At 34.8% G+C, this 72,089-nt stretch overlaps 2 protein-coding genes across 2 annotated transcripts; both read left to right on the top strand.

Annotated features, from left to right (window-relative positions):
• Positions 1-26,300: 26,300 nt before the first annotated feature.
• On the top strand, positions 26,301-61,767 carry ARA6 (Ras-related small GTP-binding family protein). Its single transcript, XM_089801128.1, has 8 exons — positions 26,301-26,362; positions 38,460-38,536; positions 45,683-45,766; positions 46,085-46,179; positions 46,484-46,589; positions 59,178-59,267; positions 59,529-59,615; positions 61,458-61,767. The coding sequence occupies exons 1-8, from the start codon at positions 26,338-26,340 to the stop codon at positions 61,500-61,502; spliced, it is 609 nt and encodes a 202-aa protein (XP_089657254.1). The 5' UTR covers positions 26,301-26,337; the 3' UTR covers positions 61,503-61,767.
• Positions 26,408-27,119, top strand: LOC149539911 (uncharacterized). The gene is made up of 3 exons (XM_089800276.1): positions 26,408-26,414; positions 26,654-26,890; positions 27,022-27,119. The coding sequence occupies exons 1-3, from the start codon at positions 26,408-26,410 to the stop codon at positions 27,090-27,092; spliced, it is 315 nt and encodes a 104-aa protein (XP_089656402.1). The 3' UTR covers positions 27,093-27,119.
• Positions 61,768-72,089: the final 10,322 nt, after the last annotated feature.

Here is a 72,089-nt window from a genome sequence, read left to right as displayed (position 1 = left end):
TGTCATAGCATCTTTCCAAGCTGTATGTTTAATAGCAATTGAAACATTGGATGGTTCTAATTTAGACAAATCATTCATGTATGTTGTATAACTAGAAAATCTTTTGGGTCTTTTGCTTTCTCTGATTGTTCCAGATGGTGCAGTGAAGTCTTGTGCTTCCTTTATTGTCTTAATGGCCCAAAGTGGTATTTTCTTAGAATTTTGATTTTCTTCAAGATTAATATTTTGAATTTCATCTTCAATTTCTTCAATGTTCTCCCTCTAAGACTCAGTTTCAGTATCTCTTTTAGAACTAGGTAAAGGAGAGGGTTCTTAAGAACTTATGGCTCTTTTGAATGCTAAATTTTCTTCAAAAATTACATCCCTACTAAATTCAATATTTTTCTGACCAGGTATGAAAATCCTATATGCTCTAGATGTTTCAGTATACCCTACAAAAATACCTTTCCTCCCAGAGGGTTCTAGCTTAGTTCACTTTTCTTTTTGAACACGGATATATATAGGGGACCCAAAAATCCTAAGATAACTTATACTGGGTTTAACCTTAGTAAAGACTTCTTCAAGAATTTTATCTCTAAGGTAGGAGTGAGGACTTCTATTTTGAATATAGACAACAGTACAAGTGGCTTTTACCCAAAGATAATATTCTAGATTTTGATCAAATATCATAGCTCTTGGAGCTTCTATAATTGTTCTATTCTTCCCTTCTGCTACCTCATTTTGTTGTGGGTTATAAGGAATGTATACTCCCTCTTAATTCATGTTTCTTTACAAAACTTTAAAAAAAAATCTAAGCTATATTCCCCTCCATTATCAATTCTAAGAGTTTTAATTTTATGTCCTGATAAGTTTTTAGTTAAGGTTTTAAATTCTTTAAATCTCTTTAGGATTTCTTCTGATTCTTTGCATTTTAAGAAGTATATCCAAGTTTTCCTAGATAAGTCATCTATAAAAAGTATATAGTACTAGAATCCTCCAAGAGAAGGAACAAACATAGGTACACATAAATCTGAGTGAATTAATTCTAAAACATTGTTAGTTTTTCTAGTGCTATCATGAAATGGACTTTTGGTGTTCTTACCTAAAGCGCATCCTTTGCATATGATTGAGTGATCTTTATTTAGTTTAAGTAAACCAGTAACCATCTTCTCCATAGTTGATAAAGTTTTGAAATTTAGATGTGCTAATGTTTTGTGCCATATTTTGTTTATATCCATAGCTTCATGAATTAAGGCTTGAACAGGTTGACTAGGTTTTGAATTTAATTCATGCAAATACCCTTTTCTTTGACCAATCAATTTTTCTTTCTTAATTGAGGAGTTCTTAGCCTAGGTTATTACTTTACCATCCATGAATGCAGCATTATGTCCATCATCTTCAAGTGTTGTAGTTGAGAGTAGATTTCTTTTTATTCTTGGTACATACAGTACTCCTCCAAGAAGAAGAGAATTTCCTAATTTTAGTTTCAAGGTGCAATTTCCAATTTCTTTGACAAAATGTGCTAAATTATCACCTATGGTGACTTCGCCATTAACCTTTTCTGAGATAGAGTCTAGTGCTTCTTTGTATCTTGTAATATGTCTTAATGATCCACTATCAATCACCCATGCTTTATTTGAGACTTCATTTTCTAGTGGCAAATACAATACACTATTCTTAGGATCATGGTTATCTTCTTCCCTAGTAAAATTTGTACAGTTCACTTGTTGTTTAGAATTCTCAGGGCAATTAGATCTTAGTGTCCAAACTTTTCACATCTAAAGCATTTTATTTTGGATAGATCTTTCTTAGGTTTTTCATTCTTTTGATTACCCCTTTTCTTCTTGAAATGTATCTTCTTGCCTTTATAGGAGTTTGTATTAAGAACATGAAGTTCTTCATCTTTCATTTTCAATTTCCCTCCTTTCCTTAGTTTTCTAGATTCTTCTTAAAGACAATCTCCCTTAAGTCTATGGCACTTACTCCTTATGCAAAAGTTTCCCATGAATCTGGTAATCCATCTATAGCCATCAGCATTAGTTTTGTGTCATTAATGATGGTTCCTATACTTGGAAGTTCATCTCTTACATTGGCAACCCTTAGGAAGTAAGAATTCATCGATTATCCCTTCTTTATTTGTATGTGATTTTGTTGCCTTTTTAGTGCGAGAATTCTAGTTGCATTGTTAACCTCAGATGCATTTAGTAGTGCATTCATGATAGAAAATGTTGTTTGATATTTTGTTAGCATAGGTACGATATCATTTTTCACTCCATCTAATATTATCTGAATGGCTTTCCTATTTTGTTAACTCTAGATAGATTTATGAGGTTCAATTGTAGGTTGTTTGGATGTTGATTCAATAAATTGTTTAACATCATTTTCTTCAAGAATCATCATGATTCTGAATTTCCAGGCATCAAAGTGTTCTTCCACATCAAACCTATCCTTAGGTTTGATTGTGTATGCTATTGAAGATAGGAGAATAATGCTAGATATATATAAGGTCTGATTACTTAATTTGCAGAGCCTAGCTTTGACTAGCAGAGCTTTGATACCATGTAAAATTTCTACAAATTTTGTTATGAAATTAGACTTTTATAATACCCTTAACTTGTTGTAGATGATCTTTTTATTATTCTGCCTGTAGGATGAGTTATCAGAATTTAAATGTTAGTCTGAAAACTTGTTTATCTTTGTAGTACTTCATATAGGGTAGTATGTTCTAAGGAGAAAACTTCAATGTTTTTGTGTGTCCTTAGACTAAAATAATACCTACCTCTCATACCAAGACCAAAGGGCATGTCCCTTAAAGGGACATGACTCTCTCTAGGTCGGCCCATAGAATACTTCTATAAATAAGCACCTATGAAGGAGATAACAAGAAGTTTAACTAACATAACAATTAGTTATGGTTAGTACATAACATGTTTACTCCAAGGATCATTATCCTATTTATTTGTCAAGTATAGTATAGATAAAATGCCTTTGTATGGTAAAAGGGGAGAATATTAAGGTGTGGTCTGCACTTCTCTGACCACTATGAATATCATTGTTAATATTTAACATTAAAAATGAAAACTTTCCCAAACCCTATCACGAAAACATAGATTTTTATTAATTGATTCAAACTATGAATTATCCAAATAATCAAATGAGGATTTCAAACATTAAATTCATTCACAAATGCTTTTGAAAATGAAGAACAATCAAATTCATACACAAAGGTTTCAACCCGAGTATAATATGAAATAATTTCGATCAAACATGGAGAAGACGGATATATTTACGAATGAGTCTACTACATAAAACCCACAAGATCCTACTTGGATCTTATGCTAAAAAATAAGTGCATAGAACCTGCAAACAACTCCCTTTTTTTTTTTTTTTCTTTTTTCCTTCGAAACCCTTTTCTCAAAAAATGGCTCCTCCAAACCTGTGAAATTGCAAAATGAGCTCTAGATCTCTGATAAAGAGTTCTCCCCTAAATTGGGGCTCTGATTGTGCAATCGTGTGAGGGAACTCGTTGATCAATTTCTTTTATTATATTTTAATTTCATGCATAAGCTTTATGCAATTTAATTAAAATAAACTTTATTAAATTTATCTTTACTCTCTCTTATTAATTTGTGAGACATTTTTAATATAATATTTATTAATTCAACTAATAATGTTATTTAGAGTTTATTATTAAAATAAAACTCCCAAATAAATTATTATTAAATTAAATAAATATAAAATACCAAAATTATAACTTTAATAAAAAATTTAAATTTAATTATTTGATTTTATTAATTTCTCCATTAATTAAATATTAATTTTTCCTTATTAAATTTTCATTAAATTAAATAATTAATTATCTTTTAATTTGATTTAATTATAACATAAAATCATCACAGACCCACAAGACCAAATATGAAAGCCCAACTAAAGACAAAGAACAGAATCAAACTCTAGGGTCAAAATCACAAATTCACATCACTTGACGAATTCGGATGGCTAAACAACTTAGATACTTGTCCTACTTTCTAGGATAATTAGCTTAGGTTAGGATTTGGACTCAAGAGTTATCTCCCCACTTATACCATTGAGATGCTACGATAGGGTAAGCTCATCTTGACAATTCAGGGAAGTCAATACCCAGTACTTGCAATTTGCATAAAATCCACACATGTACATACACGTATATTCTAAACTAAACAGACAATGGTGGGGAGTGGTACATCATGTAGATCTCGACTAGAAGGTGACTACGACTTCCTCCCTTAGCCACACCAAGAATGTCAATCATAAAGTAAAACATACATGTGCACCATACACATGCAAGTATGGGGTAAGTAACCATAGAAACTACACATTAACCATTCCCCTAACTAACATCATGAAATAATTGAAAGTCACTAAATGAACATACATATCACCATTGAAGTAATCCTGAAGTAACTAAAATAACCAAGTAACTCAATCCATATATCAATTGAATATGAAATACAATTAATTTAATCTGGTAACCAAATATCGATAATCATAAACATAAACATAAAATAGGCCTAAAAGAATCCGAAAATACAACATAAAATTCAAGTAGGGGTAGACATTACATCCACTCCCCCTAGACTTAGGCTTACTCTAGGAAGCCTACAAGAAAGATAAAACTAAACTAAGGGTAGGCATTACATCCACTCCCCCTAAACTTAGGCTTAGTACTGGAAGCCTACTACAATGAGTAGGGTAAATAAAATTCAAAGAGTAGTATTTACAATGTCAAACAAAAAGCTCATTTAAGAAACTAATACAAATAAGTTAACTATGTATACACTTTCAATCACTTAGAGCAATATGATTCTAGTTTAATAATAAACCAAAAACCATATTGAACCAACATTCATCTTTTTACAAATACTAAAATAGATCCCCTAAAACACTCCAAAAAAAAGATCAACATCTCTATATCCATCAGAAAACATAAAAGTTATAATGTATAGACATAAATCAAAAGTCAAGAACATAAATGTTATGAGTCTCCAAGTTTTGTATTCAAATGTTCCACCGCTTCTAATTTTTTTGTTCAAACTGTTAAGTTCAAGTTTGTAATAGATACATAACACTATTTAAGTTTCATTTTAGTTCAACTAGTTCAAGTGTTCAAGTCTATAATAGATACATAACACTATTTAAGTTTCATTTTAGTTCAACTAGTTCAAGTGTTCAAGTCTGTAATAGATACATATAATAGTTCAAGTTTTGTTTTAGTTCAACTAGTTAAGAACTATTGGCATTCCAATATACCCAGAGCTCCCAATGTAGAAACTAGGGCTCTGATACCATATATAATGCCCCACCATGGAAGCCAAAATAAATTAACCTAAAGTTTCACTAAATTTTTCAAATTTTTTTTTTGAAATATAATAAACAACAACAGATAATACAACGGAAGCAATAACATCAAGAGATAAAATAATAGCGAAAGCATTAACTCAAATACGTAACAACCATCATAAGCAGATTACATCTCTTAGGGTTCCATGATGTTGAATCACATTTAAGTTTAATTAATATTAAATCTAACACATAACCAAAATCCACATTAAGGAATAATAACAAGTACAAATCCAATTCAATAATATACAATTATAGGATGGCACTTGGCAATAAATAAAATACACAATCATCCACTGTATAGGTCACAAGGTATGAAAGGCTGAAATAATATACATCATAAAATAGATTGCATCATCTCATAAGATCCATGAAATCAAATACAATAAACTTAGTGTATAACCATCCATCATAAAAATACAAGACTAGATAAAAAGAAACATCTGCACAAACACATCCAACAATGACATGTGACAGTTGGATCTCAATGGTATAAGAAAAAGAACTACCACCCAACCTCATGGAACCCAAAAAGGCCCACTCTCACCGTGTTGAGGAGATAAACTCAAATCCCAAACAGGATAAAAAACTCAAAATTCAAAACCAACATCTAGGTTTAGGAAATCCCCTGAAAGAAAACTATCTCAAAGGGTACCAAGACACGAGTATCAACTAAACCTAGAGGCAACATAGACACGTAAACATAGACACATATGAAATCTACTATGTAAGTGGACAAGTATCATCACATGAGCCAACTCTAAGGTTACCCTAGCAGCCTCTCTGGACTCCAACACCCCAATGTCTTTATGCAACGTTAGTATCCTTTCGTATAGACAAGGCATACTAATGAGTCAACTCTAGGGTTACCCTAGTAGTCTCTTAGGACCCTAGCCCCATAGTGACTTTATGTGGTACCATATCTTATTAATTCATTTTAAACCCATTTAATGAAATGTTATTACTTATTAAAATAACCTACAATGGGTTACCCAGGTAGCCTCTTTAGGGCTTCGACCTCCATTGCAAGCCACTTCCCAACATGACATACAAATAACCTACTCTGAGCTCAGTAAAAGCAAAAGATCTCAAATGACTATAAACTACACATCAATTCATAAATGAGTAACTGGAAAGAACTGAAATATTACTAATCATAATCACAAATTTCACCAATATGATCATCCTATTAAGACTGCTCCAAAATCCAATACACATAAATCAAATCCATGTCATTACATGACATCACCAAAAAAAAAATTCATATAATCGCATTAGTCCTATACAAGCAACTGGGAAGCAATCCAAGGATAACTAATCGAAGACTCAAGGGTTATATTAGGAAAGTAACACTATTCACTTTAGTTCTACATAAGAGATACTAGAAAGCAATAACAATCATCTGAACAAATTCTTCATAGAATACACATGACACATTACCATCGTCAAGTATAAAAGATCATAATCAAAACATCATCATGACATCACAAGACAAAATCCCTAAGCCTCTGGTAAACATCCTGATTGGTCAAGGTACTAAGTCAACCCAAACCCAACATTAATAAATCACACATCGCATACATTACAAATAATGTAACTTTTCATAATTCATTAGGTTTTAGAAAACACATAAGTTTAATTTTCACTATAGGTTTCCAAGTTCTCATTTTTCATTTTTCAGATATTACAACTTCACTAAAGTTTTCGAGTTCACTAGAATCCCAAACAATTCAACAATTCATATAAAGTTGTTTAAACATTGTTTCATAGTTCAATTCATTTTCAAAACACAAGATTTAATAACAACCAAGGTTTTAGTTTTCTTTTTCAAGTATTACTATTTATAGAGTTTTCAATCTCAATTAGGGTTCATGTTTTTATTTTCTCAAAGTATTATAATTACAAAGGTTTTCAAATAATAAAATTTCCCTAGCATTACAAATCATTTTTATATATTTGAACCATATAAACACATCCAAGTTTGTAAAAGAAAACATTAATTCTCCTAATTAATTTCTTTGATTTTCAATTTATTTTAGAATTATATATAAATAATAAAGTAATAAATCAAACTGAGATCTTTAAATTGAATTCTTTAATTTAAGTAATTTCACAGACATTTTATAGTAATGAGATTATTTAATTTTAGAAAAATGGCGAACTTTAGCGAACTAGCGAAAAGCGCAGAGCAAAATACTATTCACCAATTCAAGGATTCCAACTCTTGGTTGAAAATCGGCAAAAATACTAAGAATGCATCAAAAAAGAGATGCATATCATCTTCGAAGAGAACACATAATAACTCTAAATCTAACTTCGAGATCAAAACTTCCAACAAATTATCCATTATGGGGAATATGGAAGATAGAGATAAACACAAGCACCATAATGCAAATCAACAGAACGATCCAAAATAAAGATCGTGGTCCTTTAAAACGGTGTAGGGGGATTCTTCACATTATGCCTTAGATCTGTCAAACCACTCTCGCTCATTGTCATTCTTCACCTTAGATAGCCTAGAGGAGCAATTTAGGGTTTGTTTACCTTACGAAATACGCCCAACCTAACTTTGGTAAGCCAACTCTTCATCTTGCTAAGCATGTTGGAGTAGAATCTTCTTCATTTTCAACCCCCAGATCCAGCAATGTATCCCCAGATGGCTCCAAAAGGTCTTGTTCGTATATAGCTCCACACTGCCATTCTGAGATTTTAGCTTCGAGGGCTCCCACAAACCTCAAGGACATTCTTAAACCTCAAGATTCTTCCATAGATGTGGCTCCTTCCATCTCCCTTCTTGGTGAAGAAATCGAAGATGCATGGAACGTTTGTAGTAAATTTGGAATCTTCGCAATTTGGTGTGGATCTAAGGATGATTTTTTATTTCTCTCTAATTGGTTAGGAGAAAATTTTGGATCACAAGTAAGGATATCTTACTATTCAAATACTGTTCTTTATTTACAATGTAGAGATGAAGGTGTTAAAAATCAATTTATTAATGTATCTGAGTGTTTTTTTAATGGCCATATTGTTAAATTCATTGAATGACATCCTAATTTTAACTTAGAGAGTTTAGATTTCATGTGCCCTATTTGGTTCGATATTTAGTCTCTTTCATTGGAGCTGAATCACGTAGAGATTCTTAAATCTCTAGGGTTTGGTTTGGGAGAGCTCCTAGGCATAGATTCATCGTATCAGTATTATAATAATGTTAAATTACTCATAAAGACAAGATATAATCAATTTATTCAAGGGATAAGGAAAGTTGTAACAAAAAGAGCTACATATGATTGTTATCTACATCAATTCAATGGGGAGATTTCAAAAATCATAAAGATTGAGAAGGGCAAGGAAACAAACTTTGAAATTGTACTACGCACCTCAAACTTTCAAAGCATATTTCCAAAGTTTAGAGAATAGAGAAAGAAATCAAGGGTTCAATTGTGTATTATGGAACCTTCTAATTTGAATTCTAAACATTGCAAGCTTCAAACAAATCCTCGAAGTGGAAGTAAGACTATCTTTGAAGGCAACTCAGAATCTAGGGGAAAACTTAAATCTGCTATTGTGGTTAAACATAGTAAGAAGCTAAATTCCTCAACTAAAAAGGTTGGAGCAGCTAAAAGGAATAAGAAACATAGACAAGAATCTATCAGGAATATCTCAAAGCAGGGATCACTACTAGAAGATAACAAAGAAATTATGACAAATGGAAAGATGTCCATGCAGGATCAAGAACAATCAAGCAGGATAGCAAGGGATCAATGTTCTACAGAATCCAATAGAAGTAAACAACAAGTATTGAATGAGGCTGCTGACAAAGTCTCAAAAGATATGCAAACTATTTCCATAGACATTGCAGATACAGATAGCCTGCTGAATATCCGTTAGCAAAACAAGAATTTAGGGGTTTCCAAAGAAGATAATATAGTGGACATAGAAAATTCTATGTTATTTGAGGCAAAATCAGATTTAAATGGGTCCCATATACCTTCAAAGGAAATATCTAAAGTGAAACAATGTCAGATGTAGGAACCTTCAGAGAGCACACCTAGCAAAGAAGGCTTCACCAAATCTTCCAAGTTTTGGTAGACTCCATCAAATACCAGAAGTTCCCTGTTTACTCTACTAGAGAATATTAATAAAGGGGATCATTTTGAGGCTAAGAGCTCCTTGTCAAAAGAGTTGCAAGAATTCCTAAACAAAGAAGGTAATATAGAGGAAGAATTAAATGATTTGAATGCAAGAGATGAGGATCTTGAACAACTAGCAAATGAATTAGTTTAGGTATTTTGTTTTGAGTACATTGATAATAGTACAGAGGCTCAAAAGGCAGCATTGATATAGAGAATCATTAAATTAGGCGGTAACAATTATTCATACAAAGATCTAAGAAGAGATATGATGTGTATAGAGGTAGAGGATAATGCTAAGAGACAGATCAGACCAATGGCTTGTGCACTAAGGTTACAAATAATGGGATCAACTTAGATAATATGACAGGTAATGATACTGAAGTGGATTCTTAGCCTTGCATAATTAATCGAATTATTAGAGAACTAGAACATGAAGACATAGAGGGGATAGACGATAAGAAGAAGTTCAGTAATCAAAATTTAGGGAAAGCTTTAGAGAATCTTGGGATCCAAATGAACCAAGTAGGTCTGAGTTCTTCTAAATATGGCAGAACAAAGGGCAAAAGAGGTAGAAGATCACTGAAGGATCTTAGGGAAGCAGAAGGACTCAACAGAGAACAATAGAAGATTGATTAGTTACTTAACATTGGGAAGGGGAAGTACCTTCCCAAAGAGGTATGAAGATTACTACGTGGAATGCTAGGGGATTAAACACCCCTAGCAAGAAAAGGTTAGTAAAGCAATACCTTAAATCTTTTGATTCAGAAATTATAATAGTTCAAGAAACTAAATTAAGTAAAGATGAAGGAATGAAATTAGATAAAATGTTAGGTATTTGGTGTTCTTTTTTTCAAGAATCTATAGGTGCATCAAGGGGTTTAGGAAGGTTTTGCTAAGCTGTCTTAACTGTAGTTCCAATTGGATTAGTACTAGTGTCAAGAGTCTCAAGTCAAATCTGTAGTTTATTTTTATTAATGTATATGGTCCTATTAGCTACATCAATAAAAAAGATGTTTGGGATGAAATTAGCAGCTTTATTTCCAACTTTAAGGATAACTCCTTTCTGTTAGGAGGAGATTTCAACTCTATTTTAGATCTTTTTGAAAAAACAGGTGGTATTCATCATCTTTCACAATCATCTCTAGTTTTTAAAGCTTGGATAGAAAAACATGATATGATCGATGTTCCCATCAACAATGGGAATTTTAATTGGAACAATAGGAGGAAAGATTCCACATATATCACGAAGGAATTGGATAGGTTTTTTATCATAGGTGATTTAGACGAAAACAACATGAATTTTCAATCTTCTATTCTGCCTACCATTGGGTCCAACCACTATCCGGTTCGTTTAGAACTTTCAAAGCATTCAAAACCCATTAGGAATCCATTTAAACATGAAAAAATGTGGTTCTTAGACCCTAATTTTATTAGAAATATTAAAGATTGGTGGGTGCAAGACTATGTTGAAGGTTCAAAGATGTTTGTTTTTGTTTCCAAACTAAAAATGTTAAAAGAGCATATTTTAAGATGGAATAAAGAACATTTTAATAATATTTTCAAAGAAAAATTAGATATAGAAAACCAATTAAGAAATTTAAATCTAGAAATTATTAAGAATGGAATGAATAAAGAAAGTTATTTGCTAGAAAAAGACTTACTAGCTAAGCAAAAGACAATTTTATCTAAAGAAGAAATTTTTTAGCGTTAGAAATCTAGGGGAAAATGGTTGGATGAAGGGGATTGAAACACAATTTTTTTTCATAATACTACTTTATTTAACATATCTAAAAATAAGATAATCAGTATTAAAAATCATCTAGGTACTCGAGTTGAGAATCCAAGTGAAATTGTTGAAACCTTCATAACTCACTTTAAAGAAATCCTATACAACTACAAAGGGTCAAATATAGAAGCACAAGATAAGTTGCTTAAATTTATACCTAAATTAATCTTTGTTGAGGATAATAAGTTTTTAAATAAACCTATTACCTTAGAAGAGGTAAAATCAGTTGTTTTCAATATGAACCCTGATAAATCTCCTAGACCAGACAGTTTTCAGGCTTTCTTCTTTCAGAAATGTTGGGATATAATTGGGATTGACTTATGGAAGGCCATTGAAGCTTCAACAAATGGAGGAGCTCTATTATCCGAAATTAATTTTACCTTTCTTACATTGATCCCCAAAAAAAAGATCCTAAATTTGTCTGGGATTTCAAACCTATCGCCTTATGCAATACGATTTATAAGATATTTTCCAAGATCATAACTAATAGGCTTAAGGGTTTTCTACCAAAGTTGATCTCTGAGGAACAAACTAGATTTGTTCTTGGTAGATCTATTCTAGACAACATTATTACTATTCAAGAAACAATTCATTCGGCTAGCAAAAGTAAAGATATGTGCATGTTTATGAAATTATATATCCAAAAAGTGTATGATATGGTTGAATGGAGATTTTTATGTAAGGTTCTCGAAGCATTTGGATTCTCTCATCAATGGATTAATCTTATTTTTAAATTTATCTATACGCCCAAAGTATCTATTCTGATCAATGGTATGCCCAAAGGCTTCTTTGAAATCTCAAGGGATATTCGGCAAGGTGATCCCTTATCACTCTCTCTCTTCATCATTATGGCCGAAGCCTTTGGGAGAACTTTAACAAATTCCTATCATAAACAAACAATTTCAGGTATTATTGTTGCTAGAAATATGCCTAATATCAAGCATCAACAATATGTTGATGACACTATTCTTCCTGGCAGAAGTACTATTTTTGAAGCATCGGGCTTCAAATCTATCATAAAATCGTATAGGATGGCCTCTGGACAGAAAGTAAATGAGGCCAAATTTGAGATTTTCTTTATGAACACGAAAAAAGAAATAAAAGACAAGATTTGAGAGTTTATGGGTTATAAAAAAGGACAATTCCCATGTAAATATCTGGGAATCACGCTAGAGAAGGGCTCTAAATCTTGCAAGGTGTGGCACAAAACTTTGGAAAAATTAGATACCAGGATTGGGGGATGGAAAGATAAATGGCTCTCTAAAGTAGGAAAGGTAACTAAAATTAGTTCTATTTTGTCGGTCATTCCCATATACCCCCTTTTATGCCTTCCTCTATCAAAGAGTCATCATCTTAAATTCAAAGCTAAACTTAGGAAATTTCTCTGGAAGGACTATGAAGAAGACAAAAAACTAGCACTTATCAAATGGGAAAACATCTGCAAACCTAAGGAAATGGGAGGCCTAGGTATCAAGAATCTTGAATGGCAAAACAAAGCCTTGGGAGCAAGACTGATTTGGTGTCTGTATAATGAAAGAGATAAAAAATTGGGCTAAGATTCTATATAACAAATATCTCAATATAGAGGATCCTATTTCGATTTTTAGAATGATCAATCCTCCCAAGGGATCTGAGAGCTGGAACTTTATGCTAAAATGTTGTGATCTTATAGGCAAGTTTCTTACATGGGACGTTGGCATAGGAGATGAGGTCTTATTCTGGAAAGATTCTTGGGATGGCCATCCTCTTTTAATTTCCAAAAAATTCCCAAAGAATGTAAAGGATATGTTAATCTCTCTATGGGGGAACAAAGTTAGTAACTATAAAACTAAAATCTTGTTGAATGGTGTTGATAAATGGATGTAGAAATCAGTGGAAGGTTTGGGTGCAGATCTGATAGAAGTATAAGCTTTTACCAAGATATTGTTTGATAGGTCGGTCAAGCAATCAGAGAAGAAAGATGCACTTATATGGGCTATAGCTAATGATGGCAATTACAGAGTGAAAGATGGTTACAAAGCTTTACTACATTCTCAAAGATGGAACAGGGTTGATATCCCACTTAAGCTCTGCTGGAACATGACTTGCCTTCCTAAGGCTAGTTTCTTCCTATGGTTAGCCTTCCAAAACAAGATTCTGATGGTTGATAGGCTTGGAAAATTTGGGGTTCAAGGTTTGTTCAGATGCATGTTATGCAAACAAAACTCTAAAGGCATGAACCACTTACTATATAATTGTCTATTCTCACAAAAATGTTGGGAGTGGCTCAGATTTAGGTTAGATTTAGATTTAGGTTGTCATTTCCCCAATCTTTTTGGGACCTCCTTATAGGTTGGCCTTCTAATTTGGTTAAGGGCATTTATAGTAAAATTTGGAATATTTTCCCATCAATCATGTCTTGGGAGATCTTGAAGGAGAGGAATAGGTACATTTTCTATGACTCTAAATTAAAGCTCGAGGAGTTGATCCTTAAAATTGAGGCTAATATCGTAGAGGTCACTGATTCCCATCTCAGAAAATGCATGAAAGAAGAAGGATCCTTCTCTAACTGGGATGGTATCATGAAAAAGAATTGGGCCAATCTAATTAACCCCCCTCTTGTATATTTTTAAAAGAGTAAAGTAGATAGAGCCAATTGTATTTGGTCCCCACCTCTGAAGGGTTGGCTCAAACTCAAATTTGATGGAGCCACCCGAGGCAATCCTGGCATAGCAGGAATAGGTTGCATTATTAACAATGATTCAAGTCAATAGATAGCAAAAAAGGCTATGGCCATCAAGCCTACCTCTAATGACATGGCTGAATTAGAAGCGCTGAAAATGAGATTGCTTTTATGCATTGAGTTTGGGATGACAAAAGTAGTTATTGAAGGTGGTTCTCAGATTATTTTGAATGCAATTAGGAAATGCTCCACTCCCAACTAGATCCTCAATTCCAAACTTGGTGAAGTACTAGATCTTTTAGATAGTTTTGAGGATAGTCAAATTTGACATATTTATCATGAAGGTAACTATAAAGCGGATCATCTTGCAAATAAACGTGTGAATGGTGTTAATAAACACCTAGTGAATGATTTGATTTTGTCCAAAGATATACTACATTAGGGGTTGTTTTTTCCTCTCCTGAGTATTATGTTCCTTTTTCTATAGTATTGATTATAGAGTGTCATGTTTTCACACAATCCTCTATTAGAGTTTGAAGTTTACAATGTAGGTGTATGATTGGTTTCTTTCTAGGCATGATTTTGTTCCCCTTTAAGTTTCTTAGAGTTGGAGCCCTATATTTTATGATGGATTCTCAACTCAACTGTATCATGATGGAATTCCAAGCTTTACTTTTATCGTTCTTTTGTGTTCCTTGTGTTTTGGTTGGATGACATCATCATCATTAAGTGGCACGTCAGTCTCCATCTAGATCATTCTAGAGTTCTATTTTTTGTGAAGGTGTCTTGTTCTGAAGATTTGTTCTTCATAATCTACGACAATGGATACCAACATTTTGGTGTTTCATTCCAAAGAAGCTCGCATGATGGCCTTTCGGGGCACTAGTACTCCAGAACATTGGAACATAATCTTGAATCCTCTGAATGACATGTAGAGAATTGCAGTGCACAGGGTGATTGGAGAAGGCATTTTTGGTTATAAGTATACTTGGTGGACTAATAGCAGCATCATAGGGTCCTTCATTGGCTGTCTAGCGAGAGCAAAGGTGGACCATGATAAAATTATTCAGCTCTGCTACGATTTATTCTAGTCAACATGGAGAAAGGGTTTGGAGCATGCAGTTAGGAGCATTGATAGTAAGTTTTGTATCCCACTTCTTGAAAAATATACGGTGTATCCTCCAGGTTCCCCTGAGCTAGATATGACCTATCGTCGACCTTCCTTGATTATTCATGAAAGCCTCGCATTCTATACATAGTGGCAAAAAATGGAGGCAAGTATCCAGTTTCTCTTGTACTAGAGGGGCATAGTGGTAGAAGCGAATAGGTATTGGTTCACAGAATATCTTAATGTCTTCCATGCATATATCCATTCGAGAGTATCTTTTGAAAATCTGGATGCCCTGATCTTCTACACTTCCAATGTGGACAAGACTAGTAGATTCAATGTTAATTTTGAACTTCCCCCCAACTTTCAAGTTGAAAAACCTAATGACATCTCTGAGGTTGTCATGGTTTACCCGAAGTAGGTTTTCATGGAAGTTGTTTTAGCCCTTTATCTTCCTCTTTTGGTTCTTGGGCAAGTACTCTATTTTTTGGGTTTTGTATATATCATCTTTGGGTTAATTTTGGTTCTCTCAGTGTTTAGTACTCTGTTTTAAGTCCAAGATTACATAAGATTCTAGCAGTTTACAGATCTTATATGTATTGGACATATATTATTAATAGACATAATGGATTGTATATCATTGAGGTGTTGGTTTGGATTTTGTTGTCATATCTAGTATGTTAATAGCTTTTATGTTCCTTTGTCTAGTTCCAGCCATTGATTCATTACGTAGAAGCCTGTTCATTGATTATTCATCATGGCTGGGATGGCTCAATTATTGTTTTAGAATCCCTTCCATTTTAGATATGTCTTATTAGAGTATAATTTCTTAGTTAGATTATGGGTTTACGCAGATTCTGGAATAATTTTCTCCATAATCTCTCAGATTAATTAAGTATGTTGTATGATCTCAATTCAAATGTTTACAATGGACATATAGCTATTTGGTATTTGGTCTTCAAGATGGTTGACATGCTTCTTTACTTCATTGTGACTAGGTTGCTTCTTTGCTACACTTTTCTATTAGATTAGATGCTATTTCAGCTAGTTAGATACTATTTGATGTTATTCCTTTCATTGATTCAGTGGTACTATTATGTTCAATTGCTTGGAAGTATGCCCATATTCAGATTTCCCTTAGTTTATTGTAGGATTCCTATATTTAGCTCTTTAAGGTTGAGATATTTTCTATTCTACTTAGATTAGTAGCTTATGACCTTATGCTAACATCTCAGTAGCTGTTGTTTATATTGGATTAAAGAGATTCCAGTTTCTAGGGTGGTGTTTCATATTTCATTTGGTTTTGATCCAACAAATGGAGGTTGGAAATTATGATTATGGTTGAAAGTCAGATTCATCTTCTTAGACAGTTATGGATGATAGTCTGTTAAGAATTTAGCTTAGACAAAGTTTAAATCCTGTTCCATTCAAGACTCTTTATCTAATGCTTTTTGCTCATTTGCTCCTTGACTATGGGTATATATCTTTATGGTCTTTTTGTTAATTAGTTATGTATTCTTAGTTCCATTCTTAATGTTTTTTTATTTACTTAGGTGTTTTTGCTATTTATGCTTGTAGGAGATAGTTCTATGGTCTTCAAATTAAGTTTATTAGATATAGTATAGTTAGGCATTTTATTATTGGTTAAGTGAGATTTCCAAGGTCTAGAAATCATTATCTCATGGAAAACCAATATGGCAGATATAATATAATTTGGTTTACTTTGATGGCTAACATGTTAATGAGAAGCTCTATTAGAGGAAGGTTTGTTCATTGCAGAAGATTATCTGCGTAAGGGAAATGCTTGTTCCTAAAACAGACAAAGCTCAACTTATTTTATACTATGCAGATTTCATATAAATGTCCATTAGGGTCTCATTCCCTCGTATTTTGTAAATATTTGATACATTCACTGGGGTATGCCCCTTTCAAAATGTAATAATATAGGACATATGTCCCAAGCTAGACTGGAGGTTTTCTTCTACGTTCTTTCCTACTAGTGCCCATTTGAATGGGGTAAAGCTATTGTATTCCTTTTTTAAGTTTAATAAATTTGGTCGTTCACTGATTAAAAATAAATAAATAATAAATCAAATTTTCAAATAATTAAATTTAAAATTTTAACAATACTTATTAAAATTAATAATAATAATATTTATCAATTATTACCATAATAATTTTAAATTTATTAAACTTTGGAAATTTTTTCTGAAAAGGAAACTTGTTAAAAATGGAAACTTTCTTGAAATGGAAACATGCTAAAAAAGAAACTTTCTCGAAATAGCTAAAAGAACTTTCCCCAAATGGAAACTTGTTAAAAATAGAATCTTTCCCAAAATGGAAACTTGCTAAAAATGAAAACTTTCTCGAAATGAAAACCTGTTACAAACATGAACTTTCCCAAAATGGAAACATGCTAAAATGGAAACTTTTTCGAAATGGAAACTTTCCCAAACCCTATCCCAAAAACACAAATTTCTTAATTGATTCAAACTATGAGTTATCCAATTAATCAAATGAGGGTTTCATATATTAAATTTGTTCACAGATGCTTTTGAAAACGAAGAACAATCAAATTCATACACAAGGGTTTCAACCCAAATATAATCTGAAACAATTTCGATCAAACATAGAGAAGACAGATATATTTAAGAATGAATCTATTGCGTAAAACCCACAAGATCCTACCTAGATTTGATGCTAAAACAATGAGTGCATAGAACCCGCAAACAATTCCTTATTCTTTTTTTTTCCTTCAAAACCCTCTTCTCAAAAATTAGCTCCTCCCAACTTGTGTAATTGCAAAATGAGCTCTAGATCTTTGATAAAGAGTTCTCCCCTAAATTGGGGCTCTGATTGTGCAATCACATGAGGGAACTTGTTGATCAATTTCTTTTATTATATTTTAATTTCATGCATAAGCTTTATGTAATTTAATTAAAATAAACTTTATTAAATTTATGTTTACTCTATCTTATTAATTTGCGAGATGTTTTTAATATAATATTTATTAATTTAACTAATAATGTTATTTAGAGTTTATTATTAAAATAAAACCCTCAAATAAATTATTATTAAATTAAATAAATATAAAATGCCAAAATTAGAATTTTAATAAAATCTTTAAATCTAATTTTTTAATTTAATTAATTTCTCAATTAATTAAATATTGATTTTTCCTTATTAAATTTCCATTAAATTAAATCATTAATTATCTTTTAATTTGATCTAATTACAACATAAAATCATCATAGACCCACAAGCCCAAATACAAAAGCTCAACTAAAGACAAAGAACATAATCAAACTCTAGGTCAAAATCATGAATTCACGTCACTTGACAAATTTAGATGGGTAAAAAACTCAGATACTTGTCCTACTTTCTAGAACAATTGGTTTAGATTAGGATTTGGACTCTAGAGTTATCTCCCTATTCATACCATTGAGATATTGTGATAGGGTATGCTCATCCTAACAATTTAGGGATGTCGATACCCGGTGCTTGCAATTTGCATAAAATCCACGCATGTACATACACATATATTCTAAACTAAACAGGCAATGGCGTGGAGTGGTACATCGTGTAGATCCCAACTAGAAGGTGACTACGACTCCCTCCCTCAACCACATCAAGAACATCAATCATAAAGTAAAACATACACATGCACCATACACATGCAAGTATGGGGTAAGTAACCATAGAAACTGCATATTAATCATTCCCCTAACTAACATCATGAAATAATTGAAAGTCACTAAATGAACATATATATCATCATCGAAGTAATCCTGAAATAACTGAAATAACCAAGTAACTCAACACATATATCAACTGAATATGAAATATAGTTAATCTAATATGGTAACCAAATACTGATAATCATAAACATAAACATAAAATAGGCCTAAAAGAATTCGACAATACAACAGAAAAGTCAAGTAGGGTTAGGCATTACATCATTTTCTAAATTTTGTGTCTTTTAGTATACCAAATTTATAGTGAAGTAATTTGTCTCCAAAATTGTATAAATGAGTATCATTTGATCGATAAAATGAATGTATGATTTATCTCTTCCATCTTCTTCAATTATGTTTCTTAGAATTTCTATTTTGGTATCAGATCTAGGAGGATGTCAATCATAGTTGAAGAACCATCAGATGATAGTGATGATGACTCCAAAGATTTTGCAAATTCTATATCCTTTGAATCAAACTTTAATTTCAGTCCTTGGTTGCTGAGAATGGTCTTAATAATTTGAATATTGAAGAAGTTGTCAATTATATTTCTGATCTGAATGTTATATATTTATGTAATAGAGTGGTAGGATGATATTGCTTGAAGAAACAAACTTAATTGTGTAATGTTTTTTCTTCAAACTGCAATACTAACCTTCCTATATACTCGACTAAAGGACATGATACTTGAATGGGCATGTCTCTTGCCTAAGTTGACCCATATGCCTCTTCCATAAATTAGCGATTTACATGGTTGGTTATCATTAATTACTAACCAACACATAGTGTTTTAAATTAGTTTCAATAACATATAACCTTCTAGGAAGTCATCGTCTCATGAGAGAAAGGATACATATAAATTCATATGTAGTATATAGGATGAGAAGGTCAAGTGCAGTTTGTACTTTCAAACCTGTATGTTATCTTGGTTATAAGTTGTTATATACTTAACACTCCCTCTTAACCTGATAATCATATAGAGAGATATCATATCTAGCAACATCGGTATAGATGAATAAGCAAGATTTAATACTCTATACCTGTCTGAATCTTCTTAGTATGTGGTATCATAGAACACATGATATAGCGTCATATTACTAAACCTGTGATATAAAAAATCATTGCTACTAGCGATAACTTATAGGATAAATCTAAAGAGCAATTCAATTTCTTCATTTATCCAAGTTGTGATTCATAGAAGCTGGTATTTCTATATCACAACACGATCTTGAGTTTAAGATCTACCAGAATATAGAATAAACTTGAAGAATAATAAAATTCTTCCTTTGTCTAAATTCTGACTCATAAACATAGCAATGTCTACATCACAATATGATATTAAACTCATCTAGATCTTATAGTAGAACTCTACTGTTTAGCACATTATCTAAGAGATCGTCACCTCTTATAATGTCTTTTATACAAGTGTTCATTATCTCAGAGATAATCACCTCTTAAATAATGAATACAAATGGTGGAGCCTATAATAGTCAATAGAGTAACAAAACAAAACAAAATTATTTTATTAATAATTAAAAGAGTACAAATGGATTACAACTTAACCATACCAAGTCTCCTCCTGAAGTGTTCTATCTTCACTCTAGATAGAGGTTTGGCGAGTATGTTTGTTTTTTGGTCTGTAGTGCAAATGTATTCTAATTTTACAGAATTCCTGTCTATCATATCTCCTACATAATGGTAAGGAATTTCAATATGTTTGGACATGTCATGAAAAACTAGATTCACTGAAAGCTTGAAAGAACTTTGATTATCACAATGAATAATTGTAGGATTCATGGCTTGCCCAAATAATCCCACAAGTAACTTCCTTAGCCAGACTGCTTCTTGAGAGGCCATCGTTGCTGTAATGTATTCGACTTATGTGGAGCTTTGAGCTACTGAAGACTGCTTTCTACATATCCAAGATATCATAACTAATCCTAAACTGAAACAACATCCTGAAGTACTTTTTTTGTCTTTAACACTTCCACCCCAATCTGAGTCAGTGAATCCATGCAAATCTAAAGCAACCTTCTCATATTTGAGTCCAAAATTTAGAGTGCCTTGTAAGTATCTTATAATGTCCTTAATTGCAACTAGGTGAATCTCCTATGGCTCACACATAAACTGACTTAAGGCATTAACTGCATAACAAATATACGGTCTTGTATTTACTAAGTATGTAAGGGACCCAATCATCTGTATGTAAAGAGTAGAACCTATGGAAGGTGATTTTGCTACTACTTTCTTAAGTTTATGTAGATTAGTCTTCATTGGAGAAGACATAGGTTTGTAATTTCACATTCCAAATCTCTTCAAAATGCCTGATGTATACTTCCCTTGATTAAGTATGATACTGTCAGAATTTTGTCGTACTTCCAGTCCTACGAAGTAATGAAGGAGTCCCAAATCTTTCATCTCGAATTCTCCAGTTAGATCTTTCTTGCATTGATCTATGAGATGATCATTACCTGTTATTAGTAAATCATCAACATATAGTATCTGAATTACCATATCATCTTTATCTCTTTTATAATATAGATTTGGATCGGCTTCATTCTTGGAGAATCCTAAGCTAGTGAGATACTTATCAATTTTTTCATACCAGGCCCTGGGAGCCTGGTTAAGCCCATAGAGAGCTTTCTTGAACCTGCAAAGAAAAGTATTAGGATCATGAGTTTCTAATCCTTCAAGTTGCTCTAGATATACTTCTTCTATAATCTTTCCATTTAGGAATGATGTTTTTACATCCATCTGATGTACTTTCCATCCCTTTAATGCTGCAATTGCTAAGACTGCTCTTACAGAGGTATATCTGGCAACAGGAGCAAAGGTTTCTTCATAATCAATCCCTTCCTTCTAAGAAAATCCTCTGGCTTAAAATCTAGCTTTATACTTTTCAATGCTACTGTCAGCAGCATGCTTTATTTTAAATATCCACTCGGAATAAACAACAAATTTCCCCTTAGGTCTTGGAACAATTTTTCAAACATCATTTTTCATAATAGATTGGTATTCTTCTGTCATAGCTTCTTTCCAAGTTGTATGTTTAATAGCATCATAAGGATTGGTTGGTTCTGTTTTGGATAAATCACTCATGTTTGTTGTATAACTAGAGAACCTTTTAGGTCTTTTTCTCTCTCTAACTGTTCCGGAAGGTGTAGCAAAGTCTTGAGCCACCTCAACTGTTTTAATGGCCCAAAGTGGTCTTTTCTTTGAATTTTGAGTTTCTTCAAGGTTCAGATTGTGAATTTCATTTTCAATTTCTTCTAAGTTCTCCCTCTAGGACCTAGATTCACTATTTCTTTTAGAACTAGATAAAGGAGAAGGTTCTGCAGAACTTATGGTTCTTTTCAATGCAAGATCTTTTTCAAAAATTACATCTCTACTAAGTTCAATACTTTTTTGTCTAGGTATGAATCCTATATGCCTTAGATGTTTCGTTATACCCTACAAAAATACCTTTCCTCCCCGAGGGTTCCAACTTGGTTCTCTTTTCTTTTGGAACATGGATATATGCAGGGCAACCAAAAATTCTAAGATGAATTATATTGGGTTTTACCTTAGTAAATACTTCTTCAGGAGTTTTATCTTTAAGATAGGAGTGAGGGCTTCTATTTTGAATATATATAGCAATACAAGAGGCTTCTGCCCAAAGATAATATTCTAGATTTTGATAAAAAATCATAGCTCTAACAACTTCTATAATTGTCCTATTCTTTCTTTCTGCTATCCCATTTTGTTCTGGATTATAAGTAACATTGTACTCACTCTTAATCCTTGATTCTTTACAAAACCTTTTAAACAAGTTTGAGGTATATTCTCCTCTGTTATCAGTTCTAAAAATTTTAATTTTATGCCCTGAAAAGTTTTCAGTTAATGTTTTGAATTCCTTAAATCTCTTTAGGATTTCTTCTGATTCTCTGAATTTTAAGAAGTAAATCCATGTTTTCCTAGAGAAGTCATCTATGAACAAAATATAATACTAAAATCCTCCATGAGAAGGAATAAACATAGGTCCACATAAATATGAATGAATCAATTCCAAAACATTATTTGTTTTCCTAGTACTATCATGAAATGGAATTTTGGTGTTCTTACCTAGAGTGCACGCTTTGCATGTGCTTGAGTGGTATTTATTTAGTGTAGGTAATCCAATAACCATCTTCTCCATAGTTGATAAGGTTTTGAAATTTAGATGCCCTAATCTTCTGTGCCATATTTCATTTACGTCTGCAGCTTCATGAACTAAAGCTTGAATAGGTTGACTAGATTCTATATTCAATTCATACAAGTATCCTTTTCTCTGACCAATCAACTTCGCTTTCTTGATTAAGGAGTTCTTTGCTAAAGTTAATACTTTTTCATCCACGAATGCAACATTATGCCCATCATCTTCAAGCACTATAATTGAGATTAGATTTCTTTTAATCCCTAGTACATAGAGTACACCTTTGAGAAGAAGAGTATTTCCTATTTTTAGTTTCAAGGTGCAATTTCCAATTCCTTCAACAGAGTGTGTTGAATTATCACCAATGGTAACTTCACCATTCACCTTCTCTGATAAAGATTATAGTGTTTCTTTGTATCCCGTTATATGTCTAGAAGACCCACTATCAATTACCCATGCTTTATTTGAAATTTCATTTGATAGTGAGGAGTACAAAACACAGTTCTTGGGATCATAGGTATCTTCTTCCTTACTGGCATTTGTACAATTTTCTTGTTGTTTAGAAATTTTAGGACAATTTGGTTTGTAGTGTCCAAATTTTTCACATTTTAAACACTTTATTTTAGATAGATATTTTTTGGGTTTCCCATTCTTTTGATTTCCCTTTTTCTTCTTGAAATGCTTCTTTTTACCTTTATAGGAGTTTGTATTAAGGACATGAAGTTCTTCGTCTTCTGTTTTCAGTTTCCCTCCTTTCTTTAACTTTCTGGATTCTTCTTGAAGACAATCGTTCTTAAGTCTGTTGAAGTCGAGAAGATTATCTCTAGCACTTATTCCTTGTGCAAATGTCTCCCATGAATTTGGTAATCCATATATAGCCATTAGTGTTAATTTTGTATCACCAAAGATGGTTCCTATACTTGATAGTTCATCTCTAATGTTGATAACCCTTAGGAAGTAAGAATTTATCAATTCTCCTTTCTTTACCTGAATGTGATTTAGTTTTCTTTTCAGTGTGAGAACCCTAGTTGCACTGTTTACCTCATATGCATTTTGTAATGTATTCGTCATGTCAAATGCAGTTTAATATTTTGTAAGCATGGGTACGATATCATTTTTTACTCCATCTAAAATGATTTGAATGGCTTTTCTATTTCCTCTGCTCTAGATAGATTTGTGAGGTTCAACTCGAGGTTGTTTGGATGCTGCATCAACAAATTGTTTTATATCATTCTCTTCAAGAATCATCATGATTATGAATTTCCAGGCATCAAAGTGTTCTTTCCCATGAAACTTGTCCTCGGGTCTGATTGTGTATGCCATTGAGATAGAAGATAGTTGCTAGATATATATGAAGTCTGATAACTGAATTTTGCAGAGCCTAGGTTCAACTACCAGAGCTCTAATACCATGTAAATATTTTGCAAATTATGTATCCTTTGAATCAGACTTTAATTTCAGTCCTTGGTTGCTAAGAATGGTCTTCTTAATAATCTAAATATTGAAGAAGTTGTCAATTATATTTCTGATTAGAATGTTATATATTTATGCAATAGATTGATAGGATGATATTGCTTGAAGAAACAAACTTAATTGTGTAATGTTTTTTCTTTAAACAACAATACTAACCTTCCTATATACCCAACTAAAGGACATGATACTTGAATGGGCACGTCTCTTGCCTAAGTCAACCTATATGCCTCTTCCATAAATTGGTAATTTACATGGTTGGTTATCATTAATTATTAACTAACACATAGTGTTTTAAATTAGTTTCAATAGCATATAACCTTCTCGGAAGTCAACGTCTCATGAGAGGAAGGATATATATAAAGTCATATGTAGTATATAGTATGAGAAGGTCAAGTGTGGTCTGCACTTTCAGACCTGTATGTTATCTTGGTTATATACTTAACAATGACTTAATTGAAGATAAAAGACATGACATATTTTGAAGAATTTAATATTTGAAGATAGGAAAGGGAGCAATAGATGCTAGATGGATGCTCAATAGTCTGAGTTGCTAACAGATTGGATAAACTATTCTTCATTGGAGTTATAAGACACACATGTGTGAATTGGTGTCCAATAGCTTAGGGAGATATACAAATTTGGAAGTTTGGCATCATAGCTTTACGAGGGTTATGAGGCATTTCATGTGCAAATAGTGTCCAATTGTATTTTGAAGCATGAATGATAGTTGTATGACTATACTAGTAGTTGGGAGCAACTTGAAGAAGCCTTAATAATCTATGGACTATTTTCAAATAATAACTTTTATATAAATGTACTATTTTATTTTATGTTTCTGGTGAGTTTAATTCCTAGTTTGTAGAACGTAGATATGGTAGGGGAGAGGACCCACTACTTGAGCACCCTAACTTAATGATTATCAAAATCCTATGTGGAAATTTAAAAAAAATCCCAAATTTTTACAGTAGCTTACTTGGCAAGTCGTTTGCTTATACCTAAGGTTTCAAGTCAGAGCAATGGTCGTGCAAAAAGGGTTCTCATACTTGCACAATTGATGTGGCATCACAACATTGGTTTCTTTTATAAATAAGGGTACATTTCATTCAATTAAGGGTATTTATTATTGTACTAAAAACTTTAAAGCCACTTTAATTGGTGCAATATTGTCAAACAGGTTGGGCATTAAGATAATAAATATTTAAATCTATATGTGTGAGTATCAAATGAGCAACTCTTATGACAACCATTGGAACACATTCAAGTACTGGGTCCTTTCCTCTAGTAGTCCATCTGAATTTAGTTATTGCTACACAAAGAGTGTTGGAATAAGTCAAAACTAAATCACCAAGTATGTGGCAATGGGTTTGAGTTGTAAACAATGACTAAAGTCTCTTAGTTGTTATTCCTCTATAGTTTATTGTTAGTTAATTTACCATATTTATAGTAAATCATTTTGTCTCAAAAATTATATAAATGAAGATCATTTGATCAATATAATGAATATATGGTTTCTATCCTCCATCTTTTTTATTTCTATTTCTTCAAATTTCTAATTCACCTTCCATACTTATTCGAGGTACCTATTGCATACTAAGGTGCGACTGCTAGTAGTTAAGAAGATTTTATGGTCATAACTCCATAGCTTAAGGGGAGACGACTTGGTAGTTGGAGTAGAGTTTCCCAATTTAAAAATAAGAAAATAATTAAAACCAAGAAATTTTCAACGCTTACTCCAAAGCTAATAACTGGAGTAGATTTCTCATGTACGTCAAATTCGCTTCCAATTGTCGTATCGGTGGGGGAAACATTTTTATCAACACTCGTGTAGTGCGTGCAGTTTTTCATTACAAATACCGATCCATCGAATTGCATCTTATAACCTAAAGAGTAGGATACATTTTGTTATTAAGAAATGGGATGCTCGACTTCCACTCCAGGTACCCTATTTCTCCGCTTCTGAATTGATTGAACGATTTGTCTCCATGAATTGTTTCATTTTATGTCGAAAACATCGATCTTAGTTTAAATTCAAAATTCACTATTGACCATCAATTTAATCCGTGAAACGACTCTGATATCTAATCTGTTAGAAGGGTATTATTTTTGCTCTTCTAGCAAGCACTTCGAATTTATTATTTAGGTTTGGATAGTCTTATTAAACCTTGCAAGCTCTTTCCTTTGATATCGGATCTTTTGGCTTGTTTGATTTTGACCATTACAATAAACAGCTGGAGTCTTGTATCCCCGTCGTACTTGTTTTAAAACATCGAATTGCAGGGCTAGTTTTGAAGCACAATTAAATATTCGGAAGGGGCTTTTACTGAAGCAAGTTATAATTGAACGGCATCTTTACAGAAATTATTCTTTTGTAAATTTGATAGTTTTGGGCGCATTCTGTCCGGCTTTTGGGGAACAAGTTAAAATCACGGTTTCAATTGAAGCACATTCTTTTCGTGGTCTTATAGGTTAGTAGACTGCCGTTTGACAAGCATTCATTCTTCAAAGTTCGGACGCATTACCACCTTACATTGGTAAATGCTCCTTTTTCAAGCTGAACTAAGCTATTGACCTTTAGCTTTTGTACATTGATGAGCAGTGAGGAAAGATGTAGAGCATTCAGGAAGCTATGCAGTAGGGAGAAGATATTGGACCTTGCATCCTGATTAATCGTTTACTTATCAAGACACACTATGGTAGTTTTCAAATCTTGAGATTTAAGAAGAATTATTTTTCATTTTTGTGTAGGTTCAGGAGGTAATTCTCCAGTCGAGTAAGCTACATGACCTTCAGATCCGTGCAGGCTATCGGATATCCCATTCCTCAATTCCAACACATCTACTTGTTGACCTTTAGTTACCCTCTTTGTGCTATTGCAGTGGTGTACCCCTTCCCAATGTAAGATTGGATAAACATATGGGCAATCCAGTATAGGATTTCAATATTTCAGACAGGTTCAGAAATACTGACTGCAATTTTGCGCTTGATTTGGGCCATTGCTTTTGTCCACAAGTATGTGCTCCACAATTTTGTTCACAGAGCTGTGATTTCTGGTTTATGTCAAACCAGCCAGACAATGGGCTACAAACCATTGAAAGATAAAATGTCACTGACTATGAAAGCAAATGGCTGCAAAGCTATAAAAGATAAAAATTCATTGACCGTGAAAACAAATGGCCACAAACTGTTAGGGTCCGTTTGTTTGCTGGAATTAGACTGGAATTGGAATTGTTAAATCCTAGAATTGACATTTTCAAAGTTTGTGTTTGAAACATGAAACTGGAATAGGGATTTGTTAATTCCCATTTACCCCCAAAACCAGCATTTGAATCTTCCATCTAAATAGGTGGAATTAGAAAATCAATTCCAATTCCACTTAAGTGGGAAATGGTGATAAAGGAAATTTTATAATTTTTGAATTCTGCTCTAATAATTTTATAGTTTTTCTATCATTCTATATTATCATAGATTTGGGGACATTGTGGCTCAGGAATGAATTGGGTTACCTTTGCATCCTACTGTAAATTTAGATCTATCGACCATGAACCAAAGGAAATATTAGTGCTTGAAATCAAATAGTGATACCATATCTATAAGGTATGCTCATATTTGATCTAGTGATGGGGCGTTGAAAAACAACAATGGTATAGACCTTAATGTCTTCTGGCAAATATACATAGAGGATTTGTTGAAAGGGAACTTGGGTGGATTATAATTAGATTGCCTTAGATATTGTATGCACTAGCAGGGAGCTTTGAATGGGAGTAAGATGTGGATTTATGTTAGTGTTTGAACAAAGGGAGTTTTATCAGACGTTTAGACTGAACAGGGCATTTTCCATGACTTTCTCTGGCTATGCATACTGGCTGAAACTTGCATAAGGTTTGGAAGGTTCTAGAAGGGCATGCTGAACTGTTTTGACCAGAGACTCCAAGCGAAACATGTTTTTATTTATTGTCAACTGTCCTTATTTTCATAATATATTTGTTGAAATTTCTCAAAACTTTCAGCTTAATACAATGGAAGGTATAAAGCTATATCTCTCGATCTTCCCCCCACTGTATAATCTGGTGCTTTTTTGTGATCATTTATTTTTCTCTCTAATTCTGTATAATCAAGAAAAATTGCCTTAAAAAATCACATTTAAATCACTAACACAAATCACACAATAAAAGTCACATCTAAACCCAATTTTAGAATTATGGAATCAAATGCAAAAATGCATTTTCTCACTACGAATTCCAGGTGAAACAAAGGGTTCCAACCATATTCCAGAAATCATTTTCCGAATTTAAAACTTCTTGAATTTTCAATTACTGGAATTTGGCAATGGCAATTCCAGCATTATTTAACAACAGCAAACAAACAGACCCTTAGTTTCTCCCTTGTTTTTTCGGAACAATGATGTGTATTTATTGGGGATAAAGGGACCTCTTGGCAGATACACTTCAAAGAATTGAAGAAACCTCACAGAGAGCTGTTTGTAATTACCGAGAATCTAGTGTTAGGATAAAATGTTTTACTGACACATCATTTTTAAGTTTTTGAGATAACTCAAATGGTTTTAGAAAAGTTTTAAAAAGCCTCTCTCATAAACCTCAGAGATGTTCACATTCACCAGAAAATCTATCCTTCCACTTTGAGATTGAAGTGGATTGCCTCATTAACTACTGGCACCTCATGTAGAATCTGCATAGTAATACCATGATTGTTTTAGATGCACTACAAAGCCATGCTAAATTATTTGTTCAACATGACACCATACCGCCAGCAGCAAGTTTGAATAAGTGGTATTTGCCGAGTATGTTAGATATTACATTAATTCTCTTTTTAAAAGATCATGCAGGTTTCTTTCTACAAAATCATTGACCAGCTTTATTAGCACATCAAATCAGTTATCATGTGTTGACTTATTTTTGGCAATTTATACATTCTTTTGGGTACAGACAACTATTTATTGTTGGATTTCTTTCAGCCTGTGATGCATATAGTTCGGAAGCATGTCTTTGGATGCTGCTCCATATAAATTGTGAAAAATTGCTTAGAAGGCCTTTGTATATTTGGACATTTTTGTTAATTCTGTTTGTCATGGTAGATTAGGTTTAGTGACACTACTAGTCTATCATCTTTTTATTTGGATTTCTTTCCTGGCTGAACAGGGAACAATTAGAACATAGAGAAGCCATTTTTGTGTGGCGTCAAAGACAAAACAGAATTATATATAGTTCATTCACTTTAATTTTCATTTCCATGTTTTGATTAAAAGATTACTGAAGATAGTATTACACAGGCCCTTTGTACTTTGACGCACTTCCAATCACACTGTGACCCACCCTGACAACCTTTTTCATACTTCCATTTGCACCCTTTTGCCACCCTAATTTGTGAAGGAAAAATGCCCAAGGGGACTTGTTCTTTGTATTGTATCATTCCCAAGTGTGCCGGAGTCCTCACATAATTCAAGATTATTTATGAGACATTTTAAGGTGTTTGTGGGCATTTGTGCCATACTTATTGAAAAGTTTTGGTGGCAATTTTGAATCTTGCTTTGCCTTCTTTTAGAATAATATGGGTGCACATTTAGATTCCGGAGATTTAGTCAAAACAATTCACTATGATTATGTATGTTCCCATATTGCATACACACCAAACAAGAAATTTGGTTCTGGTATCTTACAAAACTCAATTCTTGAATTTCAAAGTAAAAAATTGGCATGCACGTCATATTCTATGTGTTCCCATATTTGGCATACACAATTTTTGGGGCATTCGTAATGTATATTTTCACATTTGACATACATTGTAATTACAGAACCCATGGTATATGTTTCCAAATTTGGCACATATATAGTGTTCCACAAATCTTTGGGATGAGGTGGATGTGGGCATAGTTTAGAGACAAGTGGACAATGTATCCAAATTTGCAGATGGAGGGGGCATGACAATGTAAACTTAAAGTTTATATAGCTATGTTGCATAAGGACGTGTCCCCCATCTAAAACCCTTGCTTCTAACCCCATAGCCAACCTTAGGGTAGTGAGACATTAGCGAATGTCCCTTGGTTGTTCATGTCTTCGAATTTTTTAGAATGTTCTTGGTATGACCTCCACATAAGTGGGATGTTGTTGGGAGTTGGGACTTTGAGGATGTTTATTGTTGTGTTACGCTGGGATACAATCCCCCTTTTGAAACTTCCATCCTTGTTCTTATCACCAACCTCAAGACAGTATGATGTTAGGGGACATCTCCTAACTGTCCACGTTGTTGGGAATTTTGCAAACATTCTTGGGATGCCCTGCAGGAGCTGGGATTTTGTCAAGATGTTCAGCGGAATTTGAGATGTCCTCAGCTGTCTCAGGTACATCCACACTTCTTAGATGTCAATGTTTTTGGTAATGCTTTGAAAAGATCATTATATTCTCTGAAAGAAACACAAAATTAAATGGATTGTGGTGCATCAACAATCTCTTCCACACCTCTTATGCAACCCTAAACATCTTAAAACATAGATGTATCTCAAAAAATTTGTTTTGCATTTCCAAGAGTTTTTTTTGCATCTTGAAGATGACTATGAAAAGAAGAGGGAAAAACAACAAAGAAGGAAATAGGAAGATGATTTGTGCTCACTCTCTCTGCATTGAAGGAGGAAGAAGATCCTATTAGATCATGGACGTGGCATCAAAAGGCTAGAAAAAGAGTTTAAGAACTGTGCCCTTTGACTACTCTCACGGGCTGCTAGTTTCTTTGTTATAGAGCGGAGTTGGTCGGCCTATATTTTCATTCAAGGGGAAACAAGCTTACCTCTAGACAAGTGTTGAAGCTAGTTTTAGTTTATAGTGCCCTGAGACTTAAGGATTGGCAAATTTTTCAGTGGAAGACTCTAGTGCATTTTACAATGTTGAACTTGAAGATGCTAAATAGATTGAGGAGCTGCAGCAAGTAGGATTGGTTGGGATTACATTGGATGAGCCACAACTTGATATGCAGTGTGACCTAGATTCTCTTAAAATTCTGTTCACGACAACTAATTATCTAATGCTTAACCAAACATGAAATTAATCACACAAATCATTGAAATTCAAACTATGGAAATGAAGTTATACCTTGAAATCTCGTTTGCATTTCCTTTAAAGCTTACAAGAAAACGCCCACAATTGTACAACTACTGTGAATTATTATTCTAGTGAGGACTGAACTTCTATTTTGCATCTATCTTTATACTATTCAGCTAAAATTCTAATCCTCCAATATAGAAATCTTATCTCACAAGTGAGATGACTTGGAAGATCAGTCTAAATTATTAAATGATTATATACGCCCTATTAGACTTAATCAACTAAACAAAAGGCTTTCACTTTTCACTATAATCACTAAAGTGAATTAATATATAGAAATAACTCAAACTACTTGCATGTTCACACTGAACCTGTGTAGACCTTCCAGACTGAGCAAAATAATCTTTCAGACTGAGAAGAATAATCAACATATTTTAAGGACTCATTTGATATTAATATCCCATATGAGGCATAGTTGTACTTAGTCTAAATATTTTTCTACTGCCATGTCTATCAAAAACGGTTAGTATGAAAAATGGGATATAATTTTTGCAACATAATTGTTTAGTGTTGCCACATTTGCTACCAGCTATCTTAATTATATATTAAATTAGTTTTAACATTGATTTGATACATTATGTGAATGTCTTAAATTAAATCTTGATACCATGTAGTTAAACTTGTAAAAATTTGAGGATCCCTATGCAATATATATGTATGTATGTATGTAATAGCATTTTCCTATGTATATATGTGTGTATACTTCTGTTGCTCTTCAATCTGCTTGCATATCCTCATATCCCATAGGCTAAAGGATAAAGCAAGGGAAACATTATTAATATTGTTTCGCTTTGGCTTGGTAATGTCCATATCAAAGGGCAACTTAATAACAAAGTGTTTAGACACCTGTAGTAAAAAAATATAGGTTTAAATACTTAAGAAGAAGATTTTAAATCGTGGGTCCAAAATGGAGAGGTTTGTAAGGTGCGCTTTTATTCATTATGTATTTTCTTGTCTATATTTTAGAATTCAACATTTAAGCTTCGTGATTAAGTTTGCAACCAAGGATGAAAACACTTACCTATTTAGAGATCTTGGATGATGAAAACCCTTGGCTGTTCAGAGATCTTGGAGGATCATGGATATCTACTAGTGGATCTGGGGACGAAAACTCTCGGTTCTATCTAGGGCATCTCAGAGGGGCTGCATTGGAGCTGAATTTTATGATTTTGTTCTAGTTTTCACATTTGGAACCAAATATTGTTGATTTCTGAAAGTTTCCAGGTTTGGACGATTGAATTTTCAAAACAATATTCAGAGACTGTTCCAGAGATCTTCATTGTTGATTCTCAAAAGTCATATGCATGTTTGCTGCTGTCATTATCATAATTCACTGGGATTGATTGTCATGTGTCCTCACGGATCCTTGCCCTACATCTGCTGAAGATAACACCTGCCATTCACATTTTTATTTTGGTACCATCCAAGGGCATCATGAGCTTATAGGTGCTAAGTTTTCATTAGCTGGGCAGAGCATCTGAAGGTTGTGGCTTGGATCATATTTGCAATACCATTGCAAGGGTAGTTTGGTTGTACAGAGTGATTGTGGTCATATATTGGAGCTGTTATTATTGCAAGGACAGGCACATCATTTACATTCTTTCTTCCAGCCATGCATGATGAAGAATGTACACTTAAAAAGGCTATGTAATATATTAAAAAGGGATAGTAGTTTTGGGAAGGCAAAGACATCATTTTAGGGCTACCACAAGTCCCATAGAGGGAATCACAGGTTTTCAACTGAGCACACCATAAGGGAGAGCTCTATGGTTATTGTGAAGAGCCATTCTACTGGCTGGGAATTAATTTCCATTCATAAATTCGTTGTACCTGTATATCTCATTTATCTGCAAGTACTATTAAAGCCAATCAATGATTGAGTGCTAAATTGTAATAAGGGCATTTTAATTGCAATTTCCTGTTTATGCAACATTGCTTTATGCAGAACTTGTTGAATCTGGATATTAGGTTACGTTAAGGAATTTTGGATTATTGTAGTTTCTTTTGCTAATCTACATTTCATATAGGTTCATTTTATATTTTGTATTGCAAACCAGAAAGTATAAAAAAAATCATATATTCTCTAAAAAATCATTTTGGGGACATTACAGTCCCATGTCATCCCCATTCTTGAAATGCAATGGAAAATAATAGTATAGTACTTGAAAAAATGCTTGTAAAAAAATGTATAAGAATTTGCGATTTATATAGACTTAAAGTTACTAAGGTTACTAAACTATTGAACACGATGAGTCAGTTGAATGAACATTGGACAATGCATTGAAAATCCTGAATATCAATATATTTGAAGGAAATGAGCATAGTGAAAGTCAATAAAGGACAACGAAATGCATGGTGATATATTAAGAAAATAAAAAAAGACTTACCTGGCGGCTGAGAAGATAACTGTTACTATTTCCTTTTTCCTACTTAAGTTTGATTAAAGCTCTATAACTTACAGAGAACATAAACTTTTCAAGTAGATGCCATGCAATCTATTTACAATGCCATTTTTCAAATTAATCTATCCAAGAGGAACTAGTCTAGAGTTTGTGCAAAGTCAAAAGCTGTGTCATGTCCCCTATTTTCTTCCCAATAATAAATTATAATATAATTTATTATTAAACTAAGATAATAAACAAACAATAATATAAATACAGTAATATAATAATAGTAGTAATAATATGCAATTAGATCAATTTTTTTAATATGATATTTGATATTATAATATAAAATAAAAATGTTCAAATATACTTAGAGGATCAATACCATGATCCACGTAGATTAAACTAATCTAGGTATTCATTGTCTATGCCACGTAGGTTGAAGGAATAAAACACGTATCCAAGGATTGAGTGTTTTCCTCTGTGAAAAGACTTCACCATTTCAAGAAAAAACATTGTCGACCCTTATGTGGAAGAAACAAACTGTGGTCAAGCAAGATATGGGTGTCCTCACCGTGCATGATAAGCTTCAATTACTAATTAGCGATTATCTCAACAAATAACAATTTGGAAGCAATTGATTATTTGATAACTATTCATGGAAAGCCGAGTTGAATAGGTGCTGATAATGGAAAGGTGCGACTACAGAAAGAGTGCATTTTCAAGGATGCAACCATCGGATAGTTAATGAGGAACAATCTCATTGGAGGAAGAAACACGGGGAGAAATAACAAGGTATTTTACGATAATTAGAAGACTTTATCAGTATGAAGGTGAACTTAGAAACTTCTCGAAATATTTTCCAAATCATATCTTCTTGGAACCATCACCGTCAGCGATACACATCAGCAGTTGAATATAAATAAAGAGGGAGAACAGAAGCAACAAACAAGCGTGATAAGAGGAAGATTTATTATTCTTCATATGGGAGTTGGTCATCAGTGATAAGGAATAGTCTACATTTCAATATTGCCAAGTAAGGGCGATCACATTCAATAGCCAGTCAAAATCCAAAAACAATAATCCAGAAATCGACAGGATGCTAGTGCAAGGATAATCAAGAGACCAAGTCCCATTAACCAGGTTAGACGTAAACTATTCAGTGCAAATAACATTAGTGAGATTCAATCTCTTGATCACTTAAACCTCATAAACTTAGAATAGTACAACCTGCAAAAAGTGAAAAGGTAATGACAGAGCTGAACAGAGTAAGGGTATGGGTATCAAGCATAGCCATGGAACTCACACGTAGGGAAAGATTAAAGTTTACCTTGCACTATTGTTAGAAGTGTTACATAATAAACAAAGATATCTTAAAATATTGAAAAGGTACAAAGTAGAAACTAAATATTATTGAGAAAGAAAAGAAGAAATCAATCAGAGGTGAAAGGATATATATATATATATTTACCATTTGACAATATCATTGTCTTAAGTCTAGAGTCATAATTGCATTAAGAAATTAGGTCCAGGTTGGGGACATTACAAACCTAATTCAGTTTCTCCTTCCTAATTTTCCCAAAAATCACAATTGCAATAAATTAGGATTAGGGTTACATCTTACCTATTAAGCATCTCTGTAATAATGCACCTCAAGACTTGAATCCTGTACCCAAAAGCAATATATACAAATTCACATACACATATTTACAATGAGGGTCAAGCATCATGTTATATTCATATGTCACCAATAATATTCCACAAACATACTAGAGTTTGGAAGAAGAGACATGATGGGTCCACCCAAAACCATTTTTACACCAAGTCCAAGAAGGATGTCTTCCACAGCCATCTCTCTTGGCGCCTTTTACTTGCTTCCCCTTCTTGCCTCATTGCCCATGAAACATAGAATCCTATGGAGTTGAGAGGAGTTCATAAGTTGGCTCCTCGACTCTCCTCCATAAAGACCCTCTGATCCATTCTAGGACAGCCTATTATGCAACTATGGCAACCCCCTTCACTTACACAACATGCCCTTCCTTTAGATTACTCTGTAGATTACGAATTGACGTTGATGTTTTATTTTTTCAATATCCTTAAAGATCTGAAGAAGGGGAAAGTAAAAGATTGGAGGAAACTGCTAAAGTATAAATTTTAAATGAAATAAAGTTTTTGACATTCATAGTGTAACACCAAACACCAAAATTTTGATGTTCACAAAGAATTAAAAAAATATTATTAGATGGGAACATGAAACACCAAATCACTTTGACTTGATAACGGAATGTGAAAAGAACATAAAAAATAGAAGTTGAAATTTTTGGTCTATGTTACAGTGTTTTGTGGACATTAGTAGAGACTACAATGGTCAAGTTGAGATGGTGGATAATAATATTGGGTTGGCATTGGGAGATTATTAGGAGATTGTTGGCATTGCCAATTGGAGATCAGTACTCAAGGAGTTTGGAAGGTCAATATTGTGCGAAGAATTATATGGTTGTCATTGATGGCAATCCGTAGCAATCCATAGCATTGGTTGGTGATAACTAAGTTAGTTTATCACAATAGGATAATGGGTAAAGGAAGAACACAAGTAGTGATCGGTGATCACAAGAGACGATATGCGACTATAGCAGAAATGTTGACAACATTTAGAGAATTCACAAACAGTCAAGGAAGAAGTCAAATATTGAGATGTAATCACATTAGACAATATGGTACCATAGAGTGATGGACATGAGATGTTTACACTGGTATTAGTTGAATCATTGGATTAGTATGAGGAAAAGTTAAGATGGTACATTGGGAAAGATAACATGTTTTGACCAATCCAAGTAGTAGACAGGTAAATCCAGTTGAAGGCCAACAGAATCAGAAGAAAATTATAATAAGACATTGAGATATTTGGAATGTTTAAGGAGAACGAGTGGGAAGCTTAAGGTTTGAATGGATGGTCCAGATTCAGAGGCAAAAGAGAACAGTTATTAAAGAAAGGTTTTGTGATCATACAAGCAGTGAGAAAGAGTAAGAGTAATGTAAAAGGAACAAGTAGTGTAAGCAGAGAAGAAATGTGATCGAGAATTTGTAGAGTGATTGAACAATTTTGATCAAGACATTCAACAAAGAAGTGTATTGTGCAATGGTAGCAGATCAGAGAACTAATTGGATCTGACGGGCAAGGAGTGTCACAACCAGATCAGTCATTTAGTTGTTTCCTAACAGTTACAACAGGTAAAACCTTGAATCAGGTGAATTCTAAAAGGTTTTAGTTGTAAATTCCCTAACAGGGTAAGCTCTCAAAAGAGTTTTATAAATCCTTCAATAAGGTAGATCTTAGCAGATTTGTTTGCACTTCTAACAAGGTACAAAGTCAGTGCAGGGTGAACCCTCAGAAAGGATAATTGTATGCTCCTTGTAGGGCAATTCATTTACTGCTGTAGTGAATCTTTCTGGTTATTATCCCCACCATGGTTTTTACCTTGTAACAGGTTTCCATGACGCCAAAATCATTTTGTCATGTAGGATGAATTTGTGGTGGTTTGATATTGTTATGCTTTATTTACTGATACCAGTCTTATGCTTTACTGTTTGGAAGTTAGCAATTCAGTTTTGTAGATCAGTGGTTAAATTTCCAAGTTGTTTGTACTGATTCCCCCCCACCTCTCTCTCAGTACCTAAGAATTCTAACATGTTGTTGGTTCTTCTTCTTTAACTAAACATGGAGACAGATATGTTATTGATTTGGTGATACAACTGATTTCTTGGCTTGGTCTATATTCTCGCCTTCATCTGTCCCTTGTTGCCCTTTAAGCATCCTCTCCTTGCATTGCTATTTATATTTGTACTTGGTTATTTATACTTAACCATTTGGATTGAGCTCCTCTTCATTGCTATTAGTATTTATATTTGTACTTGGCTATTTATACTTAACCCTCTTGGGTTGATCTCCTCTTACTATTCTTTCATTGTTTCAGCCTTTTTTCCTTTAGTCACTGTATCAACCTCCAGGGTTATTCCTAAATGTAGCACTTTAGTCTTTTACTAATTGCAATTGGATGTACTTATGAGTCCCATTGTCTTATTTTGGTTATTTGTGGATGCTATTATATTTATTGTCTCCTTGCATCTATTTTCACTTGCTTTAAAATTTGGGACTTGTGCTGCTATGCATTCTCCCACGTGCATGCTCTGCGTGTCTTTGCCTCTTAGTTTTCCTTTGATCTTCATAGTGGACAAGGAAAATGAAACCTCTGGTATCTCCTTCCTACATAGATATTCCAGGGAACTGGTTCATTTGTCTTGTGCTTTTTGTTTTTTAATTGCAGTTTTAGTTTAGGTGTCATACACTAGCTGTTTACCATCAGTAAAGGTGTTGGATTAGGGCTTGTGAAGAAGCTAAATGCTATGTTCATTTGCTATCTAACACTTAGAATTTCTTAGAATCTGTAGTGTCTATTTGTGTTGTGTATATTTTTGCTCTGGGATTACAGAATGAAACTAATTTAATATCATTTTTCCAAATTGTGTCAAATTTGCAGGGAAAGTGTCAGGGCATGCCCGTGGTTCACCTCTTGAGAACACTGGTGCATCTGACCCCAAAAACTTACGAATTAAGGTACAATTATTGTTACTATTTTTTTCCTGAGCACTTGCTATCACTGCTATGTGCTAGATTTATTGAAGCTAGCAATTTTGTTGATTTGTATTAATTTTGAGCTGCAACAAATTGTCATTTGCATTTCATCATCTATGCTAGCTTTGACAATATCGATGCTTACATTCTTTTATATTAGCTTTTTGTTATAACTTTTTTTAGGCATTGCCCTTTATAATAATACAAATGCAAAGGAGCTATAGATTGAAGGAGAGTGCTTTGTGTTGCTTGTGAAGCAAAACAGTTTAACTACTTGTTTGGCTTGAAGTGGTAAAATTGCAAAAGTTGGATTTAATCGAATTGCAATTATTTTAGCTTCCACCACTACCAGTGGATACATATTTAGTGTGACATTGCTGCTGTGTATGTTAGGTTGCTTTTGTGTATGGCAGTGTGGAATGAGGCAGCCGGAAATGGTAAAGGTCATGGAGGTATAATGGTTCTAGTAAAAGAAAGAGAAGGTCGTGTCATTCAGCTGGAAAAGACTGATTCTAATAAACAATTTATATGGCTCAAAATCGTGGAAAATAACACTCTTCTCAGGATTGCAGCTTGTTACTTTGCTCCACAAGTATCTAAAATTTATAAAAAGTGTGGTTTAGATCACAATGACCCTTATGCTACGTTAAAGAAAGATGTTGCTGTTTTTTCACAACGTGGGGATGTCCTTCTTGTTGGAGATTTCAATGCTAGGACAGCAAATTGGCAAGCAAGTATTTTCAGCTCCGAAGTAAATGATAAGCCTATTTGGCTCACAGAAGAGAGAAATCATCAATGGGATAGAATATCCGAAGATGCTAAAGGCTGCAATCATTTTGGGGAAGAATTGATCACTTTGTGTGGCACATTTGATCTAATAATCTGTAATGGCTTGGCTAGATGGGCTAAGTCGGGCAATTTCACTTGCAACACATACAACGGGGCAAGTGTGGTAGATTATGTAATTTGTTCGCAGCATTTGTATAACAATATTGAAGAAGTTGAAATTGGAGAGCACATTTGGGATCTCAAATCAGATCATAGACCGCTGTACGTAAATTTGTATTGGGCAAAGGATAGGCGGTTTGGGGCAAAAATCCAAGGCCCTCAACACCCACCTTCTCAGGGCAGAATTTTGTTAACTTCAGAAAATAGTAACACTTTCAGGGCTACTCTTGAGGAACTTTGTATGGGACACCCTATGTATAAGCATGGTGTTAACAGTCATGATTTATCAAATCTGATTCACGAGGCTCTTTCAAAATGCAAGAGAGCAAAAAATAGAAAATCTGAAACTAATTGTTTTCCAGCCAATGCATGGTTTGATAAGGAATGCAAGAGGGCTAGGAGAAATCTAAGGGAGTCAAATAAAACTAACCTTGACATTAAGACCTACAAACAGATCCTAAAGAAGAAAAAAATCGATTTTATGTCCACAAGGACAGAGGAGCTAATTTTCTTGGGCAGAAATAACCCCAAACGTTTTTGGAAAGAACTCCAACCAAGGAGGAAGCAAACTGAAAATAATATTACTGCCACCCAATGGTTTGATTATGCTAAGAAACTTTATGAACAAGAGGGTGGAGTGGGACAGCCACCTTTGGTCAATGATACCACAAATATTTTTACTGTGCAAGAGATAGAGACAGGGATTAAGAAGTTGGGTGGAGGCAAAGCAAAAGACCTTGTTGCGCTTCAAGCTGAATATTTGAAGTGGGGTATGAAAACTCTTGCACCGCACATCATTGAAATCTTCAACAAAATCTGCCAGGAAGGGTTTCTGAAAGATTGGACAATCAGCCTTGCAATACCACTTTTTAAGAGTGGTGATGTTAACAATCCCTCCAACTACAGGACTATAATGATCAATACCCTCTTTGCTAAACTTTTTGGCAGTATGATAGAAACTAGGATCAGCAAATGGGCAGAAGAAAATCATAAACGTGCTAAAGGGCAAGCTGGTTTTAGGCCAAAGCACTCGACAGTGGATCACTGTGTCACTCTGAGACACATTAATGAAAAAGAGTGGGAGAAAAAGGAAGAGGTTTTTTGTTGCTTTGTTGACTTCAAAAAGGCTTTTGATACCGTTCCGAGAGACAAGCTTTGGTTGAGGATGGAAGAATTGGGGATTCCTAGGCATCTCAGAGCTGCTACTCATAGGATGTACGAAGAGGTGAAAGTCAAAATCAGAACTTCAGATGGCATTTCAGAATGTTTTAGGAGCGATATCGGGGTCAAACAGGGCTGCTCTTTATCTCCTACTTTATTTGGTTTATATATTGACAAACTGGAAGAGTGGTTAAACACGCAAAAGCGTGAAGGCATTCAGCTAGGGGAATTTGTTATAAAGCTACTCCTATATGCGGACGACCTCATTTTAATTGCCAAATCTGCTTGTGGTTTGCAAGACCATCTATCTTCTCTTGAGCGCTTTTGTAGAATGGTGGGGATGTAGGTCAATATCAGCAAAACCAAGGTTATGATTTTCTCTAATAATAAAAAACAGCATCAACATGAATTTTATTACAATGGAAGTGTTCTCGAAGAAGTTGCGGAATATAAATACCTTGGCATCGATTTCAACAAAAAACTAAGCTGGTCTAGCTGTAGGTATAAAAGGACATTAGGTGGATGGAAGACTTTCTACGCTCTTCAGAATAGGTGCCGTGAAGCGGAGTTGTGGGATTGGAAAACTATTCAAACCTTGTTCGGTCTTCTTGTGCTGCCAGTTGTTCTTTATGGGTGTGAATTATGGGCCAGCAGCACTACTATAGCACAATGGAAACAAATCGAAGGAATCCAAAAGCGCTTGATTACAAGCAAGTTTAAAATTAAAAGCACTGTTCCATATGACATCATGCTAAGTGAAATGGGGGCTGCGCCTATCGAGGCACTTGCTATGGTTCGCCTTTTAAGCTATCCTAAAAGAATCGAAAAAATGGAAGAGGATAGATGGCCGAAAGTTGTCTTTAGGGACACACTATGTAAGCGAAAAAGGACATGGATGCAACAAAACATCAAGTGGATGAGTAAATGGAATATTCATTTCAATATGTGCCCCACAAATAATAAAGAAATAAAGGTCTTTGTTATGGAGAAATTCTACAAGAGAAATTGGGGAAGCGAGATTGGGAGGAAGAAACTATATTATATAAATGAGTTCAACCCCACTTGTGATCAACTCGAAAAAACGTACATAGGAGCCAACATTTCTTGGAGAGCTAAAATTCTTATTGCTCAGCTAAGAGCCAACTCTCACCAACTTCGTTGTGAGACCGGGCGTTGGAAGAGGCCAAAGGAGGCTTGGGAAGAGAGAATTTGCAGATTTTGCAATTCTGGGAAAGTGGAAACTGAACAGCACTTTATTCTAGAATGTGAGGCCTACAAGGATAGCAGGGATAAGTTTGTGGATACTATATGTGACAGTTCTTGGCATAACCTGTTCAACGAAGAGTACATTGAGCAATTGGGGGGCTCATCATTAGTCTACACAAGAGGCGAACAGCGCTACTTAAGTCTGCTTGAGTTGTCTTGCTGTCCCATAGGCTATTTTTAGCCTCATGGACGTTAAATTTTTTATCTATCTATCTATCTTTCATAGTTGCTAGAGCTAGAAATATATGCAGTCCTGTTCCTTGCATATATGGTATATAAATAGTAATTTTCAAGCGTTGTGGTTTTTGGAAGATCTGGCCTCATTTGAATTAAGATATATCTGTTTTGGTTGTTAGAATTACCTATCAATTCTATTATAACATTCTGTATGCTTGATTTCTAGTTGTCATTGTAGTTGTCGGAGGTGTTTCACTGTTTTATATTGAGGTCAACCTTGCATCGTTGTTTGTGCATTTTTATGCAACAAATCTGTAATTTACAATATTCATTTTAATTCAATGGAGACAAACTCCCCTCCCAACCTCTAAACTCAATCCAAGTGCAAAGTAGCGTCAAAATTTGACGAATGTTTCCGATTTCTGTAAAATGGGAAACCATTCCACCTTTTTGTATTTCTTTTGACTGGAACATCTGATGCTAAGATTTGACACTGAACATTAGATTATATGTTACTAGATACATTCATGGTTGTTGAATGCATTTTTTCCTTTGTTTGATGATCACTTTTCATGGACACTTCTGAATTTCTATGTATAATGTCTTTATAATATTACTGTTATAGATTCTTTTGCATAAAACTTACAGCCTATGGACCCAACTGTAGTTCAATGTAGTCTCATGTTTTTGAGAAATACACCCAAGTGATATAATATTGGAAATAAGCTCGAATATTCTGAGTTGAGAAGACAAACTAAAATAAGTTACAGTGATTTACACAATTAAAATAAAATATACACAGTTTCTACATTACCAACACTCTATATATTCAACTATTGGTTCTTTTCTTTTTTCTCATCATCCTGCTGATGTGTGTATAAGAAGGGATCTGGTTCAACCATTTTGAATTTCCTGAATCTTCACATTGTTCTGCAACTAAATGGAGATCTTACCCAGTTCTTTGAGATCCCTCAATGTATTTTGTAACTTTTTAAAGGTCTCATTTGCACAATTCTACCACCTAAAAATTGCCTTAAGCTGCAGGCTAATCTGATCTGTTTGGGTACATAATTGTTTAGGCTATGTTATGGTGGGAGTTTTGTAAATTTGGTTATGCTTACGAATTACCAGTGACTAATGTTTTCTTCTCAGTAACAGATTGATAATTTTATTAATATGTTTAAAGCAATTCTACAGAAAAAGTTAAGTGTCACAGCAGCATACATTATCACCTTCTACAACCGCCAAATCACCCCATACTGCTACATACAAATTAAAACCAGACCTGCAAATTGAAACCCTAACCCCTAAATAACCATTTTATCAATGAATGCAAAAACAAGTGTCATCAACAGCAAAATGTACAGGGGTTATAATATCCACCCTTCTAGCCCACAATGGGTACAGTTTTTCTGGCATAATAATAAAAAATAAATGAAACATCAAAAGCCGTGCCCCCCCCTCCCCCCCCCCCCCAAAAAAAAAGAAGATGAAATCCGGGCTGTGGCATGTCTGCTTGTATTCTGCTTTGCGTCCGCCTGTTCCTTAAACTTCAATGTGCCCTGTCACCTCCAACCTCCCCACTACGTCTATTTCTCGGTGAACATCTCCTTTGAGGAACCTCGACCTCCATCAATCCGGCATTTCTCTGCATTTTCTCTAACTTTGCATCCAATTGCTGAATGGTCAACACCAAATTGAGACCCTTCCAATTCGGCGAGCTTCTTTAAAGTGGTTTCTGCACTTCCTCTCATCAAATCGCCACACATAAGTAGTGAACTTGTTGTCCTTCACCTTCACTACATTCACCGAGTCATCATTTTAATTCATTTCCACCCTTGGTACTGCTCGTTCAAGAATTGAATCTCTTACTCCTAGAAAAGTTAAAGGTATAATGGCCTCCATAATCATGCATGCATTCTCTACTGGCTCTCCCAACTGAAGCCCCAAATCATGATCATGGAGTAAACATCCGTGTTTGCCCTCCAAGAAACTTTGTGGGTACAATGGCCTCCATAATCATCCATGCATTCTCCACTGGCGCTTCCAACTGAAGACCTCAAGCCATGATCATGGAGTAAACATCTGCATTTGTCCTGTGCTATCTTTATTCTGGTTAAACATGTCCCTTAAGATCACTTACACATTTGAACAGCCAAGGATCGTCAAACAAAAACATTCCTTCCAACTCTTGTTCGACACCAGGCTGTAAAAATGATTTTGTTGCGTTGCTGCATTAAATGTGAAGCATGTCTCCATTTTCACACCACAAAACCAACCACACCCTTCGACACATTACCTGCTTTGGTAATAATGAGCAGCTTTGGAAAGATTTATCAATTTTTTGAAAACCACCCGCATTCAAAGCCTTGTCCTCCCTTCCAGCTCGCTCTCGCTTCAACCATCCACGAGCATTAACTCACTAAACCCATACAGCGCAACCATCCAACTTGCCATATTTTGCTACTTTTCTCTTTTTTATTTTAAGCTATCAATTTCTACTTAATAGGCTATTTTATGGTTTCAAATTACTGAAGTCTTCAATATAAATTTCCCCTGTGGTTGTAAAGGATAGAGCCCATTTCGACAAGAGGTTTGCTTCCTTATTTCCATCTTGTCACATGCATGATTTTGAAGTCATTTATCAAAGCTAATTCAGCTCCAATAAGCTCTACATAGCACTGCAAATGCCAAGCTTCCATTACACCTTTAACAATTGCTTGTATAATGATTAGGGGATTCTCTTCAAGATGCAATAACGTTGCCCCTGCCCTCCTTGCCACCTTAACTGCCACCAATGCTGCCTCAGCTTCTGCAACTTTGTTAGTTCCATCCTCTAGTCTTTTACTTCCTAATGCTTTAGTGCTTCTATTCAAGTCCCAAATTATGAATCCTGTACAAGATGAGTCAGGATTTCCCTTTGAAGCCCCATCAAAGTTCATTTTCCACCACCCATCCTCTCGTTTTGTTCACAGAATTGGCTCAGAGACCATTGACACTGTCTCAAACCAATCATGCCCATTCATGGGTGACTAATTCTTTATATAACAGAACAAATTCAATAGGCTTGGGCTTTCCCTACAAGGTTTTCCTGTTGGTCGAAATGTAGCAATATGGGATCATGGACAAGTAGGTCAGCAGTTTTGCCTAAACAGCTCAACACAGGTGAAAATGTTGAACTTGAGATCTTTTTAGTTGGTTTCAATTATTTTTTGTTAAAGTGTTCCCAAGTGGGAGGATTGTGTTTCCATGGGGAAGGGTAGGGAAGATACAACATTTCTGTTTGAGGGTGATCCTATTTGCGATTCCCATCCTTGTCTCCTTGATGTTGCCTGCCCTGGAGTACAGTATCTGTTTTCTGTAAGTAGCTGTGTTATGTGTGTTATTATATCTCATTTCATATGTTTGTTCTTCTGATGTTATTCTGGGTTGTGCATCTGAAAGAATGCCCATGTGGGCTTATCACTGTCCAATACATGTTCAATATTGACAAGAAAGGGTGTATACCTTATGGTTGTGCCCATCAGATTTAAATTATCATTTAAAAAAAATTTACACCATAAATTGTTTGTGCAGTTGGTTCTTTTGGGTGATTCTGGTGTTGGGAAAAGCTGCATAGTTTTACGTTTTGTGCGTGGCCAATTCGACCCTGCATCAAAGGTATAACTGTTTACAGTGATTCAGAATCAATATTCAAAGAATTACACATTTTAGTTTTAAAAAAATGTCTAAAAGCATATTTAGGTTTTTCTGCGACACTTATTTTATATTGACATAAATATGTCAGGGATCCGCAGCTTATACTGAGCCAAAATGACATGACAAAGCCACTACAGAATTTTTTACAATATATACTACATACTCTATACTTTAATTTGAATCTTTTTTGGCGTGTTGCAGGAGGAAGGAAATTTGACCAGAAGTAGATTGATCTGTGTTCACTAGCTTTTAAACTAATTTAAACCACATACATTTCAGGTAACAGTGGGGGCATCATTTTTATCTCAAACCATCGCACTGCAGGATTCCACAACTGTCAAGTTTGAGATATGGGACACTGCTGGGCAGGAAAGGTATATTGAGTTTTTTCTTGATTAATTCTATTTATTTCTAAACCATCTTTGTGATAATCCAAGATCTTTTTCAATGTAGATGTTTGTTTCTGAGCCAAAACATGAAATGTCTTTTTTTTGCAGAAATCTATAGATATCTGCAATGTTAGGGCATTTATAGTTTTCAAAAGCAACTTTCTTTACCTTTGTTGCTCCTTTTCACATATGTTTTTTGTGCCATTAATTACAACTAAGGCTCTTCTTGTAGTCAGCATGTAATCTATTAGTAAATCTCACAGGGCATGGTGTTCTTTAAATAATTCAGGTATGCTTCTCTAGCACCTCTTTATTATCGAGGGGCATCAGCTGCAGTTGTTGTGTATGATATTACAAGCATGGAGACTTTTCAAAAAGCACAATTCTGGGTCAAGGTAGGCTATAATATTATTATGAATGTTTATTAACGTTGATTTATTTTAAGGTCATTTCTAACAAGTACATTGTGTTTTTGTAATCTTTCTATGGTAAATTTATAATTTTAAATAATGTTTTAACATATGGTTATGAGACTCTGAGAAGACCAAACTAAGGCTTGGGTAACTCTTGAATCAGGCACCTGACGAGTCTATAAAAATCAGGATTTCTTTTTTTGAAACTTGAAGATGCTTAAATGTAAAAGCATGAAAGCCAAGCATTTTTTAAGGATTTCGAGGACTTCTGGATGATCGTTAAAAATGAAAAAAATATAATAAAATGGCACTTGCCATGACAATATTAGGGACTCTACTCTCAAGTAGTTGCTCTAGTTCTATAAAACAAAAAAACAAAATCTTTTGAGCCATAGTGGATTGAAGAGCAACAATTTTTTTAAAGAACATTTTCCCATTAAGATTTCTATAATTAAATTATTTATAATTTTAGCTTGTTTGGAGGAAAAAGCAATGCACCCCCTAAAGACCAGCTAAATTCTCAAAGGGATACATGATTCCCTTTTAACCACCTCACTTAGTCGACTAGGAGTGTCGTGAAGATATGGTTAAATGCTGCATTACCAGATTTGCAAAATTCGGGTCGGGTCTGCGTGGATCTGGATTCGCATCCGGGTCTGGGCAGGGTCCTTATTTCAGACTGTGGGTTTGCCCGGGTCCGTGCTAAAGCGAACGCGGGCGAGCCCACAACGAACCCTGTAGGACTTGTGGCAGTAGGGTCCAAAATGTGAAATAAAATGACTTTAAAGAATGTTTTTTAAAAATATTTTTTATGTAACCCTAAAAGGAACCTAATAAAAAACATTTCATTCAACTAATCTCTCATGTTGAGGAGTAGTATGATATATCAGCATTTGGGACTAGTGGAACTGGTTTCGGTTCCAATAATGGGGACCTAGATATAGTTGCAGTCAGGGATGAAGCCATTGATCCCTCATTTTTGATGACCCATTTGACTCTTGAAGGGCATTTGATACTATGATCATTGATAAACTACTAAACTCTTGTCATTTATCATTCTATTTCAAACTTTATTATTTGATGAACTAGTCTATGTTTTGCAATTTAGTAGTTCAGGGTATCATTTTCTTTACTATCATGAAGATAGATTAATGAGCGAGTATTTAATGTTTATCGTTGACATTTTGCATTGATCAATGATCAAGCAACATATATCCATACTATGAAATGACTTAGTTTTGCAATTATGCACTTTTATTCTATTTTATTTGTATATATATTGTCACGAACCCACCTACAAACCCAAATGGGAGATCTTATTTTTTTGCCCGAACCCAAACCTAAATTTGTCCCTGAACCCGAATCGGCTACTTAGGTTAAATGTTTAATGTGAGTTGATATTTAGAGTTTCAACAAGACAAGTGGGTGTGCTTGGTCTGATACTAACCAACCAAATATGAGATTAAGTTAATTCCCTTAGACCAACTATATGAAGGTTAATTAATTATTAAATAAAATGCCTAAGTGGATGTGAATGGAGGTCTTAGTGTGTTTAAGGTGCATAAATGTAAATAACAAGCACTATTGGATAGATACAAACGTTTTGATCACAAAGGATGAAAAGACAAGTCTAAGTGATCAACCCTTGGAACTGGCTAACTCTTTGTCACAGACAAATGCATGAGCCCAAAAGACTATAGTGTGTTTGAAGGACACTAGCGTGACGCACTGGCGCTCATACGGGGGATGTTCTAAAGTCACAGGTAGAGACTAGAAAACAAGGGGACTAAACCTAGAATGCTAGAATGACAAAAACGTGACTATAAAATAAGAGTCTAGAGAATCATTATGATAATGTGACGAAAATATGAAACTAATGGAAGAAGGATGAAGAAAATATCCCTGATTCAGCTGTTGACAATGCAATTCTCATGAACAACCAAGAGACAACAAGAAAGCTCCAACCGAAAATTGTTGAGGCCATTTGAGAGGCTTGCCTTGTTCAAACCCTTGTTTTGGTGTTTCCCCTCCACAGACGACCAAAGAGATAATAAATATGATAACCGGTAATAGATGGCCGGATTGAAAATGATAGACACTAAATGTAAATGCTATGAAATAAAGAGAAATGAGATATGACACTATGATATGCTCAAAAGACATTAAGATATGTAAGTAAGTAAAGAAAGAGACTCACCAAATGACAAGGAGAGTGTGGATAGGACATGTGGAGTCAAGTAGAGAGCTTAAGCTTGCACAATGGAGATGAACCTGCAAAAATACGTGTATGGAGTGCAAATGACTATGAAATAAGAGCTTGAAGAGCTGAAAGTGAAGTGTGAGAGATTGAAAAGAGTATGGACTTGATGTTTCAAAATGTGTGTGAGAGATTGAGATGAATGAATTAGAGATTCAAAAAGACCTCCATGAAGGGTTTTAATCAAACTTGGATGTAATGCATGCAAAAGTCATCATTTGGGCATTATAGAGCTAGAGGGTGGCAAGTTTTGTAACGCTCAAATGACTCTTTGCATTGTGTAGATTCGTAGATGCAAGCACATAGTACGGACTTCTCGGTGGTGTGCACATGTCTGTGGCTGCCAGGGCTCTCTTATGTTGACTTTTGGCTAATGTTTGACTTGGCAAGTGATGCAAATGGTTTAATGTTGAAAATTTACGTCTTAGGCTAAAGGGGAACACTATGCATAAATGGCTCACCCATGGGGGTGTAATTTTAAGCCATTACAACTTGTTAAGTCAAACACTATCCTAAGTAATGCTTCCAAGTCTGTAGCAACTTCAATAGATTTGTCCGAGATACAAGCAAATGACTCCACATATAGCTAGTAATGTTCGACTAAGGGATATGCGCTCCTTTCTACAACAGCTTTTGACTCCATATTGTGACTTTTACTTTTGATGCCATGGATATCATAATCCAAGATTTTTGTCTGCATTTTTTAAAATGTGGTTTCCTTAAGTTAAAATATGCCTTTATCTTATGTGTGATTGATGTGTACTTGTATATATGATCAAAGTAGCTTCTATTTGATTGGTTTATTGTCTCTTAAGTATTTGATGAAGGGTGCATGATAATAGTAGTGATCCTTGAAATTCTTTATACATCATTTTTTTAAATTTGTTGAGTCTGAGTGCCAAGTCCCAAGTCTTGTAGCTATCATTAAGTTCAATTTGTATTCTCAGCTATCCTTGAATCTTGCTTCATAAATAAACCATCCTTTTGCATTAAATTATATACTCTATTTTATATTTCAATTTGTAGCATTAAATATGTTTATGGTATTTGTATCTAGTAGATATGAAATGTATGACATGACCTAAGAGTGTCAAACATCACTAAAGTTTATGGGCTACAACAATGGAAGTATATTCATTGCAATACTCAAGAAATAATATGGAGCACCTACAATTATTTAGACGAACCATGTCATCTTTGATTGGAAGATGAAGTTTTTAAAAAGCCATTTTAAAAGTTCGGAACAAGTCTAGAATCATGTATTTTACAAAACAATATTATAAATTATTAATGAATAGTAATGAGATGGTAGAAAAAATCCATAATATAAAAGAAAGGAAAGTATGATTTGGTCAGGACTAATAACAAACATGTAAGAGAACTCTTAAGTTGGTTAATGGTCCAATCTGTATGACAAAATGTGGTTCCTTTTGCTCACATCATATGAAGAGTACTACAATAGTAATATGAATTTGGAGATGGAAGATAAGATCAGTGTGAGGACATAGACCACCAATGTTTCTTAGAAAAATGAAGATGTGATAGAATTTTACTTCATTGTGGCCCTGGAAGAAAATAAATATGAGGATGTTTAGAGAAGGACAAGAAGATACAAAGAAGGAAAGAAAGAAACATGATGCTTTAACTGTTGCATTGAGGATCAGAGCAGTGTAAACTGTCCCAACTAGCTTTTGCAAGATTTTTAGATGACTTATCATGCGAGGAAAGATTGCTCATTTAACGTAGAGAACAAAAAAGAAGGATCAAATAGATCTGTTGACCCAAGAAATAGATTTGAAAGAAACCAAAAATGGTTGGTTTAGGAAAACTTTTTTAGTTTGATTCCAGAACCAGCAACTTGATGACAACATATTGTATTTGGTATGGTGATAACTTTCCTATTATCCAGTGCTGCAATATGATGAACAGGACCATTTTCCAGAATTGCATATTTTGTCTTTGCCGCTGATGTCTTGACTTTCATTATTGTGTGCGTTTTTATTATAACAAAATTAGCTGCTCTAATTTATAGTCATCAATGCTGACTATGTTTCCATGGAGGAAACCACTCTACCCATCACGAGGGCTTAACTTTTGGAAGGTTGCATACCAACCCTAGGTGAGAAAATAGCAGAGTATGGTAAGCTCAAGAAAGAATTCAAAATACAATAGTGGTAGAAGCTAGAACCAATGCATTGAATGATTTATTTGGTAGTGCAAGGTAAGTGTTGGAAAAGTGAGTAACTTTTGGCACAAATGATCTTTTCCATACAGCATAATATATTTGGGTGGCACCTACAATTTTGCATGTTGATGATTGAGAGGTTTAACTGTGCTACTGTAATAATTAAGGCTGACTGATTACTTCACATCTTACGGATTGACAACTGAGGTAGTAGGCATTGTCTTAGGGATGAATGTACTTACTACTACTAGAGAGTTCTTTACATGCCCAAAGTTACCAGGGTTTGAATGACTGCAAAGTTGGCTTAGTTTTCAAATCATAGTCAACATGGCTAAGGGAACCAAGGCTAAGGTGTTGCAGTCACAGTGTCTTATTCAATGTACAAGTATAAACCATTTGTAGTAAGTATTCAGATTACTTTGAGCCAAACAAAAACTTGAGACATATTACACATACATGATTAGAAGCATGGGGGAACCATTTAAATTAACAAGGTAAATAAACCTATTAACCGAAACAGGATAGAAAAATACAGGGATCTATGCAATGAGAAGCAAGATAAGAGCACTTCATTGATTTGTGAAAGATTCTTATAATGTTTTCAACCAAGAACATGGAAAGCAGGAAAAACAATCAAGAATACAAGCATCTAACCTTTTCTATCGCCATGATCAGCAATCACAGCTTTTTAGCTTTTTAGCCAGTTACATGCACATATTTCTATTGTTACATACATTCTTTTCACTCTCTCAGAAATCTCACTTATGCAAATTGCCATACTACAATAATTACAAAGGGTATTTGTAACAAAACCTTCTAACAACTTCTCAGGTTTAAGCCTACTCCATTTTGTAGACAATTTGTCAACTCTCTGATGTGTTCTTGCTCTGTAGAATTGGCATGCTAATTAAATGTGCAAGCCTCTTGCCAGCTGTGGCAAACTGAATGCCTCAAAACATCCAAACAAATTTAAGCCCACCAGGAAGTCAGGGAATGTTGATGTTGAGTCAAACTGAAGTATTGTGTATACTTTTTGAGAGCAATTTTACTGTTTCCATTTTGAGTGACTACCAAACTTTAAAGTCATATTTAATATTATTACGGAAGTAATTGGTAAAAAATTGCTTGTAATAACAGAGACGAGACGGTCAATTTATACAAAAGAATGAGATGATGTTTCCTTAGGAAACGATTGTAAAGAATAGAAACATTTTATTCTAGAGAAAGCAAAAAATGAAAGCAAACTAAAGCTTATTAGATATTTACAATAGATAACCATTAACTAATAATAAACGACTTATCTATTATTGTAATACCCTCCCTTAATGGTTAATCTATCTAACACACCAAGCTGCCCTCTGAATTTGACAAACTTATCAGGACCAAGATGCTTGGTGAGAATGTCTGCAGTCTGATCTCTGGTAGGAACATACAGCAAATCTATAGTCTCATCTTCAACCAACTGTCGTATGTAATGACAATGAACATCCACATGCTTGGTTCGTTCATGTAAGACTGGATTTCGTCCTAACTTGAAACTTGATAACGCCTTCATTATCAACAAACAGAGTAGTTGATCCTGCTGGTGACATTTGCATATCCCCAAGCATTCGATGAAGCCAAACAACTTCACACTCTGCCTTAAAAGTTCCTCTGTATTTGGCCTCTGTAGAAGACAGAGAAATTGCCTGTTGCTTCTTACTGGTCCATGTGACTGCATCAGAACCCAAACGGAACACATATCTAGATGTTGACTCATCAGCAAAGCCTGCCCAATCTGAATCTGTGAACCCACTGAGTTTAGGATTAAAACTTGGAGAGTACAATAGTCCATAATCTGAAGTGCCTTTCACATAACGAAGCACACGCTTTGCTGCCACCCAATGATAAGCCTTAGGAGCTGTCATAAAGCATGAAATATAGCTGATTGCGAAGCTGATTAGGCCTAGTAGCAGAGAGGTAGATGAGGTTGCCTACTAGTTGCCTGTATGTAGTATATCAACGGAAGGAGAATCAAACTTTGCTGATAACTTGAGACCTTTCTCCATAGGTGTAGTTGCAGGTTTGCAATCCTGCATTCGGAATTTGTCTAACAGGGCCTTGGCATATTTGGACGAGAAATGAATATATCAGAAGACTGTTGCCAAACTTCAACACCTAGGCAATAATGCATGAGCCCAAGGTCAATCGTATCAAAAGACTGGCATAAATTCTATTTGATTCCCTGAATCAAAGATGCCGAATTGCTAGTGATGATAAGATCATCCACAAATAACCAGAAGGATGATGTCACTATCAGTAGTCTTGATGTACAGATTTGAATTTGATGAACTCCTCTTGAAGCCTTGACTGAGGTACTTATCAATTTTTATGTACCCTGCCCGAGGTGCTTGCTTCAAACCATAGAGAGCTTTTACCAATTTGAGAACCTGATGGTCTTTACTAGCAACTTTGAAACCAAGAGGTTGCATCATGTAGACCTCTTCATGGAGATCACCATTTAGGAAAGCGCTCTTGATGTCCATCCGATAAACCTTCTAGCCAAATTGTGCTGCCATGGCTAGGGCTAATCTGATGGTGCTCATCTTTGTAGTAGGAGCAAAGGTCTCCTCATAATTAATGCTTTGATGTTGAGAAAAGCCCTTTGCCTCTAAACGGACTTTGTACTTATCCAAAGTACCATCCAATTTGTATTTGATTTTGTAGACCCATTTGCAGCCAACGGGTTTATTCCCTGGTGAAAGATCAGAAAGGACCTAGGTGTTGTTCTTCAGCAGACTCTGGTGTTCAGATGTCATGGCCTATTCCCACTCTGGAATTCCTTTAGCCTCGGAATATGTTTGAGGTTTAAACGCACTGTGAATGTTGGCCATAAGAGCAAAGTTAATAGAATTTGTATTTTTGCTCTTTTTCCGAGCAGTTCTCCCATCAATGAGCTCATCATCATGAAGATCAACAAGTGTCTTAGCCCACCAGTTAGGCTGGATAGGAGAATGACCAACATTAGTACTGGGAGATGCTTGATTAGCAGGATCCTCATCAGAAGAATCAGGATCAAACTCAAGTGAAGCATCTACAAAGTGAGGTGATCCTGCAGGAGAAGTTGGAGGTGTTTGTACAGGTATCACTAGTATAACTGGAGCTGCAAGAGCTATTGGAGCCCTCCCATTAGGTGGACTTAATGGAAGCCGAACTCCCAAATGATGAGCCATCATAGGCTGGTCTGCTGGATCAGGAGCAAGAGAAACAGGCATGAAAGGTCGTTGCTGCTCATCAAAGACTACATCACGACTGTAGATTAGACGAGATGTCTCAACATTGATTAGGCGGTAGGTTTTGTGAAGACTGCTATATCCAACAAGCATGAGTTTTTGACTCTTGGCATCTAACTTGGTGCATGACGCATTAGGGATCCAAACAAAAGAAAGGGAGCTAAAAACCTTCAGGTGATTGATTTTGGGCTTGCGACTTGGCCAAGCCTTTTCCAGAGTTTTACCTTTGACCGCCATTGTGGGTGACCTGTTCAATAAATAAATTGCAGTGTTAACTGCTTCTGCCCAAAACTACTTCGGAACATGTCTGTGTTTGAGCATGGAATGAGCCATCTCGGTGATTGTCTTGTTTTGACGTTCAACTACACTGCTCTATTGTGGCGTGTGGGGTGTGGTTAACTGGCGTTTGATGCCATGTGTATCCAAGAAGCTAGAGAAAGCATTAGAACAAAATTCCCCCCCCATTGTCTGATCTAAGAGTAATAATAGATTTTCCACTCTTTTTCAACTAAGGGTTTAAACTTCTGAAATACAAGAAATGCATCTGATTTCTTTTTAGGGAAATACACCTACATTTTTCTACTGAAATCATTAACAAACAATAGAAAATACTTGGACCCAAGAACAAAAGGAGTGGCCATAGGGCCACAGATATCGACATGAACAAGCTGAAGTACCTGAGAAGCTCGCCAAGAATCGCCACCGGTGAAAGGGGTGTGATGTTGCTTCCCAGCTTGGCATGCGTCACAAACTCCAAGCTGTTGAGTCTGAATCTCTGGCAATCCAAGAACAAGCTCATCTCGAGCAAGCTGAGAGAGATAATGCACATTTAAGTGCCCATATTGCTGATGCTAAAATGTGTTGACAAAAGATCGCTGAGCAGCCATAGCTAAGTCCTAAGAATCACCAGAATTAGTAAGTCTTAAAAGACCATGATCCTCAAGACCCACTGCAACAGTAAACTTAGTTACCCGATGAGTGATGGTGCATTGATGTGAGCTAAAGGTGATAGCCAAGTGTGGAGAATGTTGCAGTAGCTACTGACTGAGAGTAGATTTAGTTCCATCCCCGGAACGTAGTACACATCAAGGAATATGAGATTCCTTCCAATAGACTAAATCTGAATGTTGCCTTTACCGACAATTGTGTACTCTTCTTCGCCACCAAAAATAACAGAGTCTAAATAAGGTTGGTAGTCAGTAAACCTATCTCTGCAGTGAGTGAAATGACGAGAGGCACCTAGATCAATGTAACAGGCGGATGGCTTCACATGATTTGCAGGTCTTTTAGCCATGAAGGCATAAAATACAGATTTTGCCTGCTCAGTGTGCTCTGCATTGTTCGCTTTGGGCTGTGAACCTAATTGCTTAGACTGTGTAGCTAAGCGCTTCCACCATTCAACCTTCATGTGTCAAAACTTGTGGCAGTAGTTGCATTGAATGTTCTTTTTTTCTGGAACCATCTGGTTCTGGAGCAGAAAACTTTTGTTGAGATGGCTGCTGAAACTTGCCCTTACCCTTTTGAAAGGATTTCGCAGCAAAGGCTTGCTCAGTGGAGGTGGAACTGGAGCTGCTACTAAACTGTTATTTCCACCAATCTTGCTGAAGCAGCAGTGAGCAAATATCAATGAACTTCAAATCAACACCAAAAGATGTGATGTTGAGAGTCGATAAAATGCTCATAGGATTTTGGTGAACTCCAAAGAGTGATAACCACAATATCGTCTTACTCCATCTTCTGACCGATGGCAAGTAATTGATCATGAATTTCCTGAATCCGATTCAGGTGTGCCTGGAGCGAGTTGTGCTCATCCATGATAATAGAAAACAGAGTGTTTTGCAGAAAGAAGGCTCTACTTTTGTCAGAAGTCTCATGAAGGCCTTTGAGATGTGTCCAAATCTCGGCAGCTGTCTTGTTAGATGGAATTTGAGAAAGCTGATCATCAGGCACGGATAATTTGAGAAGCATCGCTGCCTCTCGATTATTTAGATCCCATGTATCTTGATCAGGACCCAGAGAAGTCGGATGCTTTGTAACACCTAGAACAAGTTGATCAATGTTTCGATATTCAAAGATTGCGATGATCCGTTGCTTCCAGGTGCCATAATTTCGACCATTGAATTTTGAGTTATGCTCGAGCAAAATATTTGTCAGAGATTGCCATGGCATGTTTTTCAATGAATAATTGTGAATATCTGTGAAGGCACATTCTTCGAGGCAAAAATATAGAAGACCCAAAAGAATTAGAGTGACCCAAAAGAGAGCTTGAAAAACCCAAAAGGAATATGCTGTCATTTTTTGGATGCGTTGGCTTGAAAATCGAGGCATGAAAATTGAGGCACCTAGAAAAAACAGACAACTCAGTCGAGCTCTCGAAAAACCCACCAAGAATCTGAAATCAAAAAAATTTTGTGACCCCAAAAATTAGGGTTTTGAGCGAAAATTCACTTGGCGGCCATGGAGGTCAAATCTGCAAAAAAAATTGATTTTTCTAGAAAAAATGGTCGAGTTCTCTTCAAGGATCGATGTGCATGGACGAATGGGGCTAGAGGGTCTGAACAAACACCAAAAACCGACGTAGGAGGCGTGAGATTGAAGAGCCAAATGCAGAAAATCATTTGCAAAAACTGCACGTTTTTCTCTCCTAAAACATGATGCAAAACAGTGACACGATTTATGGGAGAAGTTGTGATAGCAGAGAATTGTGTTTGGTAGCAAAGCTGAGACCCTCCACCAGTGAAAAACGGGAGTAGTAGAAAAACGCATTTTGTTGAAGTCGCGGTTAGGGCAGACTGGTCCTCGATTTTTCCAATACGTGATTTGTGATTTTTCCAGAAAAAAATCCACAATTTTCCAAAAAACTTTGACAAAAAACCCTAGTTTGAAAATCTCAAGGTTTTCAGATTAGGAAGCAAGGATCACAAAATAATTTCGAAAATTGGCTCTGATAATTTCGTAAAAGAAATTATAATTTTTGAAAAAATTAAGAAATATACTTTGATACCATATTACGGAAGTAATTGGTAACAAATTGCTTGTTATTAATAGAGACCAGACGGTCAATCTATACAAAAGAATGAGACGATGTTTCCTTAGGAAATGATCGTAAAGGATAGAAACATTCTATCATAGAGAAAGCAAAAAACGAAAGCAAACTAAAGCTTATTAGATATTTACAATAGATAGCCATTAACTAATAATAGACAACTTATCTATTATTGTAATAAATATATGTACTCATCTGTTTACATCGTTGTACCGTCTGAAACATGATATATGCATTTTTTCAAGTAGTTTGAGCAAAGTCCAAGTTTTATGTGCAGTCTCGAGCATCCAGTCCTGAATGATTTGACTTGGAGGTCCAGTCTTCAATGATATATGGGCTCTCTGCATTCAGTCAGATATCATGTGTACCCAGAGTTAGTGCCATTGTACATCATCTATTTTGAATTTTTGAGTGGCCTCCGATCCTTGAGATCATATTGAATCTGTCTACTCATGTTTTTTCATCATTTTACCATATGAGGCATCCCCCTTGGCAAGTCTCTTGTGACACTCCTTATGTGATCTGAGCATAGTTAAAGCTTTCTTTGCAGTCTAGGCCATTTGAAATTGTTGCATTTACGAACAATTATTTGGTTTCCATTGCATTGGGCATTGCTTTTCTGTCACTACCAGAAGGGGTATTCTAGCTGAATTATACGTGAATTACATTTAAGCTTTATTTGGCTCAAGTGTATAGAGGATGGCTTATCTCCTCTGCCTGGTTTGTAGCTTGCCTCAGCTTCTCCACTTGTATATTTATTGCCTTTGGAGATTATATGATAATCAATGCTCTTTCCCCTATCGGAGATAGAATGGATTGAATTGCATTCACAGGAGCGTCCACATGCACATCAAAGCCCTGGCCTAGTATGTTAGCACAAATATAGGTATTTATAATAAATTTAAACTTCTTCAAAATTTCAAAATTCATTTGAATATCCTCATGTAAATAAAAATGTGATTGTTGTGCAGCAATTTATCAGTTGTGCAACTAATTCATCATATGAATTACCAGTAGAATATTTTGTATGACTATGAAATATGTTAATCTCATATTAGGTTGAATTTTTTTGAAATCTACAGCAACTATAATCTTTGCTTGAACTTGATGAGCACAGGTTTCATAAACTTACACTGAGAAATAGTTTGCGGGGGAGTGGAGCAGGGTGGATCAATATAAGACACTCTTTCACTTTTTCAAATTAACAACCACAATAATGTCAATTACACAATGTCCACAATTAAGATCACAAAATTTACCTGGAAACCCTTTTGGGAGAATTCCACAGCAAAATATTGCTTATATAAAATTCTCTTACAAGATTCATAGGTGCCAACCTACTAGAGACACCAACCCCCACTGCTAAGCACAGATTTAGCAAGAAACACCAATTTGAGTGTTGACTGGTCAATGGATGATCATTTGAGTCCCTTCCATACAATTTCTTCATAATGATACAGCTTTTTCCACACATGTATTTTCCTTAAAAATTCTGCATGTGTCATTTTTGACAACCTCTTTCTTCCTTACAAATCTGTTATAAGTTTGAGCGGTCTTTCTCCATTTTAAAAATAATTATAGGTGAATACTTTTTTTTCAAGAGTTATCTAGAGATTGGTCCTAATTCCATCAGAATTACTTATATGAAACGATTACTGTCATAAATATCATGTTGCGTGAAGTAATTCACGCTTATCGTAATTTGTAGCTCAACCACACTAGATGATAATTAATAATGTGATGGCTAAACTGTGTTTTCTTTACAATATTCACCTTTTTATGGAAGACCCTAACTTTTATAATGAAATAGGAGCTTCAAAAGCATGGAAATCCCAATATTGTGATGGCTCTAGTTGGGAACAAAGCTGATCTTGAAGACAAACGGGCTGTTGAAACTCAAGTATGTAGAGTGCAGAGTTTCATACTACTATTTGAAATCATATTTTTTATTCTTTTTTCTTTGTTAGCATCTAGTGGATGATCATTTACCATTTAATTTGTTTTAATATAAGTGTAAAGGAAGAAACGTTTCCAGTTTTTTGGAATATGTATATTATCTTTCATTAACAACATGTTGTTTGTAAGGTAATGATAAAATGAATATGCAACTGATAGGAATTAAACATTATACCTACATGCTCACTCTTTGCTCTGCTTTTAGGTTGCTAAAGATTATGCGGATGCCAATGGTATGTTCTTAATTGAAACCTCAGCAAAAACAGCTGACAACATAAACCAACTATTTGAGGTATTTCATCTTTTTCCTTTCTTTTATTGAATTTACAATGAAATATGTGGAGAAACAAGTTTTAAATTATACACTCTTATTGCTTTGCAAGGATTTTTTTAAGCATTGAGAAAGATTGGGACAGAAGGATTTAGGTGGGTGCCATGAGCATCCACATATTTCAGTATGAACAAACAGATGAATTATACAAGGGATGTTTTGTATCATGAATTAGCGGATACTTGTAGCTCTTTCATGGAAAATTTTGGCAGTAACCTTGGTGGGCTGGCAATACAATACGGCTATGATATAGAATACCCCTATGAAATAGAACTATGTACTATAAATGGGTTGGCAATACAATTATTATGTGGACAGGCAAAGCATTTCTTTATGCCAGCTTGCCATGAAAGAATGGGCTGCAGGTACAAGGGCACATTAACTGCTTTCTTCAAACCTTTGAATGTTGAAGAGAGAGTTGATCACTAAATTGCATTTAGAGTAGACCAGTGCTCCATGGCGATGTGTTTCCCCCAAGAAAAACCCATCTCTTGTGGGCAGACATTTTGGAGAATTGGGGACTTGGGGGGAATACCTTCTCACAGTACCACCACCTCTGCCACTTCTGCTGGTGATGCCACTAGGTCGCTTGTTATATGGCACATGCCATTGTAACCTTATCTTCAGAAAACTAATTTACTTTTCGAGGGGCACCTGAAGAGAGGTTATATTGCTGATTCTGCCTTGAAGATTTCAATTCACTACAATTTGTGTGGGTTTGCATATGTGTTTGCATGTGGATTCGTCTGCTCAGGTGCATTTGTGCGTACCATCATATAGGGCAGGATTTTTGAACCTACTTTGGTATCATAACAAAGTTTTAAATTATATACTCTAATTGCCTTGCATTAATTTATTAGAAAGATAAGGACACAAGGACTTGGATGTGAGAAGCACCTAAATATTTCAGTATGCACAAATAGATAATTATACAGTGAATGTTTCGTAACAAGATCATGCCAGATAATTATACCTCTTCTGTGGAAAAATTTGGCAGTGGAAAAACAGACCACTAGTGATGAAAACTGTGTAAGTGAACTAAGTTCAAGGCCACAGAGAAGTGTGATTTTGTGAGCCCTCTTTTGATTTGTTGAGTATTTGCATGTTGCTTATCAAATATTTGAATAGTTCTTTGTTAGCAATTATAGATTAGTTAAAGCTATTTATAACACTTCTTGTGTAGAGGCTTCACCATGTTTCTTTCTTCCTCAAATGGGAAGCCATGTCTCACATGTCAATAGGTGTCTTTTGTGTGAGAAAATTGGGGGTTAATTTATTTCATCAAAGATTATCACATATCTGCATTGCTTCTTGTTCACTTAGTGTCAATTTCACAGCATATAAACATGGAGGGAGCGCAATTTGCAAGGTTTGAACCTAGGTTGTCATCATGACAATTCTTCACTTTACTTCTAGAGATTGGTCTTTTGGACGAAAATTTTGATTATCTGTCAAATATAGTTCTAATACCATGAATATACAATGTACACAAAAAACTCTTCTGTTTTGGATGTTTGCACTACAAGTTTAAACATACCCTAATTTAAGTCCCTTAGTGGACATGGCAATAATAAAAAATAGCAAGACAGGGCATAAATACCTCTTATAAATGGATTTTCATCTAAAATGCCCTTAGGATCAAGCTATTTAATATTGCAGGTGTTTTTTATATCCTAAAGTCTGATTTGTAAACTAGGGAAATTAAAGTTTTTCATATTCTATGCTAATTTCAATTTGGTTAGTTGGAGTGTTTATTTATGCTATTTCCTATGACAAAGCTGACCTGTATTATTGGTTTTCCAGGAAATTGCAAAGCGTTTACCTCGAACAACTCCATTGCCATCATAAGAGAACCTTGACGATTGTGTACTATAAGCTACTTAGTTTGTGGCTTTGTCAAAACAATTGATATCCTTGCATGAAATGTATAGAGTTCACTTGATATCTCCTGTGTAAAGCTATTTGGTAGAGAACAGAGATGTTATTAAAAAAAAATAACATATTGTATCTCACAGTCTCACTGACTTGACGGTGGATAGTGAGATCTTTATTGACACCATCATTGTGTTTTGTATTTGGAATGGTGTATAGGCAAGGACCTAATGTTGTCAAATTCTTGTTGTTTGGTAGTTCTATTTGTTTATCACACATTAATGTATTATCATATGTATTTGTATATGTTGGATGTAAGAATGATAAGTTATATTATTTATGCACCAGTATATACCATATATATTTATGATAAAATGACTACAATGTTTCTGCATCCAACCCCTAAACGGGTGTATTCAATATTCTAAAGAAATGGCTTCAATCCCTTATAGGTGAGCTAAACCATACCAAACTAACCTTGAAAATCAGAGGCAACTGTTGTAAAATAATGCAATAAAAGATAAGTCAGACCTTTGTTGCTTTGATGGCAGTGTAATAATCCCCCTTGGTCTGATATAAGAAATTAAACTTTGACTCAAGGAATTTTCCCAAACAGTTGGTGTACAACCCAGATGTTGTGAATGCTGCTTAGTTTCTTCAACATGCAAATGTTTAGTTGGTTTGAGGATGTTTGCCAAGTTTATTAGATTTCCATACAACTAGAAATAACACAACAAACTCTTGCCAAGGAGCCAAATTTAATTCTGAAATGGTGACTAAACGCAGACATGAACCAATAATATAATGTTCTCAGATTTATTCCAGAACTTCATTCAATACGAATTCAGTGGTGTTAAACATCGCAGACCTGATTATCTCTCCAGTTTATCACTTGCAGATGGTTGGCAACGTGCATACAAGCAAAAGGTCTTGTTCACATTGGTGTGTTCTTCAATGGACATATGTTCTGAAGATACCAGCTCTCATACCACTGTAAGATCCCTGCTGTTATCTGACAATGAATTTAAAATTTGACTAGAGAGAATTTGAGGAACAGTTAGTGTGCAACCTAGTACAAGAGTTCTTTTTTCACTGTAGAATTCCCACTCATATATTACAGACCGTAGTACACTGAGAAAATGCTGACTATGAATAAATATGAATGATCTCTTAATAGATTTAATTATGTGTCCGCTAAGTAATGCGTAACAGTAGGGTGAAATGATCACATTTGGTTGTTAAGTTCAGAATTCAGATGTATATCAGAACTATACTAATCGCATACAGACAGTCATATGTGAGTTCTTATTTCTTAGTGACTCACGTTAACCATGAGTGGCATTTTGCATTCCAACTATGCTTTAACAGCAGTATTTGATTATTTATAAATAAGGAACAAGTATAGCAGATGTTGGCACCTGGAGTTCAACGTGGGAGGCTGGGAAGTTCATGCATTACTGGAGCTGACTGTCGAAGGGTTATGACCTCGTATTTCTATGAACAGCCTGACCTCGGAGCATTCAAACTGACTGTCCTTACCCGTGGAAGACACCCTACCAGCCTGAGAAGTGCAATGTCTACACTGCCATAACTGTATTGGGTTTGTATCCTTGATGTTGTCCTGTAAAGGAGTGTTGACTTATCCATGTTCCCGTAGGCTAACCGACTGCCATTCCGATTCTGCTATCAACGTTGGCAAATACTGAATGTTCTAGCTCCTGCGTGATGCCTGTACTATCTCGTCCAATCCTTGGGCGTGAATCCAGCTAGTGGCTATTGTATTCTGTGTATGAGGACATCTGTTGTTGCTGAAGAGAGAGCTATTCCTTTGGTTAACCAGCTACTGCCAAGAGAAGTCTGTACTCTTCACAAAAATGTGAGCTTTCTGAGAATATACTGAACTTAGCAAAAGAGTCTGTATAAACCGTACCTGATTTAGATAACTTAGTAGAGATTTCTGGGGCTACGTCCAGTCTCCATACTTCTCAATAAGGGGTTTCGTTCTTACGTGAAAGATCCAGTCACATTAAGAAACCTTTTAGGATTTTGAATAACAAAACATTTCATGGGCCCCATCCCAATGTAGCTCCACGCTTTTATAACCTCAATATGAGGGAAGACACAAACAACTAGGCAATGTGGGATAAAAAACCAATTTCGTCTTTTACTCACTTAGGTTACTTTTGTAATAAAGTGACTTTAAATCATAAAGTAACTTCATATTTGCACTTTATAATATTAAAGTGACTTCATTATTATAAGTTACTTTATAACTTTATAATAACATTAAAATATCTAAATAAAACACTTAAGTCCCTTGAACTTTAATATCTCTTGAAATACTTGTCTGATTGCCATGCCGTCTAAAGTAGGAATCTTTCATAATTCTCTGTGTGACCAAATACACTTTCTAAAAATAGAAAGGGTCCATCTCTATTACTCTCAACTTACTATACATAGAAGTATGGCAAATGGAGTCCAAATGATATCGAACGAAGGCCAAATCCATAAATCCCTGAATGTTGGAGATGAATCAATCCTTAAAAGACCCTCTAACCATCCTCATTAGCATATGAGGATCCAATATTAGGCCAATCCCTGAAATTCTGATGCTGGCAACAAATGGGGACATTACAGGCAGCCTATGACATCATTCTTTCCATTCTGATTATCATCATTTATCCTGGAAAACCTAAAAAAACTTGATGGAACAAATAGCACTCTAGGCTTTTGTTTTGTTCAGGATTTACATGAATGTTCCATGGCCATTTGAGATTTGTAATTTTGAAACCCCCAGAGGAAACTTGTCACCTTCTGTTGCCTTTCATGCATCTTTTCCTGTGCATTGACCAGGCCTGCAAATCTTGCCTCCAACTATCTGAATGAAACTATCATTACCATCCCACAGGACTCCCACCCCACAATAGAAAGTTGGTGACCTAGGTGAGCCATGGCTGATGCCATAGCCTCATTTAGGCTGCCTAATAGATCCTTCATCATAGAAACCCTTGCCAGAGATTCCACCACATCTCCTATCTTCCTTGAAGTTTTATCAAAGTGTAGGCAATAAGCAGATTCCAAATTGAATTCCAAATCCAGCTCACAAATGGGACCAAAAATTCTTGTACTTGGAAGGCACTTGGAATTTATATTCCATACATATTTTGTTTTCAGCTTAATTTCTGAGAGAAGGGTGAGAAAAGAGCTTTCATCATTTGAATGTTAAGCTTGGTCACTACTTACTACTGTTGCATACGAGTCACCGTCATCAATTAGAAACAATCCTTGGGTTATTTTCAGTTTGCAAGAAATCATTATCATGTTTTCATATTGTCTTTGATTTGCTCATCGTACATGTGACTCTTTGAGGTTTCTTGTTAAAGACTGAGCATCTTTTTGTAGTTTGAAATAGGAGCCCTTTGCTACCCACCTGCCATTATGATTTCTCTTACATCTACGAGTGTTTGAATTTCTTTGCTTCTTCAGCGTCCCAATGTTAGATTTATATAGGTCTTACTCTTTGTACTCTTACTCCAAAACTCCAGTACTCCAGTGTTTCATTGATAAAAACGATAAAAATATCACTTGCTAGGGAAATGATAAAAATGTGACTGGACTCTGTTTTATCACTATGCTTTCAGAATACGCAATTTGAGTTACCAAAACACATTTTTTTGTAAAAGCATCTCTTTGAGATTGAAAAATATTTGACTATTTTGAATATATACGCAACTACTGAGATGGCCTTTCAAAATTCAGGGTTTAAAGAACGCCACATAGATAGCAGTTTGCACAAAGAATAGCTACTTGCAAATTTTTTATTTTTTTTCAATGTTTTTATCACAATTTTTTTGAAGGGATAGAGCTGTAGAAATAGGAGCTATTATTTATGCTCTGCTTTTTACAGTGCCGTTGATTATAAAAGATCAGTTTTGTTGTTTCATTACTATCAACAAGTGGGGCTAGCAAGTTTCACTTGTATTGCCTAGATGTAATTAATATGGTCACTGTTTTGTTGTCAAAAGCTTTACCCAACAGCCTAGTTTAAGCTCCTCCTTTGAGGTCGCACATTCACAAGCCACCACACAGGTTTTAATATCCCATTGTCGACAATGATGGGGTATTTATGCTGCGTTTTTGTAAATTGGAATATTATGTGTTTTGAACTAAGGTAACCATAATTTTCCATATTTCCTATAATTTAATTAAGAAGGTAAACTGGGAGAGAAAGCTCATATCTGAGAAAGGTATGCTATTACTGTATTACGCCATTGTCCATGCAGGGAGCAGAATGCACCCTGATTAGACTGTTTTTTGCATTTTTAATTAAATTGAAAATCAGAATACAGTTATATTCTCAGTTTCAATATAATTAATAAATATAAAATTACTGCTGCATAAACATATTTAGCATGTGAGATGAGGGTAAACTGGAGATGTTCAAGCCTTCTCTTCCAATAATGATAAAAAGTTATGATTTTGATAGTGTTTCTGTTGGTTTAAGCTGATTATTTGGAACTAAGGGCAAGACTGACCACTTCTATACCTAGGCGAACAATCTCCTCTCTATTGCTTGTGTAAATCCTCCTTTGACTCCTGCAGCACTGCTGCAAATGGTTCAATGTTGCTGCTTCTGCCTTGTTTAGTAATTATCCACAAGGCTGCCTCTAACCAGGATTGTGGCATCTAAACATTATGTGGAGATGAGGTTAAAAAGCAGTGTGAAACGTAAACATGAAACCGCAAACCTAATGACACACAATACAAATCTTCGATGGTAGAGTACATAAAATCAATGCATAAACGAAGAATAAAAAACATAAATATATCTTCTCATAAGATTTTGGTCACCTCTATTATTCTTAGCATTTGTGATTAATAATATCGCTCTCCAAATTCAATGGAGCAGTATTTCACAGCATAATCGTACGGAAACTGGAAGACTATCGATCAATGATTGATGGGTGAATGCTTTTTTAATAATTTGTTTGAGATCAATCTAAGGGTGGTGATTTGATTAGAATAATTGAACTTAAAGGGACACAAATTGATGAAAAAATTAGAAACGTAATTAGTAGATAGCTGGTTGCATGGAGCTGAAGACAATTGTTTTGTTCGATCAAACTCAGCGTGAGTGTTAGTTGAGAGGTGAGAGTGGAGATAATTATAGTATGAAATGATTTTTTAACACCTCCCTTCATAGACAAAATAGGTTAGTAGTGATAAAATCCAAAGGAAACATTCAACTCAAATGTAGATGAGAACACCACATTTGTGTAGAAAACCTAAGAAGGGAAAAACCACAAAGGGCAAGCTACTGGGATCTATTATCCAAATTTAGCCGTACAAATATAACACAAGCGTACAATGAAATTAATAGGTTAAAAGCTAAAGGAAGTTGCATGCTTGTATGGCTACAATCAAAAGATCACCACTTGTATGCCAAAAAGTAGGCACACTTTTATAAACCTTTCTATCCAAGAAATCCAATGGAAATGGAGCCTTGAATGATGGCTTATACCTCTCTATCCATGACATGCAAGGAACCAAATAATTTGATAGTGGCTCTCAAATGATCATAACGACTGAAGACCCTTGCAAGTTTGTACCATAGAATGAGAGATTCTAAGATTACAAGCAGTGAGAATGCTAGTATCCAAAATCTCGAGTATGCGATGCAAAACTAAGCTAAATGAAATGCAAGATTAAGCTACTATGACAAATGCAAGTGCAAGAAAACAAACTAAGCTAACAAGCTGCAAGATTACTAGTTAAGCTAGATGTGCTAGTCTAATTGCAGTAAAAAGAAATATTAAGCTAGGATGTAAGTAAGCTATACAAGAGCAGAAAGTGCTCAAGAAATCAAGAATCAAAATGACATCATAACGTTAGCATGAAGATGTAAGGTGTGAAAGAGTGAGAAGAGATCCTCTTTGTAAAGAGAAGCAAACAATCAAAGATTAAGAGGCAAAAAATAATGGTGAAGATATGTTCTTTAGTTTGTCAATATGCTCTCATTTCTTACGAGACAAAAGGAGTGGATGAGATTAAGAGGCAAAAGAATGAGTGGTGGAAATAAAGAAGCAAAAGCCTTTTGAAAAGTCAAGATTCCACTCATTGGAAAGTGCACCAAGTGGGTGAAGATTTTATTTTAATTTTATAAAAGTGATTTTGATGTGCAGTTAGGATAAACGGGTCTTTTATTATTTAATTAAAAGGCGATATGTTCTTTTAATTAGATAAACATAGGATAAAGTGGTCGAACTTTAGGATATAATTAGATAAATGATTATGTGATGATTTGATCATGGATTATTTAATTAATTATGCAAAATCGATTTATTGTATAATAATGGTCTAGTATTTTAATATAATTTTTCCAAAGGGGGGCTTATAGTTTACTAGACTATAATTTGGTGATTACATTTGCCCCGGTTTGAGTTAGTGTGCGAGTGAGCACATTGAGTCAATGAATGATGATGTTAAGCAACTGATAAGAGATCTAACTTTGTACCTAGTCGAATGAAGTGTAGTGAGATAACTAACTCCAAACTTGATTGAACGAAGATTAGCAAGGTTGATAATCCTGAATGCGCAGTTTGATGTGAAGCAATAAAACTGAACATTAGGACAAGATTGATAAGACAATAGAAGAACTCGTGTGATGCAATGAGAATTGATATGACTAAGAGTGGATAGATCGGATGAAGTGTTTTCCTTAAGCAAAAAGATTTGAAGAATCCCAAAATGATGTGAAGTGATGAAGCAGAGATGCCCCAACCGATCATAACACAACATAATCAATTTGCAACTTTGAAAGCTGGATGATATATTATTCTTAACCCTTTGGGATCAAAATTGAAATGATGCAGAAATGAGATAGATCTGATCAAATCAAGATAAGGTTTAAGATGATTGATAAGCGATTTAGAAAGCATAGAACCAAGTTTGACCACCTAGTGATGAGAATGTGCCTCAATTTGACTAAATTTGACCAGAAAGGTATAGCATTAGAATTAGGTCAAATGAAAAAGAGATGCAATGATGATGAAAATATGATTGGGACAATGAAAAAATGTGAACAAAGTCGCCTCAAAAGATATGAAGGATATGCCTAAAAAGGGTTAGGCAACTGCACAAAGAAGAAATAAATTTTAAATTGTGATTTTGATTAGCGAGATGAATCAAAATTTTTATTTTGATTCTTAAAATGGACCCAAAACATCAAAATTAGGTTAGGGTGCAATTTTTGTGGAAATAAAAAACAAACTAAAATTAGGTCAAAATGCTATATAAGGGGTCCACAAGGGTCATTTTCAAAGAATTTATTCTCTTGTCCTTTAGTGAGCACAAAACCTTTAGAGAGCAAAAAAAAATGCATGTTCCCATGCGAGATCATCGATTTGAGCTGAGCAGGAGGCATAACATGCCTCGAGATTATAGTACACGAATAAAACTAATCTCAATTTTGCTTCCATTTGTGAGATTTTTCCAAATTTTTAGCTTAGAAATTTTAATAAATTTTTATTTTCATATGATAGAGTAGATTATCGTATGCCTTCAAGAGAAATATCACACAATATTTCGAATAGCCGTGTTTTATCTCCCAATCGTTACCCAAATTATTGCATGCAAACCACTTGGGTATTGTACGATCTCATGCAAAATATCACATGAACGAGAACTATCACATGAGCAAAGACCAAATATTGTACAATAACTATTCAACATTTGTTGTATCGCCAAGCAAGATTTGATTGTTTAGTTGATTTTTCAACTGACCAATTGACTTTTTAGCTTATTGCGATGTTTTCTTGATGTTCTTAGATGCTTTTCGATATATCATTGATACATTCGCACATTTTTCTCGTGCTTGTTTTATGCAAAAGAGGTTTCCAAATTTGCACATCAGGTGCCCTTATCCCACATGCTTGTGATTGGTGAGTTGATTGACTGATGATGAGACAACCACACAAGATGCCATCAGATTTAGTTCTCTATTGCATTTGCCCCATATCCAGGCAAATCACACCCTGTTGACACCGCTTGTTGAGAGATTCCACTTAGCGCATAACACATTTCGTCTTCCTATTGGCGAGGTCACCATGACTCTAGAGGATGTATATCACATCCTTCACATTCCATGCAGAGGAGAATCAATGAGTAGTTAGCGATAGTTTCATTTTGATACTTTACTTGTAATCAACTTGTGTCTAGCAAATTATGATATGGATCTATGTCTTTATTACAGGTATACTTTGATCAAATCCCAGGAAAGGGTATAGCGACGATGCGTCAAGTTTTTATTGACATGACCATTTTGGACAAACACATCTTGTGGGAGCAAATGATGTCTATGTATGGTGATGGCTATCCGTTGTCGAATTGGCTATGCAACTGACAAATGAATATCTTAATTTATTAGTTCTTAGAAATTTACAAAACAATGAATTTATAATTTTAAATTAATATTAAATAATAAATTAATACCCAATATGTCAGCTGGATAGACCTTCCATCCAGTGGTGTGTAGTTTGTGTTCTCTAATTGGCTATGTGCTTGGTGTCGGTAGGAGTTAGCGGGACTGCTAGTGTGGATGGGTCACCTAGTGATGGCTTTGTTAGCCCACCCTCGACATAGGCAACGACTATCTAGGTGTAGTGCCAACTAATAGGAGAGTACCTGACTACTCATGACGATCAAAATGAGTGGTACAACCTCTAAATAGGACATAGGCTCCTCCAACTCGGTACTGGCCAATTTCCAGACAAAATGTACTAAAGAAAAAACAAAGTCACTTCTTTTTTTTCTAAATTCACGAAAACATAGTGATTTTTTTTTCCAATTTTGTTGTTGTTTTTTATTACATACTATGCAGATCACGAAGATCAAATGCTGAAATTTTCAAAAAAATCCATGATGTTTTCAATTTTTTGAAATCCAGTCAACTGTATAGTTTGTTGGGAGGATAGCTGCGTCTCTCCAACTCCTCCTATACACGAGGGTGGGAGTCAGCCATGAGCTCTCTATCATAGTTTGTACTTAAGGCCCTTTTGATACATTCGAGATTTCAACATTGATCTATATTTTGATCTCATCATACTTATATTGATTCATCATGATATATATGAGATATTGGATTCAACTATTTGTTGTTGTGTACTTGTCTTCATATGCTTATGTTGATAGTCATATTATGGATGTGTCTTTTATTTTTCAGTGTTTTTCATTTACACTCATGGGATGTTGATATGCACATGCACTCTTTATTTTTCTAGTACAACGATATAGATGTGATGCTCTCTTGTATGATATGAATTTTATAATTTGAAAACTTAGCTTAAAAATTAAATTAGAATGATAAGATTAAATCTTCTAATTGCAAGATAGAAGAGAAAGGATGAAGTGAAAAGACTTGGCGATAATGCATACATGATCAAGAACAGAAGAAATGATGTGAGGATGATCGAGCAAAGCTGAATACACGTCTGGTGATGATGAAGGAGAGTATTTCCTCACTCAATGCAAAATGCAAAGACCTAATAAGTAAACTAGGATGAAAATTGCAAAGTGCAATTTGCAAGGGTCATTTAAGTAAGTCCTTATTTTTGTCATCGAACCTTATTAGGGACATTTTAAGATCATAAAAGCATCACTAGTGCAAGTGCAACTATGAAGATATGAATATGATCTACATCGGATAGGGTGTAGGAACCTAACGTAAGTATCAAAGACATAGAGCTCAAGATGACTCGCTATTAGATTCTCAATTAATGTAGCAATATTATGCTCACATCGAGACATAGATATCTAGATGACCATAAGAACGATCTTGCAAAACAAACACAATGTAATAGTCAAAAAAGTAATTCAAACTCACCTAAGTGTCTGAATGATTTGGGTCGAGGTATATGTGGCATTCCAACCAAGAGGAGGCACTTATCATAGACACCTGATCTAGTAAGACACATAGGGTCATCGAAACCACACCCACAAAAAGAAGACAGAAAATATGCCCCATGTCCTCAATCCTCTAGTCAAGTGACATACCAAAGAGACTAAGGAGGGAACATCAGTGAAAATTATTAATAATAAATAACATACAAAGAAAAATTTATTAAGCACATCTTAGTCATTTTAATTTAAGCACAATGTAAAGATTGACACTGGTATCTCCAAGACTTATGTCTACAAGTGCAATAGAAATGTATGACATAACTATTAGCAAAATATTGGTTCAAGATAAGCTATCTAAAAAATGTTGAGAAGCACTTGATATCAAAAGGGGTAGTGTTGAGAAACACCAGTTGGGGTAATGTTGAGAAATACTAGTAAATCATAAAGACAAAAGATGACAAGTAAACTATCCCCTAGACCTAATTGGAGACTGATCCCATACCATGGAGTGTGAGGGCATATAGCGAAAGTTAAGTGGTTCATGGCCAAAGCCACAAGCTGATAGATAGAAGTGTTTATGTTTCCTAGTGTATGTTTCGAGGTTTTCACCACTTGACAATATGCTTTTTTTTTTTTATCAAGGTTTTTTATAATTTTATCCGGTAT

This window comes from Cupressus sempervirens, chromosome 9 (assembly GCF_028749045.1).
Source record: "Cupressus sempervirens isolate cs-2001-9-10 chromosome 9, ASM2874904v1, whole genome shotgun sequence".
NCBI lineage: Eukaryota > Viridiplantae > Streptophyta > Pinopsida > Cupressales > Cupressaceae > Cupressus > Cupressus sempervirens.
Note: the sequence above shows the minus strand (reverse complement) of the source record. Positions and strands in the feature narration are given on the sequence as shown.

Excerpts from the sequence above, each read along its gene's own strand:
- ARA6 (XM_089801128.1), top strand. The coding sequence starts at position 26,338 with ATGGGATGCTCGACTTCCACTCCAG. Across the intron at positions 38,537-45,682 it reads CCAAAAACTTACGAATTAAG|TTGGTTCTTTTGGGTGATTC; the intron begins GTACAATTATTG and ends TTGTTTGTGCAG. Across the intron at positions 59,268-59,528 it reads AACGGGCTGTTGAAACTCAA|GTTGCTAAAGATTATGCGGA; the intron begins GTATGTAGAGTG and ends CTCTGCTTTTAG.
- LOC149539911 (XM_089800276.1), top strand. Across the intron at positions 26,891-27,021 it reads TTCTTTTCGTGGTCTTATAG|TGAGGAAAGATGTAGAGCAT; the intron begins GTTAGTAGACTG and ends ATTGATGAGCAG.